This window comes from Oncorhynchus nerka, linkage group LG12 (genome assembly GCF_034236695.1).
Source record: "Oncorhynchus nerka isolate Pitt River linkage group LG12, Oner_Uvic_2.0, whole genome shotgun sequence".
In the NCBI taxonomy this organism is placed as follows: domain Eukaryota; kingdom Metazoa; phylum Chordata; class Actinopteri; order Salmoniformes; family Salmonidae; genus Oncorhynchus; species Oncorhynchus nerka.
Genome location: NC_088407.1, coordinates 74,049,458 through 74,121,546, shown reverse-complemented (window position 1 = coordinate 74,121,546; position 72,089 = coordinate 74,049,458). Strand labels below are relative to the sequence as shown.

The following is a 72,089-nucleotide window of genomic DNA, read 5'->3' as shown; positions in this document are numbered from 1 at the left end:
CACTGCTTGACTGAGGGACCTTACAGGTGTCAAATACAGTTTTCAACAGGTGGCAAATACAGTATGTGTGGGGTACAGAGATGAGGTAGTCAATCAAAAATCATGTTAAATACTATTATTGCACACAGAGTGAGTTCATGTAACTTATTATGTGACTTGTTGTTTTACTCCTGAATTATTTAGGCTTGTCATACCAAAGGGGTTGAACCCTTATTGACTAAAGACATTTCAGCTTTACATTTTTGATTAATTTGTAAAAATGTCTAAAAACATGAATCTGTCACGCCTTGGTCATAGTGTTTTGTGTTTTCGTTTATTATTTGGTCAGGCCAGGGTGTGACATGGGTTTATGTGTTGTGTTTCGTATTGGGGTTTTATTAGGATTTGGGATTGGGAATGATTAGGGGTGTGTCTAGTTAGGCTTGGCTGCCTGAGGCGGTTCTCAATCAGAGTCAGGTGATTCTCGTTGTCTCGGATTGGGAACCGTATTTAGGTAGCCTGGGTTCACTGTGTATTTCATGGGTGATTGTTCCTGTCTCAGTGTAGTGTTCACCAGATAGACTGTAATAAGTTTCACGTTCCGTTTGTTGTTTTGTATTTCATAAGTTATTTCATGTATCGTCATTCATTCATTAAAGACATGAGTAACCACCACGCTGCATTTCGGTCCTCTCTTTCTACAAACGAAGAACGCCGTTACAGAATCACCCACCACACACGGACAGAGTGGCGTGGTTACAGGCAGCGACAGCAGGAGCAAAAGGAGGTACTTACGAGAGCTGAGAGACGCTGTTATGAGGACGTTATGGACAGCAGAAGCATGGAGTATACGACGTGGGAAGAAATAGACAGGTGGGCAGCCGACCCAGAGAGAGTGCCTGAGCCCGCCTGGGATTCGCTGGAACAGTGCGAAGAGGGCTATACGCGAATGGAGTTGGAGAAACCGACACGGCGGCGCAGAGCGAAACCCGAAAGTCACCCCAAAAAATGTATTGGGGGGGGCCTCAGAGGGAGAGTGGCTGAGTCAGGAGATAGACCTGAGCCAACTCTCCTTGTTTATCATGAGGAGCCAAGGAGGAGACCAGAACCAGAGCCGGTGTTAGAGGTGAGCGAAGCAGAGACTGTGAAGGAGTTAATGGGGAAAGTAGAGTGGAGAGTAATGAGGGAGTTGCTAGCTTGGTGCTATAGATACGATATTCGTCCGACGGATCGTGTCGGGGATTTGATAGCACCTGAGTTAGCGCTCCATACTCAACCTGAGGTGCGTGTTAGTCGGCTGGTGAAGTTGGTGCCAGCCTCACGCACCAGGCCTCCTGTGCACATCCCTAGCCTTGCACGTCCTGTGCTAACACTGCTCTCAAGATCTCCAGTACGCCTTCACGGTCGAGCCCATCCTGTGCCACCTCCACACTCCAGTCCTCCGGTGGCAGATCCCCGCACCAGGCTTCCTGTGCGTGTCCTCGATCCTGTAGCACCAGTTCCAGGACCACGCACCAGGCCTCCAGTGCGCCTTTCCTGTTCAGCGCAGCCAGCGGTTTCCTCCTCTACAGCGCTGCCGGAGCCTCCCGCCTGTTTAGTGCAGACAGAGCCTTTCTCCTCTCCTGCGCTGCCGGAGTCTCCAGTCTGCCCAGCGTCGCCAGTCTGCCCAGCGCCGCCAGTCTGCCCGGCGCCGCCAGTCTGCCCAGCGCCGCCAGTCTGCCCAGCGTCGCCAGTCTGCCAGGATCCGCCAGAAGTGCCAGTCAGCCAGGATCCGCCAGAGGTGCTGTCAGTCTGCATGAAGCAGCCAGAGCTGTCAGTCTGCAAAGATCTGACAGTCTGCAGGGTGCTGTCAGCCTGCATGGAGCAGTCAGAGCTGTCAGTCTGCATGAAGCAGCCAGAGCTGCCAGTCTGCAAGGAGCTGCCAGTCTGCAAGGAGCTGCCAGTCTGCAAGGAGCTGTCAGTCTGCAAGGAGCTGTCAGTCTGCAAGGAGCTGACAGTCTGCAAGGTGCTGTCAGCCTGCATGGAGCAGTCAGAGCTGTCAGTCTGCATGAAGCAGCCAGAGCTGCCAGTCTGCAAAGAGCTGCCAGTCTGCAAGGAGCTGTCAGCCTGCATGGAGCAGTCAGAGCTGTCAGTATGCATAGAGCAGCTAGATCCGCCAGTCAGCCATGATCTTCTAGATCTGCCAGTCAACCAGATTCTTCCAGATCAGCCTGTCAACCAGTCTCTTCCAGATCTGCCAGTCAACCAGAATCTTCCAGATCTGCCAGTCAACCAGAATCTTCCAGATCTGCTAGTCAACCAGAATCTTCCAGATCTGCTCGTCAACCAGAATCTTCCAGATCTGCTAATCAACCAGAATCTTCCAGATCTGCTAGTCAACCTGAATCTTCCAGATCCGCCAGCCAGCCAGGATCTACCGGAGCCTACTACCTACCTGAGCTTCATCTCAGTACTGGGCTTCCTCTCAGTACTGGGCTTCCTCTCAGTACTGGGCTTCCCCTCAGTTCCGGGCTGCCCTTCAGTTCCGGGCTGCCCCTCAGTCTCGAGCTGCCCCTCAGTCCCGAGCTGCCCCTCAGTCCCGAGCTGCCCCTCAGTCCCGAGCTACCCCTCAGTCCCGAGCTGCTTCTGTCCCGAGATGCCCCTCTGTCCCGAGATGCCCCTCTGTCCCGAGCTGCCCCTCTTCCCGAGCTGCCCCTCAGTCACGAGCTGCTCCTCAGTTCAGTGGGGTTCTGGGTGAGGACTATTAGGCCATGGTCGGCGGCGAGGGTGGATTATCCCAGGACGCGAAGGGGAGGAACTATGACTTTTATGGAGTGGGGTCCACGTCCCGAGCCGGAGCCGCCACCATGGACAGACGCCCACCCGGACCCTCCCTATGGTTTTGAGGTGCGTCCGGGAGTCCGCACCTTAGGGGGGGGTTCTGTCACGCCTTGGTCATAGTGTTTTGTGTTTTCGTTTATTATTTGGTCAGGCCAGGGTGTGACATGGGTTTATGTGTTGTGTTTCGTATTGGGGTTTTATTAGGATTTGGGATTGCGAATGATTAGGGGTGTGTCTAGATAGGCTTGGCTGCCTGAGGCGGTTCTCAATCAGAGTCAGGTGATTCTCGTTGTCTCGGATTGGGAACCGTATTTAGGTAGCCTGGGTTCACTGTGTATTTCGTGGGTGATTGTTCCTGTCTCAGTGTAGTGTTCACCAGATAGGCTGTAATAAGTTTCACGTTCCGTTTGTTGTTTTGTATTTCATAAGTTATTTCATGTATCGTCATTCATTCATTAAAGACATGAGTAACCACCACGCTGCATTTCGGTCCTCTCTTTCTACAAACGAAGAACGCCGTTACAGAATCCACTTTGACATTATGGGGTATTGCGTGTAGGCCAGTGACAAAACATCTCAATTGAATCAATTATACATTCAGGCTGTGACACAAAAAAATGTGGGAAAAGTCAAGGGGTGTGAAAAGTGTATTTGCCACATTGCAATCAGACGGTGTTAAGAGTTACATTGTCATGAATGAGCAATGTTCCCCATCCTCACTACCTGCTCAGCCAGTGAGACAAACAACTCACATCTCTGCTCTTGAAGCCTGAGAGAGGGAAGATGAAAAAAAGAAACGCTCTCTCTCATCTCCATCCTTCATCCCTTCATTCCTTTCTTGGTACTACTAGGTCCCTCCTCAAATCCAAAGTTGATGGCAACAAGGGTAGAAATAAACAGATTTGAAAAAGCAATTAACATTTCCCTAAAGCTCAGAAGCTGATTTGCATTTGATTCCAAGATCATGTTTTATTTATTTATTTATTTATTTATTTAGTAATGACAACCAATCAGAAGAGAAATGAATCAATGAAGGCGCTAGCAGGAGCAATATCCGGCCATCTGGGGGTCGCGCTTGTCCCTCCGCCCCTGGCACACACACACATGCACCCACATACACACACACAACTCCCAATCCCACCCACACCACACACACAGTCCTGTGCCACCCCCCATGCCCAACTACCCACTTCCCCCCTCCCCTCTTGCGCTGGGCTTGTCATAGGCCCATATTTAGGTGACTGATTTTTTTCCCATTGAGCTCTAAGGAACTCCATATGGCCTGGATCAAAGGTGTTGCTGGGTGCATGGTTCTGCTTTATTGCCAGCCGCTGCTGTTAATTAGAAAACAAGATCAGAGGCAGTATTAAAATCCAATTAAATTGATATGAACAGATTGCCAAGTGATGTTCGCTAATGTATAATTGAGCACCATGCAAATTTCAGTGGCTGCCTTTTGTTTTTTCGTGTCCCTCTGTCTATCTCTCTCGTACAGAATGTGCAATGGAGCTTGAATGTTTTATTCTTCCTCTTCCTGTTTTTTCTTCCTCTTCCTGTTTTTTCTTCCTCTTTTTCTTCCTGTTCTCCGGCTAAAGGTAAACAAGTAAATGGCAGGAGACGGAGGTATTACTTTCATCAGTTAAGTTACATTGATATCCTACACATCTTGCACTTGTGCTCAGGAGCACCGAGGAGAAGGAGGAGGGCGGGCAGGAGGCTGCAGTATGTATCCCAAGATCCTCTGCTTCCCTGGCAGAGAGAGGGGGGTGAAGGAGGGGGATGGGGGGATGCCGGCGCATAGAGACCCATAGTATGCCTGCTTGTCTCGACACGCTTGCTGGAAATGTGTGGAAGGGCCAGGCATCAAAAACGTTTGTTGAGCTGAGGAAGGGCCAGGCATCAAAAACGTTTGTTGAGCTGAGGAAGGGCCAGGCATCAAAATGTTTGTTGAGCTGAGGAAGGGCCAGGCATCAGAAACGTTTGTTGAGCTGAGGAAGGGCCAGGCATCAAAAACGTTTGTTGAGCTGAGGAAGGGCCAGGCATCAAAAACGTTTGTTGAGCTGAGGAAGGGCCAGGCATCAAAAACGTTTGTTGAGCTGAGGAAGGGCCAGGCATCAAAAACGTTTGTTGAGCTGAGGAAGGGCCAGGCATCAAAAACGTTTGTTGAGCTGAGGAAGGGCCAGGCATCAGAAACGTTTGTTGAGCTGAGGAAGGGCCAGGCATCAGAAACGTTTGTTGAGCTGAGGAAGGGCCAGGCATCAGAAACGTTTGTTGAGCTGAGGAAGGGCCAGGCATCAGAAACGTTTGTTGAGCTGAGGAAGGGCCAGGCATCAGAAACGTTTGTTGAGCTGAGGAAGGGCCAGGCATCAGAAACGTTTGTTGAGCTGAGGAAGGGCCAGGCATCAGAAACGTTTGTTGAGCTGAGGAAGGGCCAGGCATCAGAAACGTTTGTTGAGCTGAGGAAGGGCCAGGCATCAGAAACGTTTGTTGAGCTGAGGAAGGGCCAGGCATCAGAAACGTTTGTTGAGCTGAGGAAGGGCCAGGCATCAGAAACGTTTGTTGAGCTGAGGAAGGGCCAGGCATCAGAAACGTTTGTTGAGCTGAGGAAGGGCCAGGCATCAAAAACGTTTGTTGAGCTGAGGAAGGGCCAGGCATCAGAAACGTTTGTTGAGCTGAGGAAGGGCCAGGCATCAGAAACGTTTGTTGAGCTGAGGAAGGGCCAGGCATCAGAAACGTTTGTTGAGCTGAGGAAGGGCCAGGCATCAGAAACGTTTGTTGAGCTGAGGAAGGGCCAGGCATCAGAAACGTTTGTTGAGCTGAGGAAGGGCCAGGCATCAGAAACGTTTGTTGAGCTGAGGAAGGGCCAGGCATCAGAAACGTTTGTTGAGCTGAGGAAGGGCCAGGCATCAGAAACGTTTGTTGAGCTGAGGAAGGGCCAGGCATCAGAAACGTTTGTTGAGCTGAGGAAGGGCCAGGCATCAGAAACGTTTGTTGAGCTGAGGAAGGGCCAGGCATCAGAAACGTTTGTTGAGCTGAGGAAGGGCCAGGCATCAGAAACGTTTGTTGAGCTGAGGAAGGGCCAGGCATCAGAAACGTTTTGAGCTGAGGAAGGGCCAGGCATCAGAAACGTTTGTTGAGCTGAGGAAGGGCCAGGCATCAGAAACGTTTGTTGAGCTGAGGAAGGGCCAGGCATCAGAAACGTTTGTTGAGCTGAGGAAGGGCCAGGCATCAGAAATGTTTGTTGAGCTGAGGAAGGGCCAGGCATCAGAAACGTTTTTGAGCTGAGGAAGGGCCAGGCATCAGAAACGTTTGTTGAGCTGAGGAAGGGCCAGGCATCAGAAACGTTTGTTGAGCTGAGGAAGGGCCAGGCATCAGAAACGTTTGTTGAGCTGAGGAAGGGCCAGGCATCAGAAACGTTTGTTGAGCTGAGGAAGGGCCAGGCATCAGAAACGTTTGTTGAGCTGAGGAAGGGCCAGGCATCAGAAACGTTTGTTGAGCTGAGGAAGGGCCAGGCATCAGAAACGTTTGTTGAGCTGAGGAAGGGCCAGGCATCAGAAACGTTTGTTGAGCTGAGGAAGGGCCAGGCATCAGAAACGTTTGTTGAGCTGAGGAAGGGCCAGGCATCAGAAACGTTTGTTGAGCTCAGGAAGGGCCAGGCATCAGAAACGTTTGTTGAGCTGAGGAAGGGCCAGGCATCAGAAACGTTTGTTGAGCTGAGGAAGGGCCAGGCATCAGAAACGTTTGTTGAGCTGAGGAAGGGCCAGGCATCAGAAACGTTTGTTGAGCTGAGGAAGGGCCAGGCATCAGAATAATCAGTCAGATTTTAGATCCATACTATAAATGTGTGATATTGTGAGTTCCTTAGCGACCATAGGAATATATTTAAATAGGAAATTGCTCTGTTCAGATAGAGATATTTTAATTTATAGTGTATAAAATAACAGTACAGTAGTTATGTCATGGGCTTACTCGCTGACAGCCTGATCTCATCAACGTCTTTAGTTAAAACAGGTCACCCAGGTTACAGGATTGGACACATTTCGGATTAGGGATTATATTCGGGTAATATAAAGCACAGCCCTAGATGTCATATATTACATATTCAGACAAATAAACATCAATGGTCAAACACTGCTTTAGCTGACCCTAAACCAGTCAGTCCGGAGGCCTACCCAGCAGACGTCAGGTTTCTGTGTTGTGTTGAGACTTGTGACACATGTGGTTTGAACATTTTGATCATTCAGCGGACTCTCTTATACATAGTGATTTACAGTCAGTGCATTCAACTAAGGTAAGGAAGAGAACCACATTAGACACCTGAAACCTGAATATCCAAGATGTGTCTGTTGAAGTCGGACTGAAACAATGCTGCCTTATTTACACTCTAATAGGGTGTGTGCAGGGGCGGATTGGCCATTTGGCAATTCTGGCAAATGCCAGATGGGCCGGACAATCCTTTTGTTGGGTGGTCTGGTCCTGTTAAGATTTGTTAAAATTATTTTTGTGAAATTTCTCTGTCATAATAATATATTTCAGCATTTGCCAGATCAGTGGGGAACGGCCGCCCCCTACCAAGATGGGCTGGCCTGGTTTTCTGATAGGCTGAGCTGAGCTCCTGCAGAAATGCACATTCACTGTCAAACGAGCATTAGCAGAGCTGCTCTGACTCTGTGTCATCAGTGAGCCAAGATCATGGATAAGCTTAAAAAAATTACAGGTGCTACCGAAAAAGGTTCTTGAGGCCACATTGCTAGTTTATGAGCTGTAGTAATGAGTGACTGTGGTGTCAGATTACATTACATAGCCACTGCCACTGGAGGCTGGAAAGTCCCACCTATTTCCCACCTGTTTCCTTCGCTGAAAGGCACATTACTTCTTGGCAGAAAGATACGCATACTGTCAATCAAAGCACAATGCTGGAAATCAATACGCATCAACATTAACTAGTCCCGGTATCATTCTATGACAAACACATACGTTTTATATTGAATTCAATAGAATAAAGCAAAGAGAGGGAGAGAGACAGAGATACTGCCAGTTCCTTAACGTAGCCATTGGCTGTATTATGCAGACAAAACATGAATTAAGAGTCTAGCATTTCAAGGTCCTGGAGTGGCCTAGCCAGTCTCCAGATCTCAACCTCATAGAAAATCTTTGGAGGGAGTTGAAAGTCTGTGTTGCCCAGCAACAGCCCCAAAACATCACTGCTCTAGAGGAGATCTGCATGGAGGAATGGGCCAAAATACCAGCAACAGTGTGTGAAAACCTTGTGAAGACTTACAGAAAACGTTTGACCTCTGTCATTGCCAACAAAGGGTATATAACAAAGTATTGAGATAAATTGTTGATGTTGACCAAATACTTATTTTCCACCATAATTTTCAAATAAATTCATTAAAAATCCTACAATGTGATTTTCTGGATTTATTTTTCTCATTTTGTCTGTCATAGTTGAAGTGCACCTATGGTGAAAATTACAGGCCTCTCTCGTCTTTTTAAGTGGGAGAACTTGCACAATTGACTAAATACTTTTTTGCCCCACTGTACCTATCAAAATCTGTCAGTTTAAACTAGGGATATTTTTTGCATGTGCTGCGTCTCAATCCATGTTATCCACCGATGAGACATCCACCGATGAGGCATCCAACGATGAGACATTCACCGATGAGACATCCACCGATGAGACATCCACCGATGAGGCATCCAACGATGAGACATTCACCGATGAGACATCCACCGATGAGACATTCACCGATGAGACATTCACCGATGAGGCATTCACCGATGAGGCATCCACCGATGAGACATCCACCGATGAGACATTCACAGATGAGACATCCACCGATGAGACATCCACCAATGAGGCATCCACCGATGAGACATCCACCGATGAGACATCCACCGATGAGGCATCCAACGATGAGACATCCACCGATGAGACATTCACCGATGAGGCATCCACCGATGAGACATTCACCGATGACGCATCCAACGATGAGACATTCACCGATGAGACATTCACCGATGAGACATCCACCGATGAGACATTCACCGATGAGGCATCCACAGATGAGACATCCACCGATGAGACATTCACCGATGAGACATCCACCGATGAGACATTCACCGATGAGGCATCCAACGATGAGACATCCACCGATGAGACATTCCGAAAATCAGTCTTCTCATGAAAACGTCTGCAGCGTCCATAGCTCTACGACCCCCACGAATGTCACGGGACTCATCTGAAGGTAACCCAAATAAATGAATGGGGGTTCGGAGGTAGTAAATAAGGGGGTAAATATGTGTCCTATTTCCTGAACTTTCTTAACTCCTAGATATAGGACAGAAACTTCAAAACATTATTCATTATGATTTTGGGGGGGACCGTCTTTTTTGCAGTCCCTAATCTAAAGTGAGTGCTATTTATACTTTATAAATACTTTATACATTTCTGAGTGACCAGTGTAATTTCTCACAAAAACATGGGAATGCCATTGGTAGACATTATTGCAGTACCTGGTAAAACAAACAAGCTGTCACATTCTGACCTTAGTTCCTTTGTTATGTCTTTGTTCTAGTTTGGTCAGGGCGTGAGTTGGGGTGCGTAGTCTATGTTCTTTTTTCTATGTTGTGGTTTTGTGTTTGGCCTGGTATGGTTCTCAATCAGAGGCAGGTGTTGTTCGTTGTCTCTGATTGAGAATCATACTTAGGTAGACTTTTCTCACCTGTGTTTTATGGGTGATAATTTCCTGTTTAGTGTTTTTTTCATACATCTTACGGGACTGTTCGTTTGTCGTTTGTTGTTTTGTTCAGTGTTCAGTTATTTTATAAAAAATATGAACCCTTACCACGCTGCGCTTTGGTCCTCACCTTCTTCCACCACAGACGATCGTTACACAAGCACACAACACAGAATGTTTAATGAACTACATATGAGAGAATGAACGAGTGCCAAGAGTGGCTACTTTGAAGAATGTCAAATATAAAATATATTTAGGTTACTACTGTACATGATTCCATATGTGTTGTTTCATAGTGTTGATGTCTTCACTATTATTCTACAATGTATAGAACTTGGTACAAATTAAGAAAAACCCTTGAATGAGTAGGTGTGTCCAAACTTTTGACTGGTACTGTATACAGGTGTGAATAACTAGCTTAGTAACATTTACAAATGTGGGAGTAATGATTAATAAATGGAGAGCAAACAGTTTGAAATTCCTTATAAATGCTATATAAATGGTTTATTATGGACCCTTAAAACAAAGAGTTACCCTAGGAGATTGCTGGGCCCAGCACAGGTCCCCCCCCTGGTCTTCTGGTCCCAGTGATGCTTGGCTTAGCACAGCGTTTCCCAAACTCGGTCCTAGGGACCCCAAGGGGTATACATTTTGGTTTTTCCCCTAGCACTACACAGCTGGTTAAAATAATCAAAGCTTGATAATGAGTTCATTATTTGAATCAGCTGTGTTGTGCTAGAGCAAAAAACAAAACGTGCCCCCTTGGAGGCCCCAGGACTGAGTTTGGGAAACGCTGGCATAGCAGCACAGACAGCTGCTTCTGCTGCAGTCAAGTGCAATGGAGAAAATAAGAAAACAGAGAGGCCTCCGACTTAGCATGAATTTGTGTCCCAGTCCGCCCGGCGTGCGTGCTTGCTTGGGTCTCTAAACAAACACAGTGAATCCTTGGCTATTTACAGCACACCTTCCCCACCATCAATTCCAGCTTCAGGTGTGACTTTCACATCATCTGACAAATAGAGTCCTGCCGCGGGATCTGAATCACATTGCCTACCCAGCTGTACTGTAATCCACAGCCACAGCAATCCCAACTCAATAACTCCTCCTGGCTGACATTGAACAAGCACTGTTTCTAATTATTGAATAACCTCAATCACATGCATTGTTGACTTCTCCACCATTTGAACCACAGAAACAGACAAAGTGAATAGTGGTTATAGAGGGGGGGCATAATGGTAAACTAGGCTATGAGTGACTGCGATCTCTCTCCAAACAACCCCTAATCAGACGCCATGATCCCAATATCCTGCTCCTTTAATGCTGCCTGTCGTGTTGTATGGGAGGAAGGGCGCCAGAACGTTTTCCCGAACGCTAGGAACGTCATAGACACAAACACAGATATATATATATATATATACATATATATATAGAGAGAGAGAGAGGGAGAGGGAGAGGGAGAGAGAGAGAGAGAGAGAGAGAGAGAGAGAGAGAGAGGGGACAAGTGGGTGCAGCTGGTGGCCTTTGTCTCTTCCTGTCCCTCCTCCACGACTCCAAACTGAAAGGTCCTCGGAATTTTGTGTGACACGCCGGGATAAAATTCCCGCTAAAAGCCGTTCCTATATAATGACATGCTAATGTCATTGTAAGGAAGTAAAAGTGGAGAGATCGGAAATTGCGCCAATTCTCCACCATAAATAGGGTGGCAGAATAGGGGGGAGATATTCCCCTCTTTTTATTGAACAGTGATAAAAACCTCAATAAATCCCAATAAAAGGGGATGTGAGATGTGTGAGGAGGATGGAGGATGGAGGGTGGGTGGGGGTGTAGGGTGCTGTAAGAATGTGCCGGTTAGGTGGGGTGGGGTTGGGTTGGGGAGGGAGAGCAGTTAGGATGGAGGGTGGTTAGGTGGGGTTGGGTTGGGGAGGGGAGGGGAGGGGAGGGGAGAGCAGTTAGGATGGACGGTGGTTAGGTGGGGTTGGGTTGGGCTGGGTTGGGTTAGGGAGGGAGGGGAGAGCAGTTAGGATGGAGGGTGGTTAGGTGGGGTTGGGTTGGGGAGGGAGAGCAGTTAGGATGGAGGGTGGTTAGTTGGGGTTGGGTTGGGTTGGGGAGAGGAGGGGAGGGGAGAGCAGTTAGGATGGAGGGTGGTTAGGTGGGGTTGGGTTGGGGAGGGGAGAGTAGATAGGATGGAGGGTGGTTAGGTGGGGTTGGGTTGGGTTGGGGAAGGGAGGGGAGAGCAGATAGGATGGAGGGTGGTTAGGTGGGGTTGGGTTGGGTTGGGGAGGGAGAGCAGTTAGGATGGAGGGTGGTTAGGTGGGGTTGGGTTGGGTTGGGTTAGGGAGGGGAGGGAGAGCAGTTAGGATGGAGGGTGGTTAGGTGGGGTTGGGTTGGGTTGGGGAGGGAGGGGAGAGCAGTTAGGATGGAGGGTGGTTAGGGGGTGTAGGGAGGGGGAAGGAGAGGGGGGGGAGGGGAGAGCAGTTAGGATGGAGCGTGGTTAGGTGGGTGTGGGGGGGGTGAAAGCATAGGGGTCGGATGCAGATTTTTGAGGTCTTGTGTGAAAAGATTAAACCTAGTCTCTGTAATTTAGGTTGCAGCCCATAGTCCAACAAAGGTTTACAGTCTAGTCCTTTCCTTTGTCCTGGTCTCCTTTCCTTCCTTATGGCCTTATCAACAAGGGGATGGATTAGCCTCAAAAGCCTGAGTGCACTAATGTTACAACAACATAAGGTCCCTGACCCTAATATCCTGTTCGATAGCAATGCCCAGTTTACATCATCTGGTATCTGGGACAAACCTTCGACACCTAGAAAAACACATTAGCCTACATTTTTATTTATTCATTTATATGGGACAATGCACATTACTTTACACAGCTACTATACACATACTCACGAAAACAATACAAAATACAAATACATCATTCTAACAACAACAACAACACTATCATCAACTGTTGACTTATATATGAGGAACCTCAGAGAACTCAGGTGTACAGCTTTGGATAGATTTGAGCCATGTTCTCAATGTTCTCAATGTTCTCAACTCAACTTCCTCAAGTCCATGGGCATTGCATTCCAGTATTTTGTATCTCTAACAGAGAAGGCTGATTAACTGATTTTACTGTGTGGAAAAGGGTCTTGAAGATAAGCCTTGCATCTACATCCTGCTTAAAGCTATCCAGACTAAATCAATTATGTTTGTAAATGATATGACAATGGAAGTAACTGTTTGGTTTGTTATCAAAAATCTTAAGTGTTTGTTTGTAGAGTGATTCAATTGGTTTCAGAATAGTAGCTCCTGCTTTTGACCAGCATGTGAGGCAGTACCTCAGATGTGAGAAGATCATAGCATGCCTATATAGTCTGTCGGCCTTCAGAGGAAGGAAAGTTCCTATATAACTAAAGTTGGATAATCCAAACCTGACCGTGTTAACCACTTTCTTCACATGTTTCTTAGATGTCAAATTGGAGTCCAAAATGACCCCGAGATACCTGAAGTTAGACACAACTTTCAGCTGTTTGGGAAGAATCAATGTGTTTCTTAGAGAAGTACATATAAACATACAAACAGTCTTGTCAATATTTAAATGCAGGCAAGAATGAATCATCCATTTAGAAATATGTACCATAGCTTCAATTAACTTGTTAACAACTAGTTCACTATGTTTTGAGTGTACATACAAAACTTACAAGCATGTTAACTTGTGGGCAAGCAAGTGGGAGATCATTTTCGCTTTCGCCTGCAACATCAGTTCTGTTATACTCACAGACAACATTTTTACAGTTTTGGAAACTTTAGTGTTTTCTATCCTAAGCTGTCAATTATATGCATATTCTAGCATTTTGTCCTGACAAAATATCCTGTTTACTACGGGAACGTTTTTTTCCCAAAAATTAAAATACTGCCCCCTAGTCACAAAAGGTTAAATTGATCAACAATTCCATGTGATAACTACAATGTGTAGACTTTACAAGATACAGTTTATGTCGTCCTATCATCAGTAATCATGTCTCAGACGCCAACTGAACTGGCATCATATTCATTAAGTCCCAACGCATATTTTCAACTGGTTGGATTACCGAAATATGGTTACTCTATAGAGTAGAGAGAGAGAAATGGGGGGAAGGTATTTATGGGGGTCATAAACCCATCAAGCCAAGGTCATGACACCTTGATGATCTTTTTGGTCTCGCTGTGACATTAGGTGCTGTAGGTGTCCTGGAGGGCAGGTAGTTTGCCGCCAGTAATGTGTTGGGCAGACCGCACCACCCTCTGGAGAGCACTGCTGTTGCAAGCAGTGCAGTTGCTGTACCAGACGGTGATACTTTCCGTCAGGATGCTCTCAATTATGCATCTGTAGAAGTTTGTGAGCCTCCTTACGTTGGAAAGGCGATGTTGCACCTTCTTCGCCACATTGTCTGTCTGGGTGGACCATTTCAGATTGTCAGTGATGTGTATGCCGAGGAACTTGAAGTTTTCCACCTTCTCCACTGCGGTCCTATCGATGTGGATAGGGGCATGCTCCGTCTGTTGTTTCCTGAACTCCACGATCAGCTCCTTTGTTTTGTTGACGTAGAGTGAGAGGCTATTTTCCAGGCACCACTCTCCCAGGACCCTCACTTCCTCCCTGTAGGCTGTCTCGTCATTGTTGATAATCAGGCCTACTACTATTGTGTCGTCTGCAAACTTGATGATTGAGTTGGAGGCGTGCGTGAACAGGGAGTACAGTCATGGGTGAACAGGGAGTACAGGAGGGGGCTGAGCTCACACCCTTGTGGGGCCCCTGTGTTGAGGATCAGTGAAGTGCAGGTGTTGTTTCCTACCTTCACCACCTGGGGGTGGCCCATCAGGAAATCCAGGACCAAGTTGCACAGGGTGGGGTTCAGACACAGGGCCCGAGCTTAAAGATGAGCTTGGAGGGTACTATGTTGTTGAATGCTGAGCTATAGTCAATGAACAGCATTCTTACAAAGGTATACCTTTTGTCCAGATGGGATAGGGCAGTGTGTAGTGCCTAATATTGACCCTTGTGGGACCCCAATGTTATACATTTATAGTAAAGAGAGTTCGGCTGAGTGTCCCCCAAACGAAACGTTTGACTTTTGTTTGTCAGATACATCCAACTAATAACTTCAGTGGACACATTAAGGGTGGATAGTTTGGATAGCTGGACCTCATCATTCACAGTATCAAAGGCCTTTTTAAGATCTAAAAAGACAGTGTCGACTTCACCACCTACATCCAGTTTAGATTTAATGCACTCCAGAAAATAACAATTGGCTGTTTGAGTAGAATGGTTAGTTGTGAACCCAAATTGCATTTGATGTGTGGAGTTGCCCTGAATGAGGTGATCAGTCAGATGATCAACTACCCATCTTTCAGCTACTTTTGATAGCACTGGAATAATGCTTTTACTGTAGCTCAGACATTTTCCACCAGTGTTGGGTCACCAGATTTTAAAACAGGTATCATTGTAGCAGTGATACTTGTTTTAAAATCAGACAAAACCGTATTTGATGGACAGACTAACTAGATGTACAATATCAATCAGAGAATATTTAGTATCTTCAGGAATAGTGTCCAGACAAATATATCCTTTATTCAAGAACTCCTGAAGAAGGTAACATTACTGTCCATTACTGATGCTGACATTTCAGGAATTCTGAATATTGGTTTACTATTATCTATGGGAGTGAGAACTGTGGTCTTGGTTGAAAATCTTTGAGCCAGTTTGATGACAGAGTCAATAAAAACATTGTTGGTGTCCCTTCCACGGGATGGTTGAGCTAACGTAGACTAATGCGATTAGCATGAGGTTGTAAGTAACAAGAAAATTTCCCAGGACATAGACAAATCTTATATTGGCAGAAAGCTTAAATTCATGTTAATCTAACTGCACTATCCAATTTGCAGTAGCTATTACAGTGAAATAATACCATGCTATTGTTTGAGGAGAGTGCACAGTTTTGAACATGAAATGTTATTATTAAACAAATTAGGCATATTTGGGCAGTCTTGAAACAACATTTTGAACATAAATGCAATGGTTCATTGGATCAGTCTAAAACGTTGCACATACTCTGCTGCCATCTAGTTGTCAAAATATGTATATTGCACCTGGGATGGAAAAATATGTTATGGCCTTTCTCTTGCATTTCAAAGATGATGGTACAAAAAAATACAATAGAACGGTTGGTTCATTCTTTGTAATATATTTTACCAGATCTATTGTGTTATATTCTCCTACATTCCTTTCACATTTCCACAAACTTCAAAGTGTTTCCTTTCAAATGGTACCAAGAATATGCATATCCTTGTTCTGGTTCTGAGCTACAGGCAGTTAGATTTGAGTATGTCATTTCAGGAGGTCTAAGGTGGTGGACATGAAATCAGTCTTGAATTAGAATCCCATTAACATTTAATTCAGGATGTTTTTTGGACTTTTTACATCTTCTCCCTATATAGTGCACTGCCATTGAAAAGTTGTGCACTATAAAGGGAATAGGGTGCCATTTGTAATGTAGACACATCTATAGCCAGCTACCTACGGCCCCGGCAGCAACAGCACAGGGCTGTTGTTATTATACGTACAATCACACTTATCTTATCACTGCTACACTCTCCAGCAGAACAGAACAGGCCCTCAAACCACTGGCAGAAGAACATGCTACAATATGAAAGGATTAAATAGCAGATGAGAAGTATTATGCAATGAGGAGGAGGAGAGGAGAGAGAGAGACGGGGAGATAGTGAGAGAGAAACAGACAGAGAGGAGAGAAGAAGAAAGAGAGAGAGAAAGCGAGAGAGAGAGAGAGCGCGACAGAGGAAATACATAGAAATAGAGAGAGAGAGAGCGGCAGAGAGAGAGAGAGAGATGGGGAGAAGGTTAAACAAGGATATGTTTATTCCCTGTAGAGCAGATATGTCACTGTACATTACAAAAGTACACAGATTCCCAGGCCTCCGACGTAGCATGCATTTAGAGGACGTACCACTGTAGCATAAATATCCAGCCATTCCCACTAAATTATGCAGGGGGAAATTTCCCCTTTATTAAACTAATCTTTTGCCTGGCCAGATGGTTATGTAGCCACACAGCAGAGGAGAGGGACAGAGGGAGAAGGAGAGAGAGAGAGAGAGAAAAAGAAGAGCGCAGGAGACACCTCACCCTGCTCCACTTCCTCAGGCCACTTTGTGTGTGTGTGTGTGTGTGTGTGTGTGTGTGTGTGTGTGTGTGTGTGTGTGTGTGTGTGTGTGTGTGTGTGTGTGTGTGTGTGTGTGTGTGTGTGTGTGTGTGTGACAGAGAGAGATAGAGCGAGAAAGACAGAAAGAGAGAGAGAGAGATATTATATCCATCAACGTCATAAGATGTGAACATGTGAACGTGTTCCCTGCTCCACATCTGCCTTATCTAAAAGACCACCCACGTCAACCTTGGTCAGACTCTTACTCACTAACTCATTAGTTTGGAAGGGTCTTTCACTCACTGACTCATTAGTTTGGAATGATCTCTCACTCTGACCCTCTTTTAACCCTCTCTGAACCCTGTCTCCACACTTCCTCAAAACACTGACGTGACAATATGGCAGTGCAGAAAATATACTATGTGGACACCTGCTCATCTACATCTCATCTCATCTCATCTACATCTCATTCCAAAATCATGGGCATTATATGGAGTTGGCACCCACCTTTGCTGCTATAACAGCCTCCACTCTTCTGGGAAGGCTTTCTGCTTAAATGTAGGAATATTGCTGCGGGGACTTGCTTCCACTTAACCACAAGAGCATTAATTCGGTCGGGACTGACGTTGGGCAATTAGGCCTGGCTTACGGTCGGCATTCCAAGTCATTCCAAAGGTGTTCTATGGGGTTGAGGTCAGGGCTCTGTGCAGGCCAGTCAAGTTCTTCCACACCGATCTCGACAAACCATTTCTGTTTGGACCTCGCTTTGCACACATTGTGATGCTGAACAAGAAAAGGCCTTCCCCAAACTGTTGCCACAAAGTTGGAAACACATAATCATCTAGAATATCATTGTATGCTGTTGCGTTAAGATTTCCCTTCACTGGAACTAAGGAGCCTAACCCAAACCATGAAAAACAACCCCAGACCATTATTCATCCTCCATCAAACTTTACAGTTGGCACTATGCATTCAGGTAGGTAGCGTTCTCCTGGCATCTACCAAACCCATATTCGTCCATCAGACTGCCAGATGGTAAATTGTGGTTCATTACTCCAGAGAAAGCGTTTTCACTGCTCCAGAGTCCAATGGCGGCGAGCGTTCAAATCAAATCCAATCAAATTTTATTGGTCACATATACATATTTAGCAGATGTTATTGCGGCTGTAGCCAAAATGCTTGTGTTCCTAGCTCCAACAATGCAGTAGCATCTAACAGTGCACCTGTACTGACCGTGCCTTCTGAATAATAGCAGAGTGAACAAGCATTGGCTCGAGTGGTTGAAGTCCTTGATTAACTTTTTGTTCTTCCTGTGACATCAGGTGCTGTAGGTGTCCTGCAGGGCAGGTAGTTTGCCGCCAGTAATGTGTTGGGCAGACCGCACCACCCTCTGGAGAGCACTGCTGTTGCAAGCAGTGCAGTTGCTGTACCAGACGGTGATACTTTCTGTCAGGATGCTCTCAATTATGCACCTGTAGAAGTTTGTGAGCCTCCTTACGTTGAAGAGGCGCTGGTGCGCCTTCTTCACCACACTGTCTGTGTGAGTGGACAATTTCAGATTGTCAGTGATGTGTATGCAGAGGAACTTGAAGCTTTCCACCTTCTCGACTGCAGTCCTGTTGATGTGGATAGGGGGGTGCTCCCTCTGCTGTTTCCTGAAGTCCACAATCAGCTCCTTTGTTTTGTTGACGTTGAGTGAGAGGCTATTTTCCAGGCACCACTCTCGCAGGGCCCTCACTTCCTCCCTGTAGGCTGTCTCGTGATTGTTGGTAATCAGTCTGCAAACTTGATGATTAAGTCGGAGGCGTGCGTGGCCACGCAGTCATGGTTGAACAGGGAGTACAGGAGGGGGCTGAGCACACACCCTTGTGGGGCCCCTGTGTTGAGGTTCAGCGAAGTGGAGGTGTTATTCACCACCTGGGGGCGGACCGTCAGGAAGTCCAGGACCAAGTTGCACAGACCAGGTTCAGACCAGGACTAGGTTCAGACCCAGGGCCCCGAGCTTAATGATGAGCTTGGAGAGTACTATGGTGTTGAATGCTGAGCTTTAGTCAATGAACAGCATTCTTATATGGGTTTACCTTTTGTCCAGATGAGATAGGGCAGTGTGCAGTGCAATGGCGATTGCATCAACTGTGGCTCTATTGGGGCGGTAAGCAAATTGAAGTGGGTCTAGGGTGTCAGGTAAGGTAGAGGTGATATGATCCTTAACTAGCCTCTCAAGCACTTAATTTAGTTCAGTTACCTTTGCTTTCTTGGGTACAGGAACAATTGTGGAAATATTGAAGCAAGTGGGGACAGCAGACTGGATTAGGGAGAGATTGAATGTGTCCGTAAACACTCCAGCCAGCTGGTCTGCGCATGATCTGAGGACGGGATGCTGTCTGGGATGCTAGGGATGCTGAAATGAATGAAGCTCCCGACAAACAGTTATTGTGCTGAAGTTGCTTCAAGAGTCAGTTTGGAACTCGGTAGTGAGTGTTGCATCTGAGGACAGGTGATTTTTACGCACTACGAGCTTCAGCACTCGGCGTTCCCGTTCTGTGATGTTGTATGGCCCACCACTTCGCGGCCTAGCCGTTGTTGCTCCTTGACGTTTACACTTCACAATAACACCATTTAGTTTACAGGGGCAGCTCTAGCAGGGCAGAAAACTGACGAACTGACTCGTTGGAAAGGTGGCATCCTATAACGGTGCCATGTTAAAAGTCACAAGCTCTTCAGTACTGGCCATTCTATTGCAAATGTATGTCTATGGAAATTGCATGGCTGTGTGCTCGATTTTATACACAAAGGGTGTGGCTGAAATAGCCGAACACACACACACACACACACACACACACACACACACACACACACACACACACACACACACACACACACACACACACACACACACACACACTCGCTCTCTCTCGCAGACACACACACACACTCTCTCTCTCACAGACACACACACACACAAACACTCTCTCTCACAGACACACACATACACACACACACACATACACACACATGCACACACAGACACACCCACAGACACACCTACATACACACACAGAGAGAGACACACACACATACACAAACACATGTTCACAGATACATATAGAGAAATACACAGACACACACACATACACACACACACAGAGAAACACACACACACACAGAGAAACACACACACACACAGACACACACACACTTTTGTTCAATAATGTCCTTCTTTATATCCATAAAAATGATGTTTAGCTGGTGCGCTTCAGTCAATAATCCACCCAGTTTTCCTTAATCAAAATGAATACAAAATGAATCCCAAACATTACTAATAAACTTTTCCAAACAAGTCAAACAACGTTTAAAATCAAACCTTAGGTACCCTAATACGTAAAAAATTGATACAATTTAAGATGGAGAATCGTTATTGTCTTTACCGGAGAAAAATACCAAGGAACGTGCTCTCTTCCACTCGTTTGGAAACACTACAGCCCAAATGGAAGCCACCTAGAAAAACTACAATTTCTGGCTAATTTTTCCAAAAACCAGCCTGAAACTCTTTCTAAAAACTGTTGACATCTAGTGGAAGCCCTAGGAACTGCAATCTGGGACGACTTGGCATTATAATAAAAGTGGTTGCCATTGAAAATTGTGATAGGCTGAATCTTTTTTTGGGGGGGGGGTTTGTCCTCTGAGTTTCGCCTACCATATCAGTTCTGTTATACTCACAGACATCATTTCAACAGTTTTAGAAACTTTAGAGGGTTTTATATTATATGCATATCCTAACTTCTGGGCCTGAGTAACAGGCAGTTTAATTTCAGCACGCTTTTCATCCGGACGTCAAAATAATGCCCCCTACTCAAGAGAGGGTAACATAATGTGACTGGCAGAACTGGTGTTGTATGTGGAGGATGAGGGCTGCAGTAGATAGCTCAGATGGGGGAGAGGGGCCTAAGAGGGTTTTATAAATACGCATCAACCAGTGGGTCTTGCGACAGTTATATAGCGATGACCAGATGACCAGATGACCAGAGTGCAGGGATGTGTCCTGTAAGGAGCATTGGTGGCAAATCTGATGGCCGAATGGTAAAGAACATTTAGCTACTCGAGAGCACCCTTAGCTGCCGATCTATAAATTAAGTCTCCGTAATCTAGTATGGGTAGGCTGGTCATCTGAATCAGGGTTCATTTGGCAGCTGGGGTGAAATAGGGGTGATTACAATATAGGAAACCAAGTCTAGATTTAACTTAATCCTGCAGCTTTGATATGTGCTGAGAGAAGGACAGTGAACTGTCTAGCCATACTCCCAAGTACTTGTATGAGGTGACTACTTCAAGCTCTAAACCCTCAGAGGATGTAATAACACCTGTGGGAGGAGGGGCATTCTTCTTACCAAACAGCATTACCTTTGTTTCGGGTGTGTTCAGAACAGGGTTAAGGGTAGAGAAAGCTTGTTGGACACAAATAAAGCTTTGATGTAGAGCATTTAACACAAAATCCCAGGAGGGGCCAGCTGAGTATAAGACTGTAAAATCTGCATATAAATGGATGAGAGAGCTTCCTACTGCCTGAGCTATGTTGTTGATGTAAATTGAGAAGAGTGTGGGGCTTAGGATCGAGCCTTGGGGTACTCCCTTGGTGACAGGCAGTGGCTGAGACAACATATTTTCGGACTTTATACACTGCACTTCGAGGGAGATAGTTAGCAAACCAGGCCAAAGACCCCTCAGACACCAGTACTCCTTAGCCGACCACAAGAATGGAGTGGTCTACTGTATCAAAAGCTTTGGCCAAGTCAATAAAAATAGCAGCACACTAGCCAAGTAGATTGGTCATGAAAGTCAGAAAAGCAATAAATTAAATCGCTCACCTTTGATGATCTTCAGATGTTTGCACTCACGAGACTCCCAGTTATACAATAAATGTTCCTTTTGTTCCATAAAGATGATTTTTATATCCAAAATACCTCCATTTGGTTGGCGCGTAATGTTCAGAAATCCACAGGCTCGAGCGGTCACGACCAGGCAGACGAAAATTCCAAATAGTATCCGTAAAGTTTGTAGAAACATGTCAAACGTTTTTTATAATCAGCGCATGCAAAACGCTGTAGGCACCCAGCCATCCAATGACGCAATGTGATCTTTCTCGCTCATTTTTTCAAAATAAAAGCCTGAAACTATGTCTAAAGACTGTTCACACCATGGGGAAGCCATAGGAAAATGAATCTGGTTGATATCCCTTTAAATGGAGCGAAGGCATGCAATGGAACAGAGAGCTTTCAGGAAAAATAGCACTTCCGGGTTGGATTGTCCTCAGGTTTTAGCCTGCAATATCAGTTCTGTTATACTTACAGACAAGATTTTGACAGTTTTGGAAACTTTAGAGTGTTTTCTGAGAAATAGGCAGTTTAATTTGGGTACGTTTTTCATCCAAACATCAAAATACTGCCCCCTACACTCAACAGGTTAAGGACCTTTTAGGACCCGAATGATCTCCCCCTTTAAATGATGGACGAACCGTGGCTGCCTTCTAAGCAATGGGAACCTCCCCAGAAAAGAGAGACAGGTTAAAAACGTTGGATATAGGCTTGGCGATGATAGGGGTAGCAACCTTAAATAAGAAAGGGTCTCAACCAGATGTATTTTTCAGGGTCAAGTTTAAGGAGCTCCTTTAGCACCTTGGACTCAGTGACTGCCTCCAGGGTGAAACTTTGTAGCGGGGCAGGGGAAAAAGAGGAAGAAGGATCGGGGATAGTCGCAGTAGACGTTGTGGGAGATAAGGGAATGTTGGACGGGCAAGTAGTCAAATAGGAATCCTGACTTAATGAAGTGGTGATTTAAGAGCTCAGCCATGTGCTTCCACATCATCAACATTAAGGGACATAGGCAGCTGTGAGGAGGAGGGTTTATTCTCCAGGTCTTTAAACGTTTTCAAGAACTTCTTGGGGTTAGACCCACTGAGAGAGAACTGCTCCTTAAAGTAGCTAACTTTGGCCTTCCGGATATCCTGAGTGCAATTATTTCTCATTTACCTGAAAGATAGCCAGTCAGCCTGAATATGCGTGTGCCAAGCCTTTCACCAAATGAAATTATTGAGGTGGAGTAAGATCACGGTCGAACCAGGGGCTGAACCTGTTTTTAATTCTCATTTTCTTTATGGGGGCGTGTTTGTTGACAATACCACTGAAAATATCAAGAAATAATGTCCAAGTATCTTCGACAGAGGGGATCAAGCTGATTCTATATCATTTTACAGATTTACAATTTTTCTTGAACTACATTGTTGGTTAAGGGCTTGTAAATATTCATTTCACTTTACGTTCTACACCTGTTGTGTTCGGCATGTAACAAATACAATTAGATTTGACTTGAAATGGAACCTTATTTCCTTTTTAGTGCACTTTAGTGCCTTTGGACCATTGCCCACAGGGTCCTTGTCAAAAGAAATGCACTTTATAGGGGATAGGCTGCCATCTTGGGACACTACCACTATCTTTTATCACTATGTTGTTGTGATTGTGAAACGGCATAAAGGCAGGAATCAAAAGGTAGAAAGAGAACAATGGAGAATCATGTGGAATATGACAATGTGATCTGGGCGGGTTGTGTGTTCTGACAAGGCTTCAGTGTGAATGACAACTACATTAGTACACTATTACAACTACACATCACACATACAACAATCTAACCAAGCTGTATCAGACAAGCATTAGTCAATGCTAACACCCTATCAATGGCTTATATTAGACTATAAACGCAACGATACAATGAACCGCAAACATTTAAACATTTAAAACATTGAACATGAGAAGGATTAAAACAATTCTTCCACAATAATACAATTCTTCCACAATAATACAATTCATCCACAATAATACAATTCATCCACAATAATACAATTCATCCACAATAATACAATTCATCCACAATAATACAATTCATCCACACAATTCATCCACACAATCGCATCATATTTCCATTCGAGATTTAAAACTGTTGTAATACTCATTCAGATAATTGCATTGGGCTACAGTCCTGCTGTCACTAATTGGTGTCAACACACACACACACACACACATGTTTACACACACACACGTTCACACACACACACACACATGTTTACACACACACACGTTCACACACACACACACACATGTTTACACACACACACGTTCACACACACACGTTCACACACACACACACACACACACACTTTCGCACACACATGTTTACGCACACACAGACATTTACGCACACACACACAGACGTTCACATACACACAGACGTTCACATACACACACATTCACACACAAACACACACACGTTCACAGAGACACACACACGTTCACACAAACACACGTTCACACACACACACACACACATTAACACACACGCTTTCACACACACACACATGTTCACACGCTCATGTTCATACACACACACACGTTCACACACAAACACACAAAAGTTCACAGACACACACATACATTCACACACACACACATGTTTACACACACACACACGTTCACACACACATTCACACACAAACACACACACGTTCACAGAGACACACACACGTTCACACACACACACATTAACACACACGCTTTCACACACACACACATGTTCACACGTTCACGCACTCATGTTCATACACACACACACACACGTTCACACACACATTCACACACAAACACACACACGTTCACAGAGACACACACACGTTCACACACACACACATTAACACACACACTTTCACACACACACACACACATGTTCACACGTTCACGCACTCATGTTCATACACACAGAAACATTCACAAAAACACACAAAAGTTTACACACACACACGTTCCCACACACACACACACACACACATTAACACACACACTTTCACACACACACACACACACACACACACACACACACACACACACACACACACACACACACATTCACACACAAACACACAAACACTTTCACAAACACACTCATGTTCATACACACACACACACACACACACGTTCACACACATTCACACACAATCACATACACGTTCACACACGTTCACACACACACAGGTTCACACAGACACATTCACCCACACACACGTTCACACACACACTCATTCACACGTTGACAAACGCACACACACGTTCACACACACACACACGTTCACACACACGCTTTCACAAGTTCACACACACGTTCACAAATGTTTGCATACACTGTACACATAATAGAGGATGGAATGCCCACATTCACTAGCACACAGACAGCAGTATAAAATACAGGCATGCCTGGAAAAAACATGAAACGGGAACAATGGCATGTCACTACCTTGAGAATAGGTTGGGACAGCGTTCAACGTGCCTTCACAATGTGTGTTTGGCTGCTAAGAGATCGGTGGCACAAGCCCCTCTGTTCAGCAGCACTTACACTGTTCTGGTAAATCCCTCGGTCTCATCCCCACAATGACACAACACAGGCCTTCCCAGATAATGTTCTGGAACTACGCTCCTCTGGAAGAGGCTGGCACGACTGTGTTCAGAGGGAAGGATTGAACAAGGTGCCTCTAAACCGCTAAGCTTCCTTGGCTGCCATCTTAGCTTGTCCAAGGTGATGTGCACACAGAGAGAGAGAGAGAGAGAGAGAGAGAGAGAGAGAGAGAGAGAGAGAGAGAGAGAGAGAGAGAGAGAGATACATCCAGTACAGTGGGTCAAACACACAGAAAACGAATCAACGAAGCAACAAACAGTGCCCCTTCTCATACATTGTAAGGTTTGGTGTGTGTGTGTCTTGGCGACAGGTGCATTAGGGCCCTTTGTGAACAGCCAGGCCACCCATGATATACAAGTCAATGTTAGACCCCCTCTCTCACCCTCTCCCTCTGTCTCGCTCTCTCTCGCTCTCTCTCTCTCTCCCTCCCTCTCTCACCCTCTCCCTCTCTGTCTCGCTCTCTCTCTCTCCCTCTCTCTCTCTCTCCCTCCCTCTCTCACCCTCTCCCTCTCTCTCTCTCTCTCCCCTCCCTCTCTCTCTCTCTCTCTCTCTCTCTCTCCCTCACTCTCTCACCCTCTCCCTCTCTTTCTCTCTCTCTCTCCCTCTCTCTCTCCCTCCCTCTCTCACCCTCTCCCTCTCTTTCTCTCTCTCCCTCTCTTTCTCTCTCTCTCTCTCTCCCTCCCTCCCTCTCTCTCTCTCTCTCTCTCTCTCCCTCCCGCTCCCTGTCTTGGCAGGCCTTGGTCAGCCACAGAAGCGAGTCAGACCCAGGGCCTCCCAACAGTCATGCTGAAAAGAAAAGGAAAAACGGAGCAGGAAAAAAACCACAATGGTTTTAATCCCTTTGTTTTATCTATAATTAATGAAATCCATTTATTTCCTTTCCTTTATGAATTTGTTCCCTCTCCTCCACTCAGAAAACCAACACTGTAAATGTTGGCCACAGGACGAGTGTATAGCCTAGCGGACACAACAGCAGACAAATGAGAACTGGAGGAGCCCTCTGTAGTCCAAGCCAACCAACCTGACATGGGAAACCTCAGCGAGCCTCTGAATAGAACACAGACATTGTGTGGTGAATGGAAGTGATTAGACTCATTGGATTGTAATACAGAGCGTACAGTAGATTTAAGTCAGTGGGACAGTATTTCGTTCTCTCTGTCTCTCTCTCTCTCTCTCTCTCTCACGCACACACCAAAGCACACATGAGCTCCTGCACACACACACACACACACACACACACACACACACACAGCACTGAGACAGAGGGGCGTGTTCATTCACAGCTGACTCAGCTATGAGATACAGCTGGCAATAAGTCACAAAATGAAATGAAACCACATTGAAGTAGCCTGTTCACAACAAGCAATTTCCAAATGTACGCAGCTAGAGTGAGATGATAATAGTGAAAAGAACAACCAGAAACACTGCAGTCCTACAGCATAAAGAACTGTTTATCCCCCAAGATGAACAAGTAAATAATTAAAGGGGATTGCCAGAACACACACACACAGTAAACCGTACCTTCGGTATCTAGAACCCTGTGTCTCAGTGGCTCTCTGGACAGCCAATCCATTTCCACCTGATTTCTTCATTTGACAGTAATTCCAGCCCTATGTTCCATTCTGCAGCTTTAATGAATAATGGAATAAATGTGCTTAAACTGGGGAGTCAGACAGACAGGACAGGAGTCAGTTAGTTTAACATCACCACTGCCATCAGCCATGACATTAATTGCACCCTAATACTGCAGGCAGTGGTGACTGGGGGTGGGGGGGGGCCAGGAGGAGAAGGGAAGGCCAGGAGGAGAAGGGAAGGCCAGGAGGAGAGAAGGAGGGAGGGGGGGGGTACCAGGAGTAGAGAGGGAGATGGGGGGTACCGGGAGGAGAGAGGGAGGGAGGGGATGCTGGGAGGAGAGAAGGGAAGGCCAGGAGGAGAGAAGGAGGGAGGGGGGGCAGGTACCAGGAGGAGAGAGGGAGATGATGGGGGTACCGGGAGGAGAGAGGGAGGGAGGGGATACCAGGAGGAGAGAAGGGAAGGCCAGGAGGAGAGAAGGAGGGGAGGGGGTACCAGGAGGAGAGAGGGAGATGGGGGGGTGCCGGGAGGAGAGAGGGAGGGAGGGGATGCCAGGAGGAGAGAAGGGAAGGCCAGGAGGAGAGAGGAAGAAGGGGGGCAGGAGGAGAGAAGGAGGGAGGGGGGTACCAGGAGGAGAGAGGGAGATGGGGGATACCGGGAGGAGAGAGGGAGGGAGGGGATGCCGGGAGGAGAGAAGGGAAGGCCAGGAGGAGAGAAGGAGGGGGTACCAGGAGGAGAGAGGGAGATGGGGGGGGGTACCGGGAGGAGAGAGGGAGGGAGGGGATGCCAGGAGGAGAGAAGGAGGGGGTACCAGGAGGAGAGAGGGAGATGGGGGGTACCGGGAGGAGAGAGGGAGGGAGGGGATGCCAGGAGGAGAGAAGGGAAGGCCAGGAGGAGAGAGGAAGAAGGGGGGGGAGGAGAGAAGGAGGGAGGGGGGGGTACCAGGAGGAGAGAGGGGAGATGGGGGGATACTGGGAGGAGAGAGGGAGGGAGGGGATGCCAGGAGGAGAGAAGGGAAGGCCAGGAGGAGAGAGGAAGAAGGGGGCAGGAGGAGAGAAGGAGGGGGGTACCAGGAGGAGAGAGGGAGATGGGGGATACCGGGAGGAGAGAGGGAGGGAGGGGATGCCAGGAGGAGAGAAGGGAAGGCCAGGAGGAGAGAGGAAGAAGGGGGTACCAGGAGGAGAGAGGGAGATGGGAGGGGGGTACCGGGAGGAGAGAGGGAGGGGATGCCAGGAAGAGAGAAGGGAAGGCCAGGAGGAGAGAGGAAGAAGGGGAGGTACCAGGAGGAGAGAGGAAGAAGGGGAGGTACCAGGAGGAGAGAGGAATAAGGGGGGCAGGAGGAGAGAAGGAGGGGGGTACCAGGAGGAGAGAGGGAGGGGATGCCAGGAAGAGAGAAGGGAAGGCCAGGAGGAGAGAGGAAGAAGGGGAGGTACCAGGAGGAGAGAGGAAGAAGGGGGTACCAGGAGGAGAGAGGGAGATGGGGGGGGGGTACCGGGAGGAGAGAGGGAGGGGATGCCAGGAAGAGAGAAGGGAAGGCCAGGAGGAGAGAGGAAGAAGGGAGGTACCAGGAGGAGAGAGGAAGAAGGGGGGCAGGAGGAGAGAAGGGAGATGGGGGGGGGGGGGGGGGGTCAGCCACTCCAGGGTGACGGGTTGAGTGGTGGAGCCAGTGGAGAAAGGACTATGTAAAAGTAGATTAGCATTGTCCTCTCTCTGGGCAAGTGGTGACCATTACATAGATAGTAAGGTCACTCTGCACTTTTTCATCCCCTGATCTCGCTAACTTTTCAGCCTTAGCATAGTGGACCATTTTCTGGCATTAACATGCCGTTCAGGGCTCATTTGTACTAGACAGGGTAGGTTGGTGTTGGTTAAGTGTCTATCATTACCTCTAAGAGCTGTCCACGCCACTCTCCATAGGTCAGACAGCAGGTATTATAGAGCCGGGGTAGAACTAAGAACCAGATGGAAGCAAACAGAATGAAATGGAGAGGAGACTACCTGAACAAACTACCTGAACAACTACCTGAACAACTTCCTGAACAAACTTGTCCAAAAAGAAACTCTCAATTTTATTGTAAAACCTTTTTCTGCGTATTTAGTTGGTTTATTAATATGTATATTTTGTTTCATAAAGCTGCCTAAATGTTGGTTTTGATTTAAGATCAGTGTTCCTTTGATGAGTTAGATTTATCAAGATTTTCTTTGCGTTCATCAGAGAGGAAATCTGACAGAGATCTCAGTCTTGAGCAGCCATGATGTCCGATGCCTTCAGTGCTGCTGACAGTGTGGCGCATTGACAACTCTTTAGACGCTTAGCGGAACGTTCCACTTTGAATATCCGCGAGTAGATTTTCAGAGGGTTTTGTGTTTTTGGGATCACAAAAACAAGTTCCTTTCCACAATAAGTGGTGTAATGTAACAAGTTACTTTTAATAATGGCAGTAACTTTGTAACCTAACAAGTTACTTTTATTAAAAGTAACGTTCCCCAACACTGCAGATAAATAATTAACTAAAGCTGCTAGACTTTAAGCTCGGAGGACACAAACCCGCTCAAACATGAAGCCTGACGTGCCAACACCTTGTTCTTGGCTGATAACACACCAGCTACGGGAAGAGTGAGTCTCTCTCTCTCTCTCTCTCTCTCGTCGGAGTGCATGCTGGGAGTGAGTCGTCAAGCAGGAGTGATTGTGAGAGCGAATGGAATTTCTTTTCACTCTATTGGGTTTTGGTATGTATATATATATATATTGATTAGTTTAGTTGCTTTAATGGTATATTGTTTAACTATCACTAAGCACGTATAGGGGTGGTGGGATCTTTGAGGTTGGTTTTTCGCGAGGGCACAACCAGCAATGGCCACTCGCGGAAGTGTAGAGTTTGAAAAACTTAGTCGGAGGCATGGAGTAAAGATTCCTGCTGCGGCCGGGTGTTCAGTGGAAGAATGTAGCTTGGCTGTGGGTGCTATCATTGGGTATGATAGCATCAAATCAGCCTCAAGGATGAATCGCGCTGTAGTGATATTCTTAGATTCAATTGAAAAGGTGAATAAGATAGTTGAGAGGGGTGTTGTGTTGCGGGAGACACAGACGCGGGTATTTCCGCTTTTGAATCCGGCAAAGAAAGTTATACTTTCTAACGTGCCACCATTTGTTAGAGATGAAGTGTTGGAGCGAGAGTTATCTCGCCATGGTCAAATAGTATCTACAATAAAGAAAGTTCCTTTTGGATGCAAATCTCCGTTGTTGAAACATGTCGTGTCTCATAGGAGACAATTGCATATGATTTTAAAAAAGGACGGAGATTAACTGAATTTAGCGTTCAGTTTTAAGATTGATGGATTTGATTATGTCTTCTATGCATCTACTGAATCAATGAAATGCTTTGGCTGTGGAAGAGAGGGGCATTTGGTGCGTAGTTGTCCCGAGAATGAGCGCGGCAACTCACGCACCACCGCGAAGGGATGAACATGCTGAGGGTGCAGGGGAAGAGAGAAGGTGGGCAGATGTGGTTGGAAAAGTAGGAGAGGAAGGCATTGTGGATACGGGGGCAATTGTGGTAGATCAGAACAAAGAGGGAGGGGAAACAGTAGGTGAGATTGCGACTGCCGTCGCTGAGCTGGTGCTGGAAAATTAAATTGGAGGTCAAGAGGAGATTGAAATAACGGAAAAGGAAGCAGATGTTTTCAAAATACAGAGGAGTAAAAGGAAGAATGTAAGGGGTGGTGAAGGGTCTAATTCTAAGAGAAAGGTAGAGATTGATAAATCAGTTGAAGATGAACAAGTTGTAGAGATGGTGGAGTTTTCTTCTGGGGAGGATAGCGAGAGTGAGTCATCTGACGCGTCACAACAATATAGTGAGATAAATGGGGTGGAAGGGAGGTATGGGATCGAGAAGATACGTCAATTTCTGAAGTTGACAAAAGGGAAGAAATATATGCAGGATTACAATGTAACTGATTTTTTCCCTGAAGGTGAATTGTTTATTGAATCAGCAAAGTTTCTGATGTCAAAAATTACAGGGGGAAGTTTGAAAAGCCCTGAAATTGCTAGACTCAAGAAAGTGGTCACAAGAGTGATAAGTGATGTAAATTCTAAAGAAAATGAAAGAGTTCAGTTGCAGTTTTAACTCTGTAAAGAGATGTGGTGGCTGTATCTTCCTCTGTATTTATTCATTTTTCATCCATGAGCAGTTTTAAGATTTCTTCTTTAGACGTAAATGGGGCAAGAGATGTTAAAAAAATAGCCATGGTGTATGAGTTAATAAGGGGAAAGGGAAGTGACATACATTTTCTACAAGAAACGCATAGTAATTTGGAAAATGAAGTTAAGTGGCAACAGGAGTGGGGGGGGACAGTGGTGTGTAGTCATAAAAACTCAAAAAGTGGGGGTGTGGTTATCTTGTTCTCAAAAGGGTTTTTGCCTTTGTCATATGAGGTTGAAGAGGTAGTTGAGGGGAGGTTATTAAAAGTTAGAGCAAGGTATGAAAACATCACTATGTGTCTGATAAATGTATATGCCCCAGTGGTGACAGTTGAGAGGGTATGTTTTTTAGAGACATTATCAAATACCATTGAGAAATGTAACAAAGAAGATTATTTATTTATTGCTGGGGATTTTAACTGCACAGTTAGCGATTTAGATAGAAATCACCAAGACCATCATATAGCCTCAATGACTTTTTTAAAACGCCTCATTGTAACACATGAACTGTGTGATATTTGGCGGAGTCAACATGGAGGAACAAGGCAGTACACCTGGACGCATGTGAGAGAGAACATCATCTCTATAGCCAGGTTAGATAGGTTTGATGTTTTTGAGCATCAATCTCAGGTCTGTAAATCAAGTGTGATAACTCCAGTGGGGTTTTCTGATCATTGTTTAATAACAGAGGTGGTGTTCATTAACAATGTAAAACCCAAAAGCGCATACTGGCATTTTAATATAACTTTATTGAGTGATGCTCACTTCAGGAACTGTTCCAGTTTTTTCTGGGAGAGGTGGAGGTCTCAAAAGGCCAGTTTTGTATCCCTTCAACAGTGGTGGGATATAGGGAAAATCCAGATCCAACAATTTTGTAATCAAAACACGAGGAATGTCACCAAGGATATCACCAGATCAATGAAAGCCCTAGAGTTTGAAATAGTGGAACTCATGAAGTTGGTTGAGACCACAGGAGATCGAGGCCATACTCAGGCCCTCAAGAGGAGAAAAGATGCATTGGCAGACCTGCTGGGTATCAGAGCACAGGGGGCATTGGTGAGAAGTAAGTTTCAGGGAATATCTGAAATGGATGCCTCATCCAAATTTTTCTTTGGTTTAGAGAAAAAGAATGGACAAAGAAAAATTATTCATTGTCTCAAATCAGCTGTTAGACAAGAGCTCACTAGCCCTAGTGAAATTAGAAAGAGGGCAGTAGAGTTCTATGCTGAGCTCTACAAGTGTGAGTACAAAGAGGATAAAACAGTGACACAGAAGTTCTTTGATGGGCTCCCAAAGGTGGCTGCAGAAGCTAAGGTTGAGCTTGAGCAACCATTGTCTTTGCAGGATTTATACACTGCATTAAAAGGCATGGAAAATGGAAGAGCACCAGGCATTGATGGGCTTATCGTTGACTTTTTTAAGTCTTTTTGGGCTATGTTGGGAGAGGATTGGTTAGAAGTAGTTAATGATAGTTTAACCGGAGGGTTACTACCAATAAGCTGCAGAAGGGCTGTCCTCACCCTACTGCCCAAAAAGGGTGACCAGAGGGAGGTGAAGAACTGGAGGCCGGTGGCTTTATTGTGCACTGATTATAAGATATTGTCAAAGGCTTTGTCCAACAGGCTGAGGGAGGTGATGGGGCAAATCATACATACGGATCAGTCCTACTGTGTTCCTGGCAGGCAGATAGGGGATAACATTTCTCTGATTCGTGATTTTTTTGGACGTCTCTAGGGCTATTGGGTTGGATGCTGGTCTAATTTCAATTGATCAGGAAAAGGCATTTGACCGAGTTGAACATCAATATTTATGGCACACGTTTGAGGCGTTTGGGTTCAGCTCTGGTTTTATTGCCATGATAAAGGTGATATATGGTGACATTGAAAGTGTATTGAAAGTTAACGGTGGTTTGAGTGCTCCTTTTAAAGTGTGTAGAGGTATTAGGCCGGGATGTTCTTTGTCAGGAATGTTATATGCCATTGCTATAGAGCCACTGCTAAATAGCATTAGAAGTCGCATTGCAGGGGTGTACTTTTCAGAGGATATTCCTCCTATTCGTCTCTCAGCCTATGCTGATGATGTAGTTGTGTTAGTGAAAAATCAAGCGGAGGTGGATAGCTTGAGTCTAATGGTTGATCGTTTTAGGGGAATATCCTCTGCAAAGGTACATTGGGAAAAGAGTTGTGCGTTACAGATTGGAGAATGGTCTGGAGGGATCAAGGCTTTGCCAGGGGGGCTAGAATGGTGTAAGGGAGGTTTTAAGTATCTTGGAGTGTACCTAGGAGATGAGGGGACTATGGAAAAAAATTGTAGTGGGGTGGTTGAAATGGTGGAAGGGAGGATGAGGAGATGGCGTTGGTTACTATCTCGTATGTCATATAGGGGGCGCACTATTATAGTTAACAATGTGATTGCCTCTGCACTGTGGCATCGGTTGTCAGTTTTAGAACCACCATCTGGCCTTCTGGCTAAGATACAGGCAATTATTGTGGATTTATTTTGGGATAAATATCACTGGGTTCCACAAAGTGTTTTGTATTTGTCAAAAGAGGAGGGGGGACAAGGTCTTGTACATCTTGCTAGTAGGGCTGCTGCTTTCCAGTTTCAGTTTATTCAAAGGTTGCTTTATGGACCGGAAAATGTGGTGTGGAGAGGGGTGGCAGGTCTTGTATTACAGCGGGTTGGAGGATTAGGTTTAAAGAAGGCTTTATTTCTGGTTGATAGTAGTCAGATTTCTAGGGAGGGAGTACCTCCGTTTTACAGAGGCCTTCTCAGAGTGTGGAGCATAATGAAGGTGTCCAGACGAACTTCAGCGGAGTCAGTGCATTGGCTGTTGGAGGAACCTCTGGTGTATGGGGCAAGACTGGATTGTACAACTGCAGCTGTTCCACATTTCTCCAAGATTCTGGTGAAGGGGAAAATCATCACCTTAAGACAGTTAATGGCCATGGCTGGGCCCGCCTTAATGAATGGAAGACGGGTGGCAGAACATTTGGGGATGAGGTCGGAAAGGATTGTCGGACAAATGCTGGGGAGCTGCAGGAAGGCTCTGCCAGCGGAAGAATGGGGTATGCTTAGTAGTCACAAGAAGAAGGTACAAGATGAAGACGTCTCATTTCCAAGACTAGGGATTACACCAAATATCCCAGAGTCAGAAAGAAAGGCGTTATTGCTGGATTTGAGAGGGTTGGAGGAGGTGGGTTTGGATGAGGTGAATGGGAAGGACTTGTATAGGGGGTGTGTCAAGGTGTTGAATAAAGATAAATTGAAAAATAGAAAAGACACTCCATGGAGGGTAAAATTGGGCATTGATGACAAGGTAAAGCCAGCATGGAGAGCACTGTACAAGCCACCGTTACAAAAGGGTACTGGTGATATGCAATGGAGGGTTTTACATGGCATCATTGCAGTTAATGCTTTTGTATCTGTTATTAATTCAGATGTTAGAGATGGATGTCCTTTTTGTAATGTAAGAGAAACCATTTTTCACTGTTTTGTGGAGTGTGAGAGGATAAAACCTCTATTGGAAATGCTGGAATCTTTGTTTAAAGCTGTAGGGGAGTTTTTCAATAACACTGTTTTTATTTTGGGGTTTCAATATAGTAAACAACAGAAAAGAAAATGTCAAATGTTAAATTTTATTTTGGGACAAGCTAAGATGTCAATTTTTCTGAGTAGGAAACATAAGATAGAAACGGGATATGGGCAGGATGTGAGATGTGTTTTTAAAGGATTAGTGAAAGCAAGAATAAAAGTAGATTTTGAGTTCTTTTCAGCTGTAAAAGACATCCTATTATTTAAGGAGAAGTGGGCCTACGAAGTGGGCCTACGAAGGAGCGCTTTGTTTTGTAGAGGAGGGGAAATTATTTTTTGCTGATGAAATAAGTTGAATGTATATGTTATGGATTTATTTTATTTTTGTTTAGGAATTACATTTGTTGTTTAATTTCTGAAAAGGCAGTGTGTCATTATTTATGTTAACACTTGAGTAAAAAATAAAGGTTTTATAAAAACTCTCTCTCTCTCTCTCTCTCTCTCTCTCGCCATCCTATCGTACCACACAGACACACTCACAAACATACACACACACACACATACACACACAGAGAAACACACACAAACACAAAGAGAAACACACACACACACACACACTGATATACTCACTCACACATTCTTAGTTAACATTTTCCAGAGATGCCTGGCATGTGCCATTACCCACAATGCACTTTGGGGGCCACCCTTCAGACTGCTGCCACATCCCAGCGCTGCGGACTGTCAGACCGGGCTCTCCGCTGCTCCTTCATACCACCATTAAGACTCGCGTCTCTATCCAGGCTGTCTCTCTGGAGAGGACGGGCCGCAGACACACACAGACAAAGGGGGATGGCGAGGGCAAGTATAATGTCAAGAGTGGTTTCTTTAGATAAGACAGGATTGTGAATAGTTTAACATGGTGTGATGCATTATCTATATCTGGCTCTGCCATGTCCCTTTCCGTTTACCTTCTCTGTCTATATCCTCTTCACTTAGTGAGACCAGCCAGAGTCATTATGCCTGATTATATTGAGGAGTGGACCCGTTTTGGAGATAACCCTGTACAAACACTGCCTCTATAAATCTCCAGCTCCAGTCCAGTCATACCAGTCTGCAACCAGGGGATGACCTACTGTACAGCCTTCCACTCCACTCCTCCAGGGACACCTCACCTCAGAGGGGACACATTAACTAAGGCTAGGGATTCCACAACATCCGCTGAAAAGGCAGAGCTCGAAATTCAAAAATGTTTTTTGAAATATTTAACTATCATACATTCACAAGTGCAATACACCTAATTAAAGCTTAACTTCTTGTTAATCTACGCATCATGTCCGATTTCAAAAAGGCTTTACAGCGAAAGCACACCATATGATTATGTTAGGTCAGAGCCAAGTCATATTTATATCCAAAAATCTCCGTTAACATTGGCGCGTTATGTTCAGTAACGTTGTGCCTCGAAAACATCCGGCGAATTTGCAGAGAGCCACATCAATTTACAGAAATACTCATCATAAATGTTGATAAAAGATACAAGTGTTATGCATGGAATTTTAGATCCACTTCTCCTTAATGCAACCGCTGTGTCAGATTTCAAAACGCTTTACGGAAAAAGCACACCATGCAATAATCTGAGTACAGAGCTCAGATACAAAAACAAGCCATGTTGTGAAGTAAAAGTCAGAAATAGTGTTGTAAATATTCACTTACCTTTGATGATCTTCATCAGAAATGTTTGCTTTGTTCGATAAAGTCCATCATTTATGTCCAAATACCTCTCTTTTGTTAGCGCGTTTAGTTCAGAAATCCAAACTCACGAGGCGCGGACAAGTCCAGGCGAAAGTTTAGACGAAAAGACCAAAAAGTTATATTACAGTTCGTAGAAACATGTCAAACGATGTATATACTCAATCTTTAGGATGTTTTTATCATAAATCTTCAATAATGTTTCAACCGGACAATTCCTTTGTCTTTAGAAATGCAATGGTACGCAGGTCGCTCTCACAGCCACGTGCGTGACCAGCTCATGTCCTTCTGCCAGACACCTGATTTAAACAGCTCTCATTCTCTCCCCCTTCACAGTAGAAGCCTGAAACAAGGTTCTATAGACTGTTGACATATAATGGAAGCCTTAGGAAGTGCAATGAGTTGAAAAACTAAAAACCTCAGATTTCCCACTTCCAGGTTGGATTTTTCTCAGGTTTTTGCCTGCCATATGAGTTCTGTTATACTCAGACATCATTCAAACCGTTTTAGAAACTTCAGAGTGGTTTCTATCCAAATCTACTAATAATATGCATATATTAGCGTCTGGGCCTGAGTAGCAGGAAATTTACTCCGGGCACGCTTTTCATCCGAACGTCAAAATGCTGCCCCCTATCCCAAACAGGTTTTAAAGGTGCGTCTGGGCATTCCTCCTCCTCTATGGGTCTCAGAGTGGAGCTTCAAGGTGGCGTGAGGGCGTTGAAGTAAAGTCTGTGTAAAGTAGTGCATCTAAACCACCTAGGATAGGATAAAGTAATCCCTCTCACCCCCCCCCCCCCCTTAAAAGATTTAGATGCACTACTGTTCCACTGGATGTCATAAGGTGAATGCACCAATTTGTAAGTCGCTCTGGATAAGAGCGTCTGCTAAATGACTTAAATGTAAATGTAAATGTGTAAAGTAAAGTCTGAGAGAGAGCGAGAGAGAGAAAGAAAGAGAGAGAGAGAAAGAAAGAAAGAGAGAGAGATAGACAGACAGAGAGAGAGAGAGAGAGAGAGAGAGAGAGAGAGAGAGGGAGAGAGAGAGAGAGAGAGAGAAAGAAAGAGAGAGAGAGAGAGAGAGAGAGAGAGAGAGAGAGAGAGAGAGAGAGAGAGAGAGAGAGAGAGAGAGAGAGAGAGAGAGAAAAGAAAGAGAGAGAGAGAGAGAGACAGAGAGAGAGAGAGAGAGAGAGAGAGAGAGAGAAAGAAAGAGAGAGAGAGAGAGAAAAGAAAGAGAGAGAGATAGACAGAGAGAGAGAGAGAGAGAGAGAGAGACAGAGAGAGAGAGGAAGAAAGAAAGAGAGAGAGAGAAATAAAGAGAGAGAGATAGACAGAGAGAGAGAGAGAGAGAGAGAGAGAGAGAGAGAGAGGGAGAGAGAGAGAGAGAAAAAAAGAGAGAGAGATAGACAGAGAGAGAGAGAGATAGACAGAGAGAGAGAGAGAAAGAAAGAAAGAAAGAGAGAGAGATAGACAGAGAGAGAGAGAGAGAGAGAGAGAGAGAGAGAGAGAGAGAGAGAAATACGTGTTTTGTCTATAGTGATGAAAGGTGAGTGGGATTGGTTGGTATATAGAGATGCCATTTTTGTCCTCTGTAGCCCCGTCCTTTAACCCAGAGAGGGAGAGAGAGAGAGGGGAGAGAGAGGAGAGAGAGAGAGGGGAGAGAGAGAAGAGAGAGAGAGAGAGAGAGAGAGAGGGAGAGAGAGTGAGCAAGAAGGAAAGAGAGAGAGAGAGAGGTAGGGGAAAAAATGAGGTGGAAACTGAGCTGCACTTTCTAACCTCCTGCCCAATATATTAGAGAGACATATTTCCCTCAGATTACAGAGAGAGAGAAATGGAGGGATGAGATTACTCGTCATGACTAAAGGCATTTATCTTTTCCTTCATCCTGCGTAGCATCTTCAACTCTCCTCTGCCTTCACTCTCTTTATCCACCTCTCTATCGCTCGCTCTCTCCTTCTTCCACCCCATCTGTCTCTATTAGTCACTCTGAGTAATTGAATTCTGAAGTGCTCAACAGTATTGTTCATTTGGGAGTGCTCACAGAACACCTATGTCACCTGTCATTCAAGGTGAAGAGAGAGACAATTTTCAAGAGCAATAATATTCTGTCATAATATAAAACAAAATAGCACCCCCACACACATTTATACTAACACAAAAATACATATTTTCATAATAAATACACAAAGCAAACTCACACTTTAAAAACAGATACTTCTGTGTGGGATGTAGAATTAGTTTCTAGAAATGTTTTCTAAATGTGATCCATACTATCATCAATGCGTGTGATTATGTGAGTGCAATTATCATGACAATCTTAGGAGAAAAAAAACCTATGTATGTTATTTCATAATTACGGCATGTAGATATTGAACCATGTTCATAACAACTTAACTCCAGATATTCCACATGCGAATCCCCAAGCACAGAGCACAGATGGCTGTACCAACAAAGGGTATAATCATGTTATGGCAATTTAAATATTGGCAATCTCATCAAGAAGACCAGATATGTTTGAGATTACAAAATCTGAATTTAGTGACTTCCAATGGGTCTAATTAACATGAAGTCATCACTGGGACACAAAGGCTTTAAACTCATTATGAGAGCGAGAGAACGAGCGACAGAGTGAGAGAGCGAAAGAGCGAGAAAGCGAGAGAGAGAGAGAGAGAGAGAGAGAGAGAGAGAGAGAGAGAGAGAGAGAGAGAGAGAGAGAGAGAAAGAGAGAGAGAGATATATAAATATGTGTTTTGGTAGAGTATAGAGTAGAGTAGAGGGGAGAGTAGATGGTAGAGATGTGGGTAGAGTAGTGGGTAGAGTAGTGGGTAAAGTAGTGGGTAGAGTAGAGGGTAGAGTAGTGGGTAGAGTAGAGGGTAGAGATGTGGGTAGAGTAGAGGGTAGAGTAGAGTGTAGAGTATTGGGCAAGGTTGTGTGTAGTGTATTGGCAAGAGTAGAAGTTAGAGTGGAGGGTAGAGTAGAGTAGAGAGTAGAGGGTGGAGTAGAGGGTAGAGTATAGTGTAGAGTATTGGGCAGGTTGTGGGTAGAGTAGAGGGTAGAGTAGAGTGTAGAGTATTGGGCAAAGTTGTGTGTAGAGTATTGGCAAGAGTAGAGGTTAGAGTGGAGGGTAGAGTAGAGTAGAGAGTAAGAGGGTAGAGTAGAGGTTAGAGTGGAGGGTAGAGTAGAGGGTAGAGTGGAGGGTAGAGTGGAGGGTAGAGTAGAGGTTAGAGTGGAGGGTAGAGTAGAGGTTAGAGTGGAGGGTAGAGTAGAGGTTAGAGTGGAGGGTAGAGTAGAGGTTAGAGTGGAGGGTAGAGTAGAGGTTAGAGTGGAGGGTAGAGTAGAGGGTAGAGTAGAGGTTAGAGTGGAGGGTAGAGTGGAGGGTAGAGTGGAGGGTAGAGTAGAGTAGAGAGTAAGAGGGTAGAGTAGAGGTTAGAGTGGAGGGTAGAGTAGAGTAGAGAGTAAGAGGGTAGAGTAGAGGGTAGAGTATTGGGCAAAGTTGTGAGTAGAGTATTGGCAAGAGTAGAAGTTAGAGTAGAGGGTAGAGTAGAGGGTAGAGCTGTGGGTAGAGTATATGGTTGAGAAGAGTAGAGTAGTGGCTAGAGTAGTGGCTAGAGTAGTGGGTAGAGTAGAGGGTAGAGTTAGTTTAGCATATTGGGCAAATTTGTGGGTAGAGTACAGGGTAGGGTAGAGTGTAGAGTATTGGGCAAAGTTGTGGGTAGAGTAGAGGTTAGAGTAGAGGGTAGAGCAGAGGTTAGAGTAGAGGGTAGAGTAGAGGGTAGAGCTGTGGGTAGAGTAGAGGGTAGAGCAGTGGGTAGTGGGTAGAGTAGAGTAGAGTAGAGATACGAGTAGAGGTTCGAGTGGAGGGTAGAGTAGTGTGTAGAGTATTGGGCAAAGTTGTGGGTAGAGTAGAGGGTAGAGTAGAGGGTAGAGCAGTGGGTAGAGTATAGGGTAGAGTAGAGGTTAGAGTAGAGGGTAGAGTAGAGGGTAGAGCTGTGGGTAGAGTAGAGGGTAGAGCAGTGGGTAGTGGGTAGAGTAGAGTATAGTGTAGAGTAGAGTAGAGATACGAGTAGAGGTTCGAGTGGAGGGTAGAGTAGAGGGTAGAGCAGTGGGTAGAGTAGAGGGTAGAGTAGAGGTTAGAGTAGAGGGTAGAGTTGATTTGGAGAAGCATGAGTATGAGGAGTATGTGTGGAGGGGTAGGACAGTTGGCGTGTGTGTGTTCATGTGTGTGGGCAACGTGCATGTGTGCTTGTGTGTGTGTGTTCGTGTGTTTGTGTGTGCTTCCATGCAACTGTGTATCTGTTCATCTGTGTGCATTTGTGCCCATGCCTGTGTTTGAGTGTTTGTGTTTGGGGGTGGCTCATAAAAAGAATGCCAGTTTGGGTCATTTGGCAACACGCTTTTTCCTTTACAAAGAGCCATGCAGGAATCTGCTGGAGTCTCCTCCATCACAACAACAGGATTTGGCTGCTACCTCAATTCTCCCCTCAATTTTTTATTAATTCCAAAGTTTGAATATTTGGCAGTTGGCAAATGATCACAAAACACATGTAAAGCGTTTCTCTGGGACTCTGAAGATTCATCTTCATTGAAAAGAGGTCAGGGATTAGATTTCATCCTTGTTAGCATAAAAATAAATCAATGTTTCTAATTTCAGGCATTCACTATACAACAAAAAAGATTGAGTGGCAATCGGCTTTGAAGTTGTGTGGTATGACACGCTCACTGTCTCATTATCATCACATAGGTTTTGTCATTACTATACACAGAGTAGAATTAGGCTGAAGGGAAGAGGGATACCTAGTCAGTTGCACAACTGAATGCATTCAACGGAAATGTGTCTTCCTCATTTACCCGACCCCTTGGGCTCAAAGTTCAACGCTTAGGGTTAGGGTTAGTGAAAATAGGATCTTTTTTTTCGTTTGGTCCCCACAGGGATAGTAAAACAAATGTGTGTGTGTGCCGCCAGCCGAACTGAAGCTTCTTCCAGTGTTTATATCTGACCTGAGTCCAGGTACTTCATCTTGTCAATCCAGGGATAGGAAGTCCGAACCTACACCTCAGTTTTGCTAATATGTCCTCTCTATGAATGTTTCTGTTTCCACATCTCCACTAGTCATTTAGCAAACGCTCTAATCGGAGCAATTAGGGTTTCACTTCCTTGCTGAAGGGCACAGGTAGCCTAGTGGTTAGAGCATTGGACTAGTAACCAAAAGGTTGCAAGATTGAATCCCTGAGCTGACAAGGTACAAATCTGTCATTCTGGCCCTGAACAAGGCAGTTAACCCACTGTTCCTAGGCCGTCAGTGAAAACAAGACTTTGTTCTTAACTGACTTGCCAAGTTCAAAACACACAGATTTTCACCTCGTTGTCTCGAACCAGTGACTGTTCAAACTCTCTAACCGCTAGACTACCTGAGGCCCCATTATTCACTGTCTCCACAAATATGCTTCCCTATGTACCAGTCCATCAACTTGACTTATTTCTTATCGGTCTACCACACCACTCATTGTTTATCCATAATGTACCCTCTTCTCCCGGATCCCTCGATCCCTGCCTGCTGTCTCAGCTACACCTCTGTGGGACATTTTTTTTACCTTAACTAGGCAAGTCAGTTAAGAACAAATTCTTATTTACAATGACTGTCAAACCCGGACGACGCACTCAAAGATATTTGCTGGGCTGTCCTTAACCTGTAGTGTACTGAGCAGCTCGAGGAGGGTACACACTTTCCCTGGTACAGCTTTCCCAAACAGGTCCTGCAGAAAATGTTTTCTCTGGGTGGTCCCCCAGTTCAGGAGCCAGCTCATTACACAACGCTGCTACCTAGGAGAGTGGCAGGGGATCTCTGTCTGCAGATGATTTCAGAGAGGTACAAGATACATTCTCCAAGCTGGGATACACCAAACCCTGTGGTACTGAGAGAAAGTCTGCCAGGCTGGGTGAAGACTAGCTGGACCGTGTGCAGAGCAAACCCTGGGATGGGATGGGTGGGGGAGCACACCTCCAGAGACAGGCTAAACCCCTGATCCCCTGGATAGTTGGCTGCTCTAGCCCTCCTACCAAGGCTTACCCTCCCTCAGCCCAACCTCGGCCCAGCATGGGGGACCAGGGGGATATATAGAGCCTTGACAGCCAGAGGACATGTTCTAAGGCATTCTAAAGGCTGACATCTGTTGCTTTGCTTTTTGATCAGGGGGTAGAAGAGAAGAGAGGAGGAGGCTCAGGTCTCTGGTCAGTTAAACACTGTTCCAGGTTTAAGAGAATACCAAGCCACCTCCAACAACATATGGTTTGTGTATTTGTTTGTCGTTTACAATGTGGTGGAAATTAAAGGAGGGGATGGAGGAGAGAGGGATTGGTTAGGATTCGTTTCTGTGTGAGTGTAAATTCCCTCCTTTATTTCTCAGGGAGTCAGGGATAGATGGCGTGAGAGCGAGAGAGAGAGAGAGAGAGAGCTAGAGAGAGAAAGAGAGAGAGCTAGAGAGAGAAAGAGCTAGAGAGAGAAATAGAGAAAGAGAGAGAGAGAGAGAGAGAGAGAGAGAGAGAGAGAGGGAGAGAGAGGGAGAGGGAGAGAGGGAGAGAGAGAGAGAGAGAGAGAGAGAGAGAGAAAGAGAGAGAGAGAGAGAGAGAGAGAGAAAGAGAGAGAGAGAGAGAGAGAGAGAGAGAGAGAGAGAGAGAGAGAGAGGGAGAGAGAAAGGGGATGGTGTTTTTGACTAATTGTCATGGTCAACTGAACTCGTATGTCACAAGCATGAATTTCTCTTTGTATATTCACTTATTGCACAACAAAATGAGAAAAAAGTCAGTAAGTTGAATACTTTCTGAAGGCACTGTACTGTATATGAGTTATTAAATTCTGTAGGTCAAAAGTTTTTCTTGATACCTGTTTCTCAGTTCCTTTTCATAACAAACTACTTTCAAAAGTTATTAAACTAAACGTTTGTGGGAAACAATATATTTGAAAATGAGTCTCTGTGTCAAAATCCTTTCTTCTCTAAGAAGCACTTTGTCCCGTAAGCACCCGATGTTCCCCAACTGATGAGGGGCTAATTCAGTGTTGGGGTTGATGGTAGGGTAGTCCACCATTTTGGCTTTCAGAAAGGCCTCCTATTTTGCGATGCAGAGCTGTTTAATAGTTTCCCAGTGAGGTTGGCATGGTTACCGTCTGAGAAAAGCAGAGACTTAAATATTGTGACTGAATCTCCCAGAACCTGGTATAATCTCCAGCCAATCTCCGTATTAACACCCAACTCCTGCCTGGCTCAGGCTCTATCTGCCTTTATTCCCTGCACCCGCCTGCTCCACACGCGCGCACACCTCGCCGTTCATCGCGCCGCCTGCCCCTCGCACGGCACAGCACAAAGGTTTTTATAACGGTTTAAGCCGCTAAAATGAGGGCCTCGCACATCATTCCCCATCAAAAGCCCCTCTTATTGCCCCAGACGTGTGGCATTTGTCTTTTTAATTTAGAAAAATAGTGAAATGAAATGAAACTTTAGCTAGGCCACTGGTGGTGAACATGGGATGGGATGAGGGATGAATACTGTACGGGGGGAGTTGGGGTGTGGTGGTGGGGGGGGCATGAGGTTTTGATACAGGGAATAAGAATGAGAAAGTAAGGTGGGATGGAGGCTCTGCCTGTGGCTTATTTATTTTCCTCTCACAAATCCCTGAAATGTGGGAAACTGTATCGGTGGCAGAGTGCTAACTTACTGCAAGTCGCTGCCTGATTAAAACAATATATTAAACCGCCTGAACATGTGCCTGAAAGACATCAAATATGTCCCAGGTGGTACCCTATTCCCAATGTAGTGCACTACTTTTGACCAGGGTCCATACGGTGCTGGTCAAAATTAGTGCATAATAAAGGGAATTTGGTGCTATTTGGGTCGTTGACATATTCTAACTCCTGATAGCTAATGTATCAAACTCTGGGTTATTTATTAGTTGGCCAAGCCTAACAGGTATTGGCCGGCAGTGAATGAAGGTGTTTTTTCTTCCTGCTATACCATAAATGATGATGTTTTTACACTGACAGAACAAACTGCTCTCTGTGTCACTATGCGGTGGCTTGTAATGACCTCATTTTTAGTAGGGGGAGAGATTGATAGGCGACTAAGAGAGTCTATAGACCTGGTTCAGTTGTGGTAGCAAGAAAAACACAGACAGTACATTAGGTCCGGTGCATCGGTTTAAGTATCTTCTTAAAACAGGAAGAGAACAAACAGGGAGGGTGTCAACGTGGCATGTGGATGAAGAGAGGGAGGAGGGAGGAGGGAGGAAAGGAGGTTTGATATCAAAATCTCATCCCTTTGTGGTGACATTGCTGGTTTATGGACGGGGTGTCCCCAGTAAATCCATTAAACAAATCACATTAAAAAGACGCCCCATTGATCTTTAATTAGCGAGTTGTTAATCGCATTTACGACGACGGCTCTATCTCTATCTACATGAGGGAATCATTACCACACACTGCGGATATGTCCCGAACTATTGGGAAGTAGCCCTACTCAATGAGAGGGACTGTCTCATAAAGAAACTAACACTGAAATAAGGTTAGGAGGCGACCTTAAACGGAACATTAATACTATACACCTGGACATAACCTTTGACCTTTACACCTTGCAGGGTCGTCCAGGTGGCAGGTGACATTCAGTCATCCCGGCTTTTTAGACTGTATTGAGAATTAAATGTCCATATCAGCTGATCTATTGTTTGTCTTCAATTGTCTTCAATTCGTCTTCAATTGACACTCAGAGACACTTGGTTTTACACCTTTCAACAGCTGAACTGTAAGATGGTCCAGGCAAAATAATCAGGTGTCATGTCCACAATAGAGATACATGAAGGGTTGGTGGGTGTCATCATTCCTGAATGGCAACAGTGGTCCATTACTCTGCTGGCCTTGACTAAAGTAGACCCATTTGTGAGAAAAGTATTTTGTTCACCAAATTCAGTCCTTCCACTAATGTTGACAATAGGCTACAATAAAACTATTCAACCTTCCTTGGTAATTCACTTGAGGAAGATGGCTGATTCATTGCTTTGCTACTAAACAGCTGAGAACTATGTTAAAGGTTTAAAAACTTGTGTTAAACACTCACACCTTGTCTACCTTTGAATAGTTAGACCATGTGTTGGTACATATGGAATTTTAACAGTAGCAGTCTGGTGAAATCAATTCATTCAGTTAAGTCTCTAAAGCCTGAATGCAACACACAATGTGTACTCCATCCTGTATACACTAATAACTGTTCTGCTCCCAAAAGCCACTCTGAGCATTATTAAGTAAAGGTCCAAAGAAACTGACCCCTCCAGGCCTCTGTCTGTTAACGCACATCTCCACTTCCTTAACATTAGCGCAACCCAGAGGTCAACGAAGAAGGCGCTGCTAAGACTTCAAACTAGTGCTAAGCCGCTAAATTTGTTTTCTGGGAGTTTAGCCATCCTGTTTAGCCAGCCTGTTTGATTGCAAATGCGGAGGGAGTCGAAAAGAGAACACAGAAGGCTGTTGTATAAAACACCTGTCTCCGGATTACATCTTCAAACTAAGGACAACATTGGCATCCGTGACAGAGGGAGAAGAGTTCAACCATGTATACGGACAGGTAAGAGAGTCCAGCTAAGAGACTCAGTGCTCAATATACATTTTTACATATGATAAATTTCAAATGTTGTCATTGCAAGTTAAAGCGTACAGTTAGCTAGCTAATGTTACGTGTATGATCTGTGTAGTAGTCTTATTCATATCTCAGAGCCATTTGCTTTGCTAGTTATAGCCTAATGTTAACTAGCTAGTGTGTTTTTACCTGAGACGGTAATGTGAAGAAAAACGTGACTTGCACCAAAGTCAAATTAGGATATAATGTTAGGCCAACGAGATAGTGTCAAAGTTCTAAAGTGCTCCAGTAGAATGCCCTGCTTTTATTTTGTCACACTCACTCCTGTAAGCTATTTTCTGTAATTATCACTCCATTAACTTGTAAATAATGATCCTGTTGTGAGTTTGTTTTCCTGTAGAAATGAATGCAAATTAGCTCAATTTAAGATGTTGTCAGCTATATGATATGGTCATTATTTGAACTGGCTAGCCAGCTAACTTAATGTTAGCTAGCTAAACAGTGTTTAGAAAGTTGCCTTTAGTTGCCTGGTTTGCGAGATTGACATATACCAAATTCAGTTTTAAACAGATGGGTTTGTTGGTGTTAAAATACACCAGTTATACTATTTTGGACAACCAGGCTGCTGATGTCATTCAGCCTGTCGTTTTGTCATAACAACAAGGACAAGTTTTATGTTGGAAAACAATAGAATGTTCATGATGTCACTGCGACAACTGTATACAGACATGTCGATAGACGTAGCATAAACCAGCCTTTAGTCTTGAAATCATAGGTTTTTTTGTACACTATCGTGCTCACTGTTTAGCACATGGCCTCACATGTGAATCCTTAAAGAGGTGGGTGGGGCTAAGATTTAAGAGGGTGTGAAAGATGCTAAATGGGTGTAGTAGTCAAAGAAGAGCTCCCCAGTAGGTGTAACAAAACATTCAAGGGCCATTTTCTCAAAAGTGGGGTTACAAGTTTATCTACTTTCAAAGCAGAATTACTTTCCCATTGGTCCTCAACTGTAGATATACCATTTTCTAGCACTGAGTCACTACATGTATCCAAAAACATAATAAAAAAAAATATATGTGGCTGATCAATACTTAGGCCTTTCTAGGAAATGTAGTAATCTACAGTCTAAGCATAGGCCTATTTATGAAGTACACTTCCTTGGAAAGATAACTGCCCCCTGCTTCCCTGCCCATGCATAGCCTGTAGTCTACTCTATTTAATTAAGGCCACACATGCGCCTGATTGCACAGGTATGATTACTGAACTGGAAGCAGCAAGAATGATGCCAGAGACACTTGTTACATTTTACATAGGCCTATGCGATATAGCCTACCTTGTAGAAGGACGATGTGCAGACAGAGACAAATAAATGGGTAATCAATATTTATTTAAGTCTGACAAACCTCCAAAGTTGATTTACAAACTGTATCAAGGGTTAATAGAGGCTTTTCCCAATGACACAAAACATGTAAAACAAGAAATGTGAGGAAGACCTGGTAGAAGGTATAGATACAGATATGTTTGAATGCCCAATCATGTTCATATTATCTCAGACATAAATAAATGCAGTTTAAAGGCCATCCATAGAAGGAACTATATGCCAGTCAAACTGAATTACATGCACTCAGAAATGTAATTCCTCTGCTGGAGGTGTAAAACACAATAGGGACATATTTGCATATGTCGTGGTCTTGTGAAGGCTGGCTGAATTCTGGCAAAGAGTATGTTCTTCTGTCAGCATGGCTACAGATTCTACCTTCTCCTTGTTTTTGATTGCTTGGTAATGTTGATACTGGAGACTTATCAGAAGAAACTGTGTAACCTAGCATTCATAGCGACTAAGAAATGCATTGCCATTAATTGAATTGTTGCTTATCCTCCCACAATGTCAAGTTATGTATCACTAGCTTTGACTAATGACAAGATGAAGGGTATACTGGGCAACTTTCATAAGGTCTGAACGCCTTATATGGAATACAGTATGACTAAAGGAGTATGTATTTTGAAAACATGACCTTATATGTGTTTGTTTTTTTGTTGTGTTTTTTTGTTTCCAAATCTTTCCTTTGGGAACTCAAAAAATGTAAGGTGGAAATTGGGAAGGAACTTGTGTTGGGAGAGCGTTGAGTTGTTGACTAGACTGGTAGGGGTCGGGCGTGCAGGTTGCTCGGGTTGACAGGTCGTTATGGCGGAAATTTGATATGCAGGATATCTTAATAAAGACAATCAAAAGCCTATGTATATTTCAAGAGTTGTTCATTTGTTAGGCTATTGGTTAGATGCAACACAATTTTTATTATCGAATTACCTTTGATCTAGTTCAGTTTTATTAACCACTTAAACATATTAAATAATTATCTCTTACCTAGCTTGAAGACTGTGGGCATTTTGCTTACTTTTTGTTCTAAATGGAGACGACATATTGGATTTTGTAAAAATGCAAGAAATGTACTTTAGATGCCCAACAAAGCTCTGGGGGTACTCCCCCAGATCCTCCACCAGGTTATGTCCTCACCACTTCTAAAACCAAAGTACCACCTCTGATTTCTAAGAAGAGTGAAACTTAAAGTTCCAATGCAGACAATACAAAATACCAAATCATTTCTGGGTTAAAATTAACAAAAAATGGACAAGAAGTAATTTCGCAAGCAAGCATTTTGCTAGGACTGTCTGGGAGTGGTCTGGCAGAGAGGTTTGGAACTCTTTCTTATCGATCTATTAGCTATTTTACCGCCTGATGATGTCACCAGGCAGACCAGAACTCCATCCCACCAAAACAGGCTGACATTTCAGGCAATCTTTTCAAACAGCTCTTACAGTAAAAGGGCTTTATCATCCTTTTCACAACCTCATAGTGTGGAAATATACACTGAGTGTACAAAACATTACATAGACTGAACAGGTGACATAGATTGACCAGGTGAATCCAAGTGAAAGCTATGATCCCTTATTGATGTCACTTGTTAAATCCACTTCAATCAATGTAGATGAAGGGGAGGATACAGGTGAAAGAAGGATTTTTTGTTGACCCAACTGTGGGAAGCATTGGAGTCATCATGGGCTAACATCCCTGTGGAGCCCTTTGACATCTTCTAGAGTCCATGACAAATTGAGGCTGTTCTGAGGGCAAAAGGCGGTGCAACTCAATATTAGGAATGTGTTCTTAATGTTTTGTACACTCAGTGTACACACAGTGCATTCGGAAACATTCAGACCCCTTGACTTTTTCCACATTTTGTTACGTTACAGCCTTATTCTAAAATGGATTAAATAAAACAAATTCCTCAGCAATCTACACACAATACCCCATCATAACAAAGCGTAAACAGTTTTTGTATATACAGACCTGTCTATATAAGGTCCCACAGTTGACAGTGCATGTCAGAGAAAAAACCAAGCCATGTGGTCGAAGGAATTATCCATAGAGCTCTGAGACAGGATTGTGTCGAGGCACAGATCTGGGGAAGGGTACCAAAACATTTCTGCAGCAGTGAAGGTCCCCAAGAACACAGTGGCCTCCATCATTCTTAAATGGAAGAAGTTTGGAGACTCTTCCTAGAGCTGGCCTCCTGGCCAAACTGAGCTATCGAGGGAGAAGAGCCTTGGTCAGGGAGGTTACCAAGAACTCAATGTTCACTCTGACAGAGCTCTAGAGTTCCTGTGTGGAGATGGGAGAACTTTCCAGAAGGACAACCATCTCTGCAGCACTCCAGCAAACAGGCCTTCATGGTAGAGTGGCCAGACGGAAGCCATTCCTCAGTAAAAGGCACATGACAACCATTTGGAGTTTGCCAAAAGGCACCTAAAGACTCTCAGACCATGAAAACAAGATTCTCTGGACTGATGAAATCCAGATTGAACTCTTTGGCCTGAATGCCAAACGTCACGTCTGGAGGAAACCTGACACCATCCCTACAGTGAAGTATGGTGGTGGCAGCATCATGCTATGGGGATGTTTGTCAGCGACAGGGACTGGGAGACTAGTCAGGATCGAGGCAAAGATGAACAGAGCAAAGTACAGAGAGATCCTTGATAAAAACCTTCTCCAGAGCACTCAGGACCTCAGACAGGTTCACCTTTCAACAGGACAATGACCCTAAGCACACAGCCAAGACAATGCAGGAGTGGCTTCAGGACAAGTCTCTGAATGTCCTTGAGTGACCCGGCCAGAGCCCAGACTTGATCCTGATCTAACATCTCTGGTGAGACCTGAACATGACGGAGCTTGAGAGGATCTGCAGAGAAGAATGGGAGAAACTCCCCAAATACAGGTTTGCCAAGCTTGTAGCATCATACCCAAGAAGACTTGAGGCTGTAATCACTGCCAAAGGTGCTTCAACAAAGTACTTAGTAAAGGGTCTGAATACTTATGTAAATGTTATACTTTCAGTGGGTTTTTACAAATAAATTAGGAAAAATTTCTAAAAACATGTTTTCTGCTTTGTCGTATATGTGTGCAGATTAATGATGGGGAAAAAACAATTTAATCAATTTTAAAATAAGGCTGTAACCTAACAAAATGTGGAAAAGTGAAGGAGTATGGATACTTTCCAAAGGCACTGTAAAATACAGAAATATCACGTTTTCACACCTATTTAGAGACAAACTTCTTGGAAGAGAAGTTAGTTTTTCTCCAAGCGAGAAAGAAAAGGGCAGTCTGCGTCTTTGCAAACCCTCTGAATGTTACACGTATGTTGTGGCATTGACTGACAAAATAATATGCACCCATCGCTTTTGCCTGAGCAAAAATAAATAAATAAATAAAACCCACATAAAGGAGAGGATGCAGGCATGGGTACGTTTTAGGCTTTTTCTCTGTTCCCTTTTTAATCAGCAGAAGAAGAGTGACATGTCCAATCATAACAAACCATCAGCTGTTAAATGGGCTTTCGCAATCACTGTCAACCAGCTGCCGTTAGAGACGAGCCCATCCTGGACATCAATCAGCATTTATAGGCCGGAATTTTTTATTCATTATATAATTATATACTATTTATTTTTTCTTTAACAATTGAAGTGTTTGCACTTTATGTTACATGCGCTCCCTTAATTATACATTGTTTGCAATCAAATTGCTGTTATGCACATGTCAGGAGACATGTTTTGTTATTCATGTAGATTGTTTTTTGGGGAGGAATAACTTTTGTTGAGTTAAGATGTTTTAAGTCTCTGATGAAGTATAAAACACAACTATCACAACTTGAAAGTGTCAACGCTCTGTTCTAGTAACCACAAAGAAAATGTGGTCAAAGTAGACTGTAGTACTGTACACAATAAAGGCATAAACCTAACTCACTTTGTAGTCCAACGTTGAAACAGACATAATGATCTGCTTTCTAATTTTGCATTGGGTACATTTGATGAATGAAAAAATATATTTATACAAAAATCCTGTTTAAAAGTGGCAACCCCACTGTATAAATTATATGGCAAATAACAAGTGTGGAAATCTTTAATTATTTCTCAAATTAAGCACATTAGCCATGAAATTAGTTGCTTTCGTTTAAGAAGCCATGCAATCCAATTTGAGATGCTGCATACTATACTGTACATCTCATTCGATTTGACAATGATCTTCCGGAACTGAACATGCAAGAAGGAAATGAATGGGTCACCTATGTATAGAGAAATAAGTCCTCCTTTGAGTGTGAATGGAATGGAAGATTAGCCAGGCTTAGTCATGATACTCATCAACAGCCAACATTCACACAAACAACCAACACTGATATACTGTATACTGGAGAGAGTAGAGTAAACAGTTTTATTAAACTAGCATCATATTGTCATGTAATCAGTGAGATGTTGGGTATCGTCATTAGCAGTTTTTCGACCCAATTTTAGAACATAACACCCACAAATATAATTGGTGCATTCTATCGATCAGCATGTCAAACATTTGACTCTATCTTGATAACAGCAGAATATCAATTTAATTGCACTTGACCATCACTGAGATAAATGAACTTAAAATCCATATCTAACTGGTTATCTATTTATTGGATCATGGGAGGGACCCATATTTAGGCGCGTACAGTACATACAGAAACATTTGGCAAAGTATGCTGAAGGCGGTCCAAGCAGGTACGGTTTAACCTGCAGGGTTCACCTGCTCCAACAGGTGTGTCATGTCAGGAGGAATCTAACCTGCAGGGTTCACCTGCTCCAACAGGTGTGTCATGTCAGGGGGAATCTAACCTGCAGGGTTCACCTGCTCCAACAGGTGTGTCATGTCAGGGGGAATCTAACCTGCAGGGTTCACCTGCTCCAACAGGTGTGTCATGTCAGGGGGAATCTAACCTGCAGGGTTCATCTGCTCCAACAGGTGTGTCATGTCGGGAGGAATCTAACCTGCAGGGTTCACCTGCTCCAACAGGTGTGTCATGTCAGGGGGAATCTAACCTGCATGTCAGGGGGAATCTAATCTGCAGGGTTCACCTGCTCCAACAGGTGTGTCATGTCGGGAGGAATCTAACCTGCAGGGTTAACCTGCTCCAAAAGGTGTGTCATGTCAGGGGGAATCTAACCTGCAGGGTTCACCTGCTCCAACAGGTGTGTCATGTTGGGAGGAATCTAACCTGCAGGGTTCACCTGCTCCAACAGGTGTGTCATGTCAGGAGGAATCTAACCTGCAGGGTTCACCTGCTCCAACAGGTGTGTCATGTCAGGAGGAATCTAACCTGCAGGGTTCACCTGCTCCAACAGGTGTGTCATGTCAGGAGGAATCTAACCTGCAGGGTTCACCTGCTCCAACCGGTGTGTCATGTCAGGAGGAATCTAAACCTGCAGGGTTCACCTGCTCCAACCGGTGTGTCATGTCAGGAGGAATCTAACCTGCAGGGTTCACCTGCTCCAACCGGTGTGTCATGTCAGGAGGAATCTAACCTGCAGGGTTCACCTGCTCCAACAGGTGTGTCATGTCAGGAGGAATCTAACCTGCAGGGCTCACCTGCTCCAACAGGTGTGTCATGTCGGGAGGAATCTAACCTGCAGGGCTCACCTGCTCCAACAGGTGTGTCATGTCGGGAGGAATCTAACCTGCAGGGTTCACCTGCTCCAACAGGTGTGTCATGTCAGGAGGAATCTAACCTGCAGGGTTCACCTGCTCCAACAGGTGTGTCATGTCAGGAGGAATCTAACCTGCAGGGTTCACCTGCTCCAACAGGTGTCGTGTCGGGAGGAATCCAACCTGCAGGGTTCACCTGCTCCAACAGGTGTCGTGTCGGGAGGAATCCAACCTGCAGGGTTCACCTGCTCCAACAGGTGTGGCATGTCAGGAGGAATCTAACCTGCAGGGTTCACCTGCTCCAACAGGTGTGTCATGTCAGGAGGAATCTAACCTGCAGGGTTCACCTGCTCCAACAGGTGTCGTGTCGGGAGGAATCCAACCTGCAGGGTTCACCTGCTCCAACAGGTGTCGTGTCGGGAGGAATCCAACCTGCAGGGTTCACCTGCTCCAACAGGTGTGGCATGTCAGGAGGAATCTAACCTGCAGGGTTCACCTGCTCCAACAGGTGTGTCATGTCAGGAGGAATCTAACCTGCAGGGTTCACCTGCTCCAACAGGTGTCGTGTCGGGAGGAATCCAACCTGCAGGGTTCAGGTGCTCCAGGCCCTCAGAGTGCATGCCTGACTGACTGACTGTTGCTGTGTTTGGAGTTGTACAATTTGGAGATGATTCAGTGACTCATTCATTAAATAAAACCTTACGTGCTCCTTGGGAAATTGTAATCCTGTCTATCCCTACATCCTGGTTTGCGTCTCTAATGGCACTCTATTCACTGTAAGGGAATAGGGTGCCATTTGTGACAAAACCCTGGTCACCATGACAACCCTGCTGACTCTTAGCCTGGCTTCTCTCACTCTCTTTCTTTCTATCTTTAAAAAAAATGTTTCTCTCCTCTCTGAATGACATCAAAGGTTCTCATCTCCAGTGACTCTCTCACACACACTCCCTCTCTCTCTCACACACTCCCTCTCTCTCTCTCACACTCCCTCTTGCTCACACACTCCCTTTCCCTCTATCTCCACTCCCTCTCTCACACACTCCTTCTCTTGCAAACACTCACTCTCTTTCTCTCCACTCCCTCTCACTCTCACACTCTCTCTCTCACTCACTCCCTCTCTCTCACACTCACACACTGCCTCTCTCTGTCTCTCCATTCCCTCTCTCTCTCTTTCTCACAGTCCCTCTCTTTCACACATTCCTTCTCTCTCTCACACACCCTCTCTCAAACACTCCCTCTCTCTCTCACACACTGCCTCTCTCCTCTCTTTCTCTCTCTCTCTCTCTCTCTCTCTCTACTCCCACTCTCCACTCCCACTCTCTCTCACTCCTTCTCTCTCAAATACTCTCTCTCTCACTCTCTCTCGCTCTCTCACTCTCTCTCACACACTCCCCCTCTTTCTCTCCACTCCTCTCTCTCTCTCTCACTCCCTCTCTCTCACACACTCCCTCTCTTTCACACTCTCCCTCTCTCTCTCACACAATCAATAAAATGTATTTATAAAGCCCTTCTTATATCAGCTGATGTCACAAAGTGCTGTACAGAAACCCAGCCTAAACCCCAAACAACAAGTAATGCAGGTGTAGAACTACAGTGGCTAGGAAAAACTCCCTAGAAAGGCCAGAACCTAGGAAGACACCTAGAGAGGACCCAGGCTATGAGGTAGTGGCCAGTCATCTTCTCATTGTGCTGGGTGGAGATTATAACAGAACATGGTCAAGATGTTCAAATGTTCATAGACGACCAGTATGGTCAAATAATAATCATCACAGTGGTTGTCGAGGGTGCAACAGGTCAGCACCTCAGGAGTAAATGTCAGTTTTGCTTTTCATAGCCGATCATTCAGAGTATCTCTACCGCTCCTTCTGTCTCTAGAGAGTTGAAAACAGCAGGTCTGGGACAGGTAGTACGTCCGGTGAAAATGTCAGGGTTCCATAACCGCAGGCAGAACAGTTGAAACTGGAGCAGCAGCATGACCAGGTGGACTGCGGACAGCAAGGAGTCACCAGGCCAGGTAGTCCTGAGGCATGGTCCTAGGGCTCAGGTCCTCCAAGAGAAAGAAAGAAAGAAAGAAAGAAAGAAAGAAAGAAAGAAAGAAAGAAAGAGAAAAAGAGAGAGAAAGAATTAGCGAGAGCATACTTAAATTCACACAGGACACCGGATAAAACAGGAGAAATACTCCAGATTTAACAGACTGACCCTAGCCCCCTGACACAAACAATTGCAGCATAAATACTGGAGGCTGAGACAGGAGAGGTCAGGACACTCTCACACTCCCTCTCTCTCAAACACTCTCTCTGTCTCACACTCTCCCTTTCTCTATTCACACACTCCCTCCCTCTATCTCCACTCAATCCCTCTCTCTCACACTCTCTCCTTCTCTTTACACTCCCTCCCTCTCTCTCACACTCCCTCTCTCTCACACTATCTCCCTCTCTTTACACTCCCTCCCTCTCTCTCACACTCCCTATCTATCACTCTTTCACTCACTCCCTCTCTCTCTTACACTCCCTCTCTCACACACACTCCCTTTCTCAAGCCCACACATCACACTCTGCGCTATTAAGCAAGTTAGTCAGGTCTGATATGTCAGTCTTAGCTGTCCCATGACTCATCCAGCTCCCCCACACCCCACTGACCCCCAGGCCCTCCATGCACTGCCCACTCTGCTCACACACACACACACACACACACACACACACACACACACACACACACACACACACACAGCCAACTCCACTCATACAGTATATTAATTAACCGCCTTGTACCCAGTGGTGTAAAATACTGAAATAAAAACACTTTTAGTGTTTTTGCAGTATCTGTACTTTACTTTACTAATGATATTTTTGAAAACTTTTACTTTTCCAAAAGATAATGATGTACTTTTTACTCCATATAATATCCTTGACACCCAAAAGTACTCGTTACATTTTGAATGCTTAGCAGGACAGGAAAATGGTCCAATTCACACACTTATCAAGAGAACATTTACGGTCTCTGATCTGGTGGACCCACTAAACACAAATCCTTATTTTGTAAATGATGTCTGAGTGTTGGAGTGTGAGCCTGGCTGTGAGTAAATTTAAAAAACAAGAACATTTTGGTATCTGTTTTTCTTAATCTAAGGAATTGGAAATTATTTTAACTTTTTTAGCAATTACATTGACTTTTGGAACTTCAGTATATTTAAAACCAAATACTTCTAGAGTTTTACTCAAGTAATGTTTTACTGGGTGACTTTCACTTTTACTTGAGTCATTTTCTATTAAGGTATCTTTACTTTTACTCAAGTATGAGAGTTGGGTCGTTTTCCACCACCGCTTTCACCCCATGTTGTTGCAGCAGGACCATAAACAAACAAGGTAGACAACGTTGGCTGTATAACATTTTCTATAACATCTTCCATTGGTGTTGTGGGTGGGAATCGGATATAGCTTGTGTAAGGGAAGAAAAGTGGTTGGAAAATGTTAGCATGTATGTGTCTGTACTTAACAAATTAAATAACTCTGCTGCTAGGTCGTTCCACCAATTTGGTGCCTTTTTGAGAAGTGTAACTTGGTCAAAACAAACGTAATTGTAACAGGGTTGACAGTAACAGGGTTGACAGTAACAGGGTTGACAGTAACATGGTTGACCGTAACAGGGTTGACCGTAACAGGGTTTTCCACAAAACACCAGAAAATTGCCAAAAAGAGTAGAACCAGCTCGCTCACCTGTTTCTTTTACACTGTTTTGACTATTAGATGTTACTGTTGCTCCTAGTGGCCGGTTTCCACATCATCTCCCAACGTCCACAGATATGGATGGACGTCAAATACTGACTTGTGTCATGGGTGATCAGGCTGGGATTTTAGCACTTTAGCAAGCCTTTATTCATACTAACAATCTGATTTATTGAATTATCAATCTGGTCTACATTAAAGGGCATTTAATTTAATATAACAGGCATTTAAAATGCAATATTGGTCCACAATTTCTACTTAAAATATCAAAATAAAAAACGCACTCTTTTCGTGAAACGACCCTGCTATCAGACGGGAATGAGATCTGTGTTGTTAATCACTGCCAGGTCTGTCGCCATGACAGTAACACTACTTTCTTTTTGTTTTCAGAGGTGGCCCAGGATGAAGGGCACCTTTAAACCAGATTAACATTTTCCAGTGTATTACATAAGCAAACACAGGGCCTTGATCATGATTAAAATTAAAATAAAAAGATTATCGCTGCCTGCCTACCGAATGATGAACCCTAAACAATGAAAGAGAAAGAAGGAGAGGGACGATAGAGAGAGAGAGAAAGGGACAGGCTGAGAGAAGTAGAGAGAGATGATTCAGAGAATTCTTCTCTCTCTCAAGTTTCTTTGTTCTTATAAACGTTTGGGCCACCATTGTAGATTGGTGGCCATGTTTTGTGTGGTTGTGCTGAAGGAATAGTACAGAGTTTACTTTCCCATTCAAGGTCACAAAGATTTAACTAAGGTTTCTTAAAACTTCTTTGGGATAGGGGGCAGCCTTTTCACTTTTGGATGAATAGCGTGCCCAGAGTGAACTGCCTCCTACTCAGTCCCAGATGCTAATATATGCATATTATTATTATTGGATAGAAAACACTCTGAAGTTTCTAAAACTGTTTGAATTATGTCTGTGAGTATAACGGAACTCATATGGCAGGCAAAAACCTGAGAAAAAATCCAAACAGGAAGTGGAAAATCTGAGGTTTGTAGTTTTTGAACTCAGCCCCTATCGAATTCACAGTGGGATATGGGTTATGTTGCACTTCCTAAGGCTTCCACTAGATGTCAAACGTCTTTAGAACGTTGTTTCAGGCTTCTACTGTGGAGTGGGACCGGATGAGAGCTCAGTGGTCTGGCAGAGAGCCATGCACTGGTCACGTGCATTTCACATGAGAGCGACCTGCGTTCCATTGCTTTTCTACAGTTCTATTGAACATTTATGATAAAAACATCCTAAAGATTGATTCTATACTTAGTTTGACAAGTTTCTTCGACCTGTAATATAACTTTTTGAACTTTTCCTCCGACTGGACCTGAACGCACTTTTGGATTTGTTTACCAAATGCCCTAACAAAAGAAGCTATTTGGACATAAATGGACATAAATGATGGACATTATTGAACAAAACAAACATTTATTGTGGAACTGAGATTCCTGGGAGTGCATTCTGATGAAGATCATCAAAGATGAGTGAATATTTATAATGCTATTTCTGACTAATGTTGACTGCGCAACATGGCGGATATTTCTTTTCGCTGGTTTGGGCTCTGAGCGCCGTACTCAGATTATGCTTTTTCTGTAAAGTTTTTTTTAAATCTGACACAGCGGTTGCATTAAGGAGAAGTGTATCTAATATTGCATGCATAACACTTGAATTTTCATCAACATTTATAATGAGTAGTTCTGTGAATTCATGTGGCTCCCTGCACAATCACTGCATGTTTTAGAACCACTGAACATAACACACCAATGTAAAATGAGATTTTTTAATATAAATATGCACTTTATTGAACCAAACATACATATATTGTGTAACATGAAGTCCTATGAGTGTCATCTGATGAAGATCATCAAAGATTAGTGATTCATTGTATCTCTATTTGTGCTTTTGTGACTCCTCTCTTTGGCTGTAAAAATGGCTGGGTTTTTCTGTGGCTTGGTGGTGACATAACATAATCGTTTGTGGAGCTTTCGCTGTAAAGCATTTTTTAAATCAGACGCTGTGGCTGAATTAACGAGAATTTTATCTTTAAAATGGTGCCTATAATACTTGTATGTTTGAGAAATTTGATTTATGAGATTTCTGTTGATTTGTATTTGGCGCCCTGCAATTTCATTGGCTGTTGGGGAGGGGTTCCGCTAGCTAGGTTTAACTTATCACAGACACATTCTGTACACTAGTCCTTGGTCCTTCCTGCAAATGGTATGTTTAACTTGTGTACTGAATTTTCAGCCTTTACATGTGTACAGACAATTAAAACCCAAACCATACATAGAGAGCAATTTTATGCACTATATATTTTGCATTTGTCCATCGCTAAGAAGACTTCTTCTCCATGTTGTATTTGATAAGTCGTGATCCTTGAATGAGCTGGGCGGTCTCATTGGTTAGATGGCAACCAAAGAGGAACCATATTGCATACTAATTCACAGCAGTCTCTTTCCTCCGGCCGGACTGTCCATACTAAGACTGAACCCTTAATAACACACGTGACTCCCCGTGCTCTCTCCTCTGATGCTGTCTAGCTCCAGCATTAAGCCTCCCACCATCCTCCCTAAGCCCAACCCCTGCCTGGCATTCCCCCACTCGCACCCAACCAACCTGGACTGCTCCAGCAGACACTGCCTCCTCCCTCCATCCCTCCATCCATCCCTCCATCATCCACGTTAATGTTTACCCCTAAGGCCCCCTCTTTGTGAAAAAAGGGGATAATTGGCTATCATTGTCTCCCCCAGTCCTGGTGCTGTTTGGAGCCTCAATGGTGGAGGAAGTGGCCAGATGATCGCACTTAAAGCCCACTAATTAGACTGAACCTGAGGACAAGAGCACCACACAAAACCGGTAAGAGGGCAATTAGTGTTAAAGCCCCCCATCCTCGTCCCCCGTCCCTGCTCCCCGTCTCCGACCCCCATCCCTGTCCCCCGTCCCCGTTCCTGTCCCCCGTCCCTGTCCCCGTCCCCATTCCTGTCCCCCGTCCCCGTTCCTGTCCTCCCCCTGTCCCCAGTCCCCGTCCCTGTCCCCCCGTCTCCGTTCCCCGTCCCTGTCCCCCGTCCCGTTCCTGTCCCCGTCCCGTTCCTGTCCGCCCCCTGTCACCCCCCGTCCCCGTTCCTGTCCCCCGTCCCCCGTTCCTGTCCCCCGTCCCCGTCCCTGTACCCCGTCCCCCGTCCCCGTCCCTGTACCCCGTCCCCCATCCCCGTTCCTGTTCCTCTTTTCCTGTCCCCCCGTCCCCCCTGTCCCTGTACCCCCGTCCCCCCGTCCCGTTCCTGTCCCCCCGTTCCTGTCCCCCCGTCCCGGCCCTGTCCCCCCGTCCCCATCCCTTTCCCCAATTCCCCCATCCCTGTCCCCCGTCCCACCATCCCTGTCCCCCATCCCCGTCCCTGTCCCCTCGTCCTCGCCCCCCGTCCCTGTCCCCACATCCTCATCCCCGTCCCTGTCCCCTCGTCACAAACAACACGCTAACGGAAAGACCTGTGTACCCTTAGTGTATAGTTGAACACAAACAACACGCTAACGGAAAGACCTGTGTACCCTTAGTGTATAGTTGAACACAAACAACACGCTAACTGAAAGACCTGTGTACCCTTAGTGTATAGTTGAACACAAACAACACGCTAACGGAAAGACCTGTGTACCCTTAGTGTATAGTTGAACACAAACAACACGCTAACAGAAAGACCTGTGTACCCTTAGTGTATAGTTGAACACAAACAACACGCTAACGGAAAGACCTGTGTACCCTTAGTGTATAGTTGAACACAAACAACACGCTAACGGAAAGACCTGTGTACCCTTAGTGTATAGTTGAACACAAACAACACGCTAACGGAAAGACCTGTGTACCCTTAGTGTATAGTTGAACACAAACAACACGCTAACGGAAAGACCTGTGTACCCTTAGTGTATAGTTGAACACAAACAACCCGCTAATGGAAAGACCTGTGTACCCTTAGTGTATAGTTGAACACAAACAACACGCTAACGGAAAGACCTGTGTACCCTTAGTGTATAGTTGAACACAAACAACACGCTAACATAAAGACCTGTGTACCCTTAGTGTATAGTTGAACACAAACAACACGCTAACGGAAAGACCTGTGTACCCTTAGTGTATAGTTGAACACAAACAACATGCTAACTGAAAGACCTGTGTACCCTTAGTGTATAGTTGAACACAAACAACACGCTAACGGAAAGACCTGTGTACCCTTAGTGTATAGTTGAACACAAACAACACGCTAACATAAAGACCTGTGTACCCTTAGTGTATAGTTGAACACAAACAACACGCTAACGGAAAGACCTGTGTACCCTTAGTGTATAGTTGAACACAAACAACATGCTAACGGAAAGACCTGTGTACCCTTAGTGTATAGTTGAACACAAACAACACGCTAACGGAAAGACCTGTGTACCCTTAGTGTATAGTTGAACACAAACAACACGCTAACGGAAAGACCTGTGTACCCTTAGTGTATAGTTGAACACAAACAACACGCTAACGGAAAGACCTGTGTACTCTTAGTGTATAGTTGAACACAAACAACATGCTAACATAAAGACCTGTGTACCCTTAGTGTATAGTTGAACACAAACAACACGCTAACGGAAAGACCTGTGTACCCTTAGTGTATAGTTGAACACAAACAACACGCTAACGGAAAGACCTGTGTACCCTTAGTGTATAGTTGAACACAAACAACACGCTAACGGAAAGACCTGTGTACCCTTAGTGTATAGTTGAACACAAACAACACGCTAACGGAAAGACCTGTGTACCCTTAGTGTGTAGTTGAACACAAACAACACGCTAACGGAAAGACCTGTGTACCCTTAGTGTATAGTTGAACACAAACAACACGCTAACTGAAAGACCTGTGTACCCTTGGTGTATAGTTGAACACAAACAACACGCTAACGGAAAGACCTGTGTACCCTTAGTGTATAGTTGAACACAAACAACATGCTAACTGAAAGACCTGTGTACCCTTAGTGTATAGTTGAACACAAACAACACGCTAACAGAAAGACCTGTGTACCCTTAGTGTATAGTTGAACACAAACAACACGCTAACAGAAAGACCTGTGTACCCTTAGTGTATAGTTGAACACAAACAACCCGCTAACGGAAAGACCTGTGTACCCTTAGTGTATAGTTGAACACAAACAACAAGCTAACTGAAAGACCTGTGTACCCTTAGTGTATAGTTGAACACAAACAACACGCTAACGGAAAGACCTGTGTACCCTTAGTGTATAGTTGAACACAAACAACACGCTAACGGAAAGACCTGTGTACCCTTAGTGTATAGTTGAACACAAACAACACGCTAACGGAAAGACCTGTGTACCCTTAGTGTATAGTTGAACACAAACAACACGCTAACAGAAAGACCTGTGTACCCTTAGTGTATAGTTGAACACAAACAACCCGCTAACGGAAAGACCTGTGTACCCTTAGTGTATAGTTGAACACAAACAACAAGCTAACTGAAAGACCTGTGTACCCTTAGTGTATAGTTGAACACAAACAACACGCTAACGGAAAGACCTGTGTACCCTTAGTGTATAGTTGAACACAAACAACACGCTAACGGAAAGACCTGTGTACCCTTAGTGTATAGTTGAACACAAACAACACGCTAACGGAAAGACCTGTGTACCCTTAGTGTATAGTTGAACACAAACAACACGCTAACGGAAAGACCTGTGTACCCTTAGTGTATAGTTGAACACAAACAACACGCTAACGGAAAGACCTGTGTACCCTTAGTGTATAGTTGAACACAAACAACACGCTAACGGAAAGACCTGTGTACCCTTAGTGTATAGTTGAACACAAACAACACGCTAACGGAAAGACCTGTGTACCCTTAGTGTATAGTTGAACACAAACAACACGCTAACGGAAAGACCTGTGTACCCTTAGTGTATAGTTGAACACAAACAACACGCTAACGGAAAGACCTGTGTACCCTTAGTGTATAGTTGAACACAAACAACACGCTAACGGAAAGACCTGTGTACCCTTAGTGTATAGTTGAACACAAACAACACGCTAACGGAAAGACCTGTGTACCCTTAGTGTATAGTTGAACACAAACAACACGCTAACAGAAAGACCTGTGTACCCTTAGTGTATAGTTGAACACAAACAACACGCTAACGGAAAGACCTGTGTACCCTTAGTGTATAGTTGAACACAAACAACCCGCTAACGGAAAGACCTGTGTACCCTTAGTGTATAGTTGAACACAAACAACACGCTAACGGAAAGACCTGTGTACCCTTAGTGTATAGTTGAACACAAACAACACGCTAACATAAAGACCTGTGTACCCTTAGTGTATAGTTGAACACAAACAACACGCTAACGGAAAGACCTGTGTACCCTTAGTGTATAGTTGAACACAAACAACACGCTAACGGAAAGACCTGTGTACCCTTAGTGTATAGTTGAACACAAACAACACGCTAACATAAAGACCTGTGTACCCTTAGTGTATAGTTGAACACAAACAACACGCTAACGGAAAGACCTGTGTACCCTTAGTGTATAGTTGAACACAAACAACATGCTAACTGAAAGACCTGTGTACCCTTAGTGTATAGTTGAACACAAACAACACGCTAACGGAAAGACCTGTGTACCCTTAGTGTATAGTTGAACACAAACAACATGCTAACGGAAAGACCTGTGTACCCTTAGTGTATAGTTGAACACAAACAACACGCTAACGGAAAGACCTGTGTACCCTTAGTGTATAGTTGAACACAAACAACACGCTAACGGAAAGACCTGTGTACCCTTAGTGTATAGTTGAACACAAACAACACGCTAACGGAAAGACCTGTGTACTCTTAGTGTATAGTTGAACACAAACAACATGCTAACATAAAGACCTGTGTACCCTTAGTGTATAGTTGAACACAAACAACACGCTAACTGAAAGACCTGTGTACCCTTGGTGTATAGTTGAACACAAACAACACGCTAACGGAAAGACCTGTGTACCCTTAGTGTATAGTTGAACACAAACAACACGCTAACGGAAAGACCTGTGTACCCTTAGTGTATAGTTGAACACAAACAACACGCTAACGGAAAGACCTGTGTACCCTTAGTGTATAGTTGAACACAAACAACACGCTAACGGAAAGACCTGTGTACCCTTAGTGTATAGTTGAACACAAACAACACGCTAACGGAAAGACCTGTGTACCCTTAGTGTATAGTTGAACACAAACAACCCGCTAACGGAAAGACCTGTGTACCCTTAGTGTATAGTTGAACACAAACAACAAGCTAACTGAAAGACCTGTGTACCCTTAGTGTATAGTTGAACACAAACAACACGCTAACGGAAAGACCTGTGTACCCTTAGTGTATAGTTGAACACAAACAACACGCTAACGGAAAGACCTGTGTACCCTTAGTGTATAGTTGAACACAAACAACACGCTAACGGAAAGACCTGTGTACCCTTAGTGTATAGTTGAACACAAACAACACGCTAACGGAAAGACCTGTGTACCCTTAGTGTATAGTTGAACACAAACAACACGCTAACGGAAAGACCTGTGTACCCTTAGTGTGTAGTTGAACACAAACAACACGCTAACGGAAAGACCTGTGTACCCTTAGTGTGTAGTTGAACACAAACAACACGCTAACGGAAAGACCTGTGTACCCTTAGTGTGTAGTTGAACAAAAACAACATGCTAACGGAAAGACCTGTGTACCCTTAGTGTGTAGTTGAACACAAACAACACGCTAACGGAAAGACCTGTGTACCCTTAGTGTATAGTTGAACACAAACAACACGCTAACGGAAAGACCTGTGTACCCTTAGTGTATAGTTGAACACAAACAACACGCTAACGGAAAGACCTGTGTACCCTTAGTGTATAGTTGAACACAAACAACACGCTAACAGAAAGACCTGTGTACCCTTAGTGTATAGTTGAACACAAACAACACGCTAACGGAAAGACCTGTGTACCCTTAGTGTATAGTTGAACACAAACAACACGCTAACGGAAAGACCTGTGTACCCTTAGTGTATAGTTGAACACAAACAACACGCTAACGGAAAGACCTGTGTACCCTTAGTGTATAGTTGAACACAAACAACACGCTAACGGAAAGACCTGTGTACCCTTAGTGTATAGTTGAACACAAACAACACGCTAACGGAAAGACCTGTGTACCCTTAGTGTATAGTTGAACACAAACAACACGCTAACGGAAAGACCTGTGTACCCTTAGTGTATAGTTGAACACAAACAACACGCTAACGGAAAGACCTGTGTACCCTTAGTGTATAGTTGAACACAAACAACACGCTAACGGAAAGACCTGTGTACCCTTAGTGTATAGTTGAACACAAACAACACGCTAACGGAAAGACCTGTGTACCCTTAGTGTATAGTTGAACACAAACAACACGCTAACGGAAAGACCTGTGTACCCTTAGTGTATAGTTGAACACAAACAACACGCTAACAAAGAAAGACCTGTGTACCCTTAGTGTATAGTTGAACACAAACAACACGCTAACTGAAAGACCTGTGTACCCTTAGTGTATAGTTGAACACAAACAACACGCTAACTGAAAGACCTGTGTACCCTTAGTGTATAGTTGAACACAAACAACACGCTAACGGAAAGACCTGTGTACCCTTAGTGTATAGTTGAACACAAACAACACGCTAACGGAAAGACCTGTGTACCCTTAGTGTATAGTTGAACACAAACAACACGCTAACGGAAAGACCTGTGTACCCTTAGTGTATAGTTGAACACAAACAACACGCTAACGGAAAGACCTGTGTACCCTTAGTGTATAGTTGAACACAAACAACACGCTAACGGAAAGACCTGTGTACCCTTAGTGTATAGTTGAACACAAACAACACGCTAACGGAAAGACCTGTGTACCCTTAGTGTATAGTTGAACACAAACAACACGCTAACGGAAAGACCTGTGTACCCTTAGTGTATAGTTGAACACAAACAACACGCTAACGGAAAGACCTGTGTACCCTTAGTGTATAGTTGAACACAAACAACACGCTAACGGAAAGACCTGTGTACCCTTAGTGTATAGTTGAACACAAACAACACGCTAACGGAAAGACCTGTGTACCCTTAGTGTGTAGTTGAACACAAACAACACGCTAACGGAAAGACCTGTGTACCCTTAGTGTATAGTTGAACACAAACAACACGCTAACGGAAAGACCTGTGTACCCTTAGTGTATAGTTGAACACAAACAACACGCTAACGGAAAGACCTGTGTACCCTTAGTGTATAGTTGAACACAAACAACACGCTAACGGAAAGACCTGTGTACCCTTAGTGTATAGTTGAACACAAACAACACGCTAACGGAAAGACCTGTGTACCCTTAGTGTATAGTTGAACACAAACAACACGCTAACGGAAAGACCTGTGTACCCTTAGTGTATAGTTGAACACAAACAACACGCTAACGGAAAGACCTGTGTACCCTTAGTGTATAGTTGAACACAAACAACACGCTAACGGAAAGACCTGTGTACCCTTAGTGTATAGTTGAACACAAACAACACGCTAACGGAAAGACCTGTGTACCCTTAGTGTATAGTTGAACACAAACAACACGCTAACGGAAAGACCTGTGTACCCTTAGTGTATAGTTGAACACAAACAACACGCTAACTGAAAGACCTGTGTACCCTTAGTGTATAGTTGAACACAAACAACACGCTAACAGAAAGACCTGTGTACCCTTAGTGTATAGTTGAACACAAACAAAACGCTAACTGAAAGACCTCTGTACCCTTAGTGTATAGTTGAACACAAACAACAAGCTAACTGAAAGACCTGTGTACCCTTAGTGTATAGTTGAACACAAACAACACGCTAACGGAAAGACCTGTGTACCCTTAGTGTATAGTTGAACACAAACAACACGCTAACGGAAAGACCTGTGTACCCTTAGTGTATAGTTGAACACAAACAACACGCTAACGGAAAGACCTGTGTACCCTTAGTGTATAGTTGAACACAAACAACACGCTAACGGAAAGACCTGTGTACCCTTAGTGTATAGTTGAACACAAACAACACGCTAACGGAAAGACCTGTGTACCCTTAGTGTATAGTTGAACACAAACAACACGCTAACGGAAAGACCTGTGTACCCTTAGTGTATAGTTGAACACAAACAACACGCTAACGGAAAGACCTGTGTACCCTTAGTGTATAGTTGAACACAAACAACACGCTAACGGAAAGACCTGTGTACCCTTAGTGTATAGTTGAACACAAACAACACGCTAACGGAAAGACCTGTGTACCCTTAGTGTATAGTTGAACACAAACAACACGCTAACGGAAAGACCTGTGTACCCTTAGTGTATAGTTGAACACAAACAACACGCTAACGGAAAGACCTGTGTACCCTTAGTGTATAGTTGAACACAAACAACACGCTAACGGAAAGACCTGTGTACCCTTAGTGTATAGTTGAACACAAACAACACGCTAACGGAAAGACCTGTGTACCCTTAGTGTATAGTTGAACACAAACAACACGCTAACGGAAAGACCTGTGTACCCTTAGTGTATAGTTGAACACAAACAACACGCTAACGGAAAGACCTGTGTACCCTTAGTGTATAGTTGAACACAAACAACACGCTAACGGAAAGACCTGTGTACCCTTAGTGTATAGTTGAACACAAACAACACGCTAACGGAAAGACCTGTGTACCCTTAGTGTATAGTTGAACACAAACAACACGCTAACGGAAAGACCAGTGTACCCTTAGTGTATAGTTGAACACAAACAACACGCTAACGGAAAGACCTGTGTACCCTTAGTGTATAGTTGAACACAAACAACACGCTAACGGAAAGACCTGTGTACCCTTAGTGTATAGTTGAACACAAACAACACGCTAACGGAAAGACCTGTGTACCCTTAGTGTATAGTTGAACACAAACAACACGCTAACTGAAAGACCTGTGTACCCTTAGTGTATAGTTGAACACAAACAACACGCTAACGGAAAGACCTGTGTACCCTTAGTGTATAGTTGAACACAAACAACACGCTAACGGAAAGACCTGTGTACCCTTAGTGTATAGTTGAACACAAACAACACGCTAACGGAAAGACCTGTGTACCCTTAGTGTATAGTTGAACACAAACAACACGCTAACTGAAAGACCTGTGTACCCTTAGTGTATAGTTGAACACAAACAACACGCTAACGGAAAGACCTGTGTACCCTTAGTGTATAGTTGAACACAAACAACACGCTAACGGAAAGACCTGTGTACCCTTAGTGTATAGTTGAACACAAACAACACGCTAACAGAAAGACCTGTGTACCCTTAGTGTATAGTTGAACACAAACAACACGCTAACTGAAAGACCTGTGTAACCTTAGTGTATAGTTGAACACAAACAACACGCTAACAGAAAGACCTGTGTACCCTTAGTGTATAGTTGAACACAAACAACACGCTAACGGAAAGACCTGTGTACCCTTAGTGTATAGTTGAACACAAACAACACGCTAACGGAAAGACCTGTGTACCCTTAGTGTGTAGTTGAACACAAACAACACGCTAACGGAAAGACCTGTGTACCCTTAGTGTATAGTTGAACACAAACAACACGCTAACGGAAAGACCTGTGTACCCTTAGTGTATAGTTGAACACAAACAACACGCTAACGGAAAGACCTGTGTACCCTTAGTGTATAGTTGAACACAAACAACACGCTAACGGAAAGACCTGTGTACCCTTAGTGTATAGTTGAACACAAACAACACGCTAACGGAAAGACCTGTGTACCCTTAGTGTATAGTTGAACACAAACAACACGCTAACGGAAAGACCTGTGTACCCTTAGTGTATAGTTGAACACAAACAACACGCTAACGGAAAGACCTGTGTACCCTTAGTGTATAGTTGAACACAAACAACACGCTAACGGAAAGACCTGTGTTCCCTTAGTGTATAGTTGAACACAAACAACACGCTAACGGAAAGACCTGTGTACCCTTAGTGTATAGTTGAACACAAACAACACGCTAACGGAAAGACCTGTGTACCCTTAGTGTATAGTTGAACACAAACAACACGCTAACTGAAAGACCTGTGTACCCTTAGTGTATAGTTGAACACAAACAACACGCTAACGGAAAGACCTGTGTACCCTTAGTGTATAGTTGAACACAAACAACACGCTAACTGAAAGACCTGTGTACCCTTAGTGTATAGTTGAACACAAACAACAAGCTAACTGAAAGACCTGTGTACCCTTAGTGTATAGTTGAACACAAACAACACGCTAACGGAAAGACCTGTGTACCCTTAGTGTATAGTTGAACACAAACAACACGCTAACGGAAAGACCTGTGTACCCTTAGTGTATAGTTGAACACAAACAACACGCTAACTGAAAGACCTGTGTACCCTTAGTGTATAGTTGAACACAAACAACACGCTAACTGAAAGACCTGTGTACCCTTAGTGTATAGTTGAACACAAACAACACGCTAACGGAAAGACCTGTGTACCCTTAGTGTATAGTTGAACACAAACAACACGCTAACGGAAAGACCTGTGTACCCTTAGTGTATAGTTGAACACAAACAACACGCTAACGGAAAGACCTGTGTACCCTTAGTGTATAGTTGAACACAAACAACACGCTAACGGAAAGACCTGTGTACCTTTAGTGTATAGTTGAACACAAACAACACGCTAACAAAGACCTGTGTACCCTTAGTGTATAGTTGAACACAAACAACACGCTAACGGAAAGACCTGTGTACCCTTAGTGTATAGTTGAACACAAACAACACGCTAACGGAAAGACCTGTGTACCCTTAGTGTATAGTTGAACACAAACAACACGCTAACATAAAGACCTGTGTACCCTTAGTGTATAGTTGAACACAAACAACACGCTAACGGAAAGACCTGTGTACCCTTAGTGTATAGTTGAACACAAACAACACGCTAACGGAAAGACCTGTGTACCCTTAGTGTATAGTTGAACACAAACAACACGCTAACGGAAAGACCTGTGTACCTTTAGTGTATAGTTGAACACAAACAACACGCTAACAAAGACCTGTGTACCCTTAGTGTATAGTTGAACACAAACAACACGCTAACGGAAAGACCTGTGTACCCTTAGTGTATAGTTGAACACAAACAACACGCTAACGGAAAGACCTGTGTACCCTTAGTGTATAGTTGAACACAAACAACACGCTAACATAAAGACCTGTGTACCCTTAGTGTATAGTTGAACACAAACAACACGCTAACGGAAAGACCTGTGTACCCTTAGTGTATAGTTGAACACAAACAACACGCTAACGGAAAGACCTGTGTACCCTTAGTGTATAGTTGAACACAAACAACACGCTAACGGAAAGACCTGTGTACCCTTAGTGTATAGTTGAACACAAACAACACGCTAACGGAAAGACCTGTGTACCCTTAGTGTATAGTTGAACACAAACAACACGCTAACGGAAAGACCTGTGTACCCTTAGTGTATAGTTGAACACAAACAACACGCTAACTGAAAGACCTGTGTACCCTTAGTGTATAGTTGAACACAAACAACACGCTAACTGGAAAGACCTGTGTACCCTTAGTGTATAGTTGAACACAAACAACACGCTAACGGAAAGACCTGTGTACCCTTAGTGTATAGTTGAACACAAACAACACGCTAACGGAAAGACCTGTGTACCCTTAGTGTATAGTTGAACACAAACAACACGCTAACTGAAAGACCTGTGTACCCTTAGTGTATAGTTGAACACAAACAACACGCTAACTGAAAGACCTGTGTACCCTTAGTGTATAGTTGAACACAAACAACACGCTAACGGAAAGACCTGTGTACCCTTAGTGTATAGTTGAACACAAACAACACGCTAACGGAAAGACCTGTGTACCCTTAGTGTATAGTTGAACACAAACAACACGCTAACGGAAAGACCTGTGTACCCTTAGTGTATAGTTGAACACAAACAACACGCTAACGGAAAGACCTGTGTACCCTTAGTGTATAGTTGAACACAAACAACACGCTAACGGAAAGACCTGTGTACCCTTAGTGTATAGTTGAACACAAACAACACGCTAACGGAAAGACCTGTGTACCCTTAGTGTATAGTTGAACACAAACAACACGCTAACGGAAAGACCTGTGTACCCTTAGTGTATAGTTGAACACAAACAACACGCTAACGGAAAGACCTGTGTACCCTTAGTGTATAGTTGAACACAAACAACACGCTAACGGAAAGACCTGTGTACCCTTAGTGTATAGTTGAACACAAACAACACGCTAACGGAAAGACCTGTGTACCCTTAGTGTATAGTTGAACACAAACAACACGCTAACGGAAAGACCTGTGTACCCTTAGTGTATAGTTGAACACAAACAACACGCTAACGGAAAGACCTGTGTACCCTTAGTGTATAGTTGAACACAAACAACACGCTAACGGAAAGACCTGTGTACCCTTAGTGTATAGTTGAACACAAACAACACGCTAACGGAAAGACCTGTGTACCCTTAGTGTATAGTTGAACACAAACAACACGCTAACGGAAAGACCTGTGTACCCTTAGTGTATAGTTGAACACAAACAACACGCTAACGGAAAGACCTGTGTACCCTTAGTGTATAGTTGAACACAAACAACACGCTAACGGAAAGACCTGTGTACCCTTAGTGTATAGTTGAACACAAACAACACGCTAACGGAAAGACCTGTGTACCCTTAGTGTATAGTTGAACACAAACAACACGCTAACGGAAAGACCTGTGTACCCTTAGTGTATAGTTGAACACAAACAACACGCTAACGGAAAGACCTGTGTACCCTTAGTGTATAGTTGAACACAAACAACACGCTAACGGAAAGACCTGTGTACCCTTAGTGTATAGTTGAACACAAACAACACGCTAACTGAAAGACCTGTGTACCCTTAGTGTATAGTTGAACACAAACAACACGCTAACGGAAAGACCTGTGTACCCTTAGTGTATAGTTGAACACAAACAACACGCTAACGGAAAGACCTGTGTACCCTTAGTGTATAGTTGAACACAAACAACACGCTAACGGAAAGACCTGTGTACCCTTAGTGTATAGTTGAACACAAACAACACGCTAACTGAAAGACCTGTGTACCCTTAGTGTATAGTTGAACACAAACAACACGCTAACGGAAAGACCTGTGTACCCTTAGTGTATAGTTGAACACAAACAACACGCTAACGGAAAGACCTGTGTACCCTTAGTGTATAGTTGAACACAAACAACACGCTAACAGAAAGACCTGTGTACCCTTAGTGTATAGTTGAACACAAACAACACGCTAACTGAAAGACCTGTGTACCCTTAGTGTATAGTTGAACACAAACAACACG

General features: G+C 44.3%; 1 protein-coding gene and 1 long non-coding RNA gene across 2 annotated transcripts; one reads left to right on the top strand and one right to left on the bottom strand.

The window, feature by feature from the left end:
- Positions 1 to 29,434: 29,434 nt before the first annotated feature.
- On the top strand, positions 29,435 to 37,425 carry LOC135574364 (uncharacterized). The gene is made up of 2 exons (XR_010465414.1): positions 29,435 to 29,518; positions 35,054 to 37,425. It is a non-coding gene; the product is annotated as an uncharacterized LOC135574364 (long non-coding RNA).
- A 22,057-nt stretch (positions 37,426 to 59,482) lies between these two features.
- LOC135574129 (protein qua-1-like) lies at positions 59,483 to 59,992 on the bottom strand. Its single transcript, XM_065025016.1, has one exon. It carries the CDS (start codon positions 59,990 to 59,992, stop codon positions 59,483 to 59,485), a length of 510 nt encoding a protein of 169 aa, XP_064881088.1.
- Between the last annotated feature and the right edge of the window lie 12,097 nt (positions 59,993 to 72,089).

Excerpts from the sequence above, each read along its gene's own strand:
- LOC135574129 (XM_065025016.1), bottom strand. The coding sequence starts at position 59,992 with ATGGGGGACAGGGATGGTGGGACGGGGGACAGGGATGGGGGAATTGGG.